A 72,089-nucleotide genomic window follows, 5' to 3' on the forward strand; every position below is an offset into this window, starting at 1 on the left:
AATCTCAGTGGACATCAACTGGGATCCTGTTCAGATGTTAGCACCTATGAGAACAAAACTGCTCTATTGTCTAACCTGCATTGCGGAAACCTCTTAGGTGTTTCTCAGTCTTCACAGGGAAACTAATTCGTGCCATGTGGACTAAGTACCACATCGTTTCCTGCTATGGTAAAGCAAGGGAGGCTTTTGTGTTCATTACGTACATTATGGGATTAACAGGATGTTCATTGTACCTAGATTGTATAGTTTGAGGGCACTTGGCCACACCTGATCTCAGTGTGAAGAATTCCCTTGTGACTGAATTTGGTTTTTGTTATTTTGGTAAAAAAAGAGTTTTCTGCCCAGGATTATTATAATGCGGTATGTATTCATCATTGCTGTTTCCTATTCTTTTAAGTAATTCTGTCACAAAAAATTTAGTTCCCCACCCCCCCATTTGAGAAGCTGACATTTTCTATCCTTAAGGCAAATACAACTTTTAAAATTTGTGTGACAATTTAGGTGTCTTACGTTGAGGCTTTTTTCTTTCTATAAAATGTTTGAGACCGAGAAGACGTTTCTAGTGGTTTACTTACAATCTCAAAGCTACCTTTGGTAGAAAAATCTCTTTATACATGAGAAAAAGCTGTCTAGAAAGATTTCATGAGTCCTCTTGGTGACACGATGCCTGCCTGTGACAAGAAGTTCTTATATTCGACCTAAATTTTTCCTTATACGGTTTTCAGTCCATTTCCTCTTGTGTTGTTCTTAGCAGTGACAGAGAACCTCTGGCATGTCCTTCTTCAAAATAATTCTTCCGACTCGGGGCAGTGTGAAGTGCACACACACTTTGGGTCCTAGCAGATCCGGGTTTGAGTCTGAGCTTCAGCACTGACCAGCCTTCAGCCACCAGCCTTCAGCCACTGTTGCCTCTCTGAGTCTAAACGTCTTCTCATGTACAACATAGCTGATAATCCCTCCCTTGCATTTTAGCTCCAATGTCTAGTTCCTAGTAAATGCTCAAAGTACAGTGCCTTGTATCATGTGTTAGACCCTGTGAGAATTTATTAAGTCAGCTTTTTCTTTTCCGTGGTAACATTCCCAGATATTTCTAACTTGGTCCTGTTTTTCTAACCTACTAATCTTAGTTCGAAAGGAGACTTCAGTTGGTATTGGAGATGCAACACTAGGTTTGCAACGAAGGTCTTATCTGACTTGCTTTCTGACTTAATAAATTTGTGGCTCTATGTCCTTAGGTAAGCCACTTAACATCCTTGAGCTGGTTTGCTCATAGGTAATCCGGGGATGACAATTATATCTTCCGCGGCTTCCTCTCTGGGTTGTCGCGAGGATAACGTAAGGAAGTAATTTGTGGGCCACGACGCACCGTAACAGGCATAAGGTGATAGCGGTAAATATAATCGGCAATTAAAATTTAACACTTTCCATCGGTTGAATGAAATTACTTATTGTTCATAAAACTTCTCATACTTAGGTCACCGTCTTCAGCCTCACCCTCGTCCTACATAGCAATTATGCTCTTGTTCTATTTCTGTTGTCATCTGCTCTTACAGTTGGAAGGCTAAACCAGATAACTCTAAGATGTATGACGACACATATGAAAAGAGTTCCAACATGAAACGATTGAGCTTGTGTGTCGAGAGGGTGAGTCAATAAAGAGTGTCGGGTGAGGTTCAGAGGGGGCCAGGTGATCAAAGGTGTGAATGAAGGGCTGAAGTGACACAGGAGAAGTGGATGAGCAGGAAAGATGTCCAAGATGATGGGCATTAGAGGAGAGGGTTATAGACCCGTGTCTCCTAAGATAGTCAGTGCTGAGTTTCAAACAGAAGAATGGCGTGCTCAAAAAATACCTGAATGAGAAGGGAACTTCGGGACACTGGCGATCGCTTCCGGTGGAAGTGACTTGGGACGTTGCAGTGATCCCAAGCGGTAGAGGTAGAGCACAACCCGTTTCTGCAGAGATACAATCTAAGGAGGAGGGGTGGTCTGGCAGACTGACCTGTGGGGAGCCGAGGATGCGGTGTTGGAGGAAACCAGCAGGAAAGCCAAGTGCCTCAGCTGTGAGGGCCCGAGCCATGAGGACTGTCTCCGAATGCTCAAATTGGAGGGTAAGAAAGTAGAGTGGACACACTAATATTTAAATAGCTATTTACCCGTATTGTCTTTTTTTTTTTTTAATTTTTTAACATTTATTCATTTTTGAGAGTGAGAGAGACAGAGCGTGAGCGGGGGAGAGGGGCAGAGAGAGAGGGAGACACAGAATCTGAAGCAGGCTCCAGGCTCCGAGCTGTCAGCCCAGAGCCCGACGCGGGGCTCGAACTCATGGAGTGTGAGATCACGACCTGAACCGAGGTCGGACGCTTAGCCGACTGAGCCACCCAGGCGCCCCTGTATTGCCTTTTTAAAAAAAATCTATTGAGTATACAGTTAGCCTTTGTAGAAGCAAGAAGCTTTCCCCCATATTTGTATCATACCAGTTTTTCGTTTTGTGACCTCATTTCAGTTTGGTTTCATTTTGTGTTTAATTATGGTGCTGAAAGTCCTCAAGTTCGGGTGGTAGAGAGTAGGTTTTTGTGAAACATCCCTGTTGATTAGGTTACTTATTTCTATATTCCGGTAAAACCAGCCGCAGTGACCCAGCTGTCCATTTGGGACTTGTCGATGCTGCTTTCCTGGGGCCCTTTTCTCCATGGCTGTCTGTGACCTTAGCCATTGAATCATGTAATCGTTTTTGGCCTCCTAAGTCAATGATTCTGAGTGGGCAGAGTGGTAGTGTGATGTCATGTCTGGGGCATGAGCCTGTACCCTCACCGCACATGGGTCCCCACCCTTCCTGGTCTAGGCAGCTCAATACACAGTGCTTGGCACATAGTGAGCGCTCAATAAATTTAGTTGCTTTTCCTGTCTCTCTCTGGACCTCAGAGAGGAATATCCAAATTTGAGAACACCACCATGGTGTTAGGTTCCCCAAGTAAAATCCATAGTGAAAGCAGAGGCAGATGTGTGGGAATGCACTTCCAGACTCCAGTCAATCTACAAAAGACGATTACACTGGGTTTTACAGCGAGGCTTCCCATGCTCACGAATCATAATAAAATCTCTTACGGGATTAATGACTTTGAGCCGAATGCAAAATTGATAAACTATGTGTGATATTGTGACATTTGAAAGTATTCAGTATGAAAAATAGCCGATGGAGGTACATATTTAGAGATACTTTGTGTTCTGCGCCAACGTTGTTTGGATTTTATTGACCTCTCTTCTTCCCTGCTAAGAGAGATCAGAAGGATGGCCCTCCACGTTGTTTCCAAATTCCTAGATAGGAAAAACATCAAACTAGAAAGGGACCTTTTGATAACCTTACACACTTGTATTTTCTTTTTAATAAAAAAGGTTCTTTCTTGCCCTTTCTCTGGGAGAGAGAAAAAAATTAGACTCCCTTCCTTTCTCCCTTTCTCCTCTACTCCAAATTCCAGAAAATGAACCTTTCTTTTGAATTCAGATCATCGTAGATTCGTTTGCAGTAGTAGAAATTGTACTGAACAATCCTTTGTATACTTCGCCCATTTCCACCTTCACCCCCATGGTGATGTTTTGTAACACTACAGTACAGAATCCCAGCGAGGATTTTGCATGAATACATTCCACCCGTTGCGTTCACATATTCCCTTTTTTATGTGTCCTCACTTGTGTGTGTGTGTATGTGTGTGTATTAAGTTCTATACAATTTTACCACCTGTGGAGATTCATGCATGACCGCCTGAGATATTCTCTTCTAAGATTGCACGGTGCTTGAGAGTTTTCAGCACATCCTGTGATGACAGACATGAAGTGTCTTCTCTTCTAAGTACGCAAAAACTGTGTGGCTGTAGGAAGGTGGGGAGTGGAAATCTGGCCGATGGTTCCTGTCTGTGGCTCTTCAGTTACTCTTTCACATTCCCTCATTAGAAAAGGCCGGCTGGCCTAGCCAAAATCATAGGTGGGCTTGGCACACAGCTAACTATTTGCCTGGAGTAACTTATACTTTTGTATTATGTTAAGAGTTCTGCCAATTTCAGAGGCCAGGAAGCAAAGAGTTGGCCTAGCGGTGTAACACACCTGCTTTTCCCAAGGCCACGTACAACAACAGGCTGATTTGAGTATGTGTTTGCCCTCCTGGGATATATTGAAACAGGTCTCCAGAGTCCTCGAGTTGTGGATACATACTTTTCTCCCTCTAGAAATCCATTTCACACGGATTTTGAATGTCTATGAGAACAGATATTCATTGGGGAAATGTGCTGTTAATTGTACTTTGGCTATCTGGCCTGGTCTCCAGGATGAACGGCCGTAGAATCCTGTTATCTTGAGACCTGTAAGGATATCCACATTTGAGAATGCCACAATACCATTAGATCGCCCAATTAAAAAAAAAATTGCAAATGGCTGTCATACACGCACACGCACACACACACACACACACACACACACCACAAAGTTGTGCTGAAGTGCAAACACTGGCACATGGCCCAGCTGCCCCACCAGCTAAGTATCTCAATCTTGTGCTCCAGTCTGAGAAAAAACCAGATTTGCAAATAGTTCAACGTGTGACTATTACAATTTGAGAACGACAAAGATCTGTCACGTTCGACTAGTCACTCCTGGAATCCGAGTGTTTGATGAGATGACCACATTTAGGATGATGATGGTGTTTGGGCATAACAACCAGTGAACAACAAGCTGTAAGTGTAATCACTATGGATCCTTGTAGAGAACAAGTTTAGTATATTTGCTACTGTTCTATCAAATCCTAAATCCCGATTATACTGTAGCATATAAAGAAAGCACTTCTCTTCCTCTTTGGGCTAATACTTCTGCTACTTGGGACCAATGCTTTAAAACTTCATGATTTACAAGTGACATTCTTTGTTGGTAACAATTATTTAAATAATTTAAATAATCCAAGCTTGCTTTGAAATCAACTGGAGACATTTTGAGAATCTTGGAAGTTTAGAAAAAAACTGTATGTTAAGAAAAATATGTGGAAGAGTGTCAGAAGAAGTTGCTCTTACTTCCATAACATACTTCTCTGGGCCTTAACTTGATCCAAATATACGTGGTCAGACTGCTGGCGTGCCATGGAAGTAGCAAATGGAAGCCTACAGTTCTGCTTCCTGTGTCCTGTTTTCTGGCACCGAGGCCTTGTCTAAGCTATGCCAAAATAGTGATTTCTTTTTTGTCGCTACGAAACTGTTGGTCCGCGTGGTGCTTGATCTGCCCAAGACTTAGTTTAGAGATTATGTGGTTGAATTCTCTCATATTCTGCAGGTAACAAAATGAAGGTTGAGAGCAATGAAATGTCCAGTTCAAGGTCACACAGCCTCATCATCTAGGACAAGAATCAGGTTTCCTGATGCCTAGTCCATTGCTTTTCCACTTTAGGGAGCAGGTTCCTGTCACCCCACCAGTCTTTCTCGGTTTTCCATTTGTAACATTGGCCGTTCTTCTGATGAACCTTTTCCTTTGGATCCTGTAAGAGCTTCCTGGGGCTGCTGTAAAAAAGTACCGTGAACCTGGGTGCCTTAACACAACAGAAATGTATTCTCTAACAGTTCTGGAAACTGAAGGGCCTGAGATCAAGGTGTTAGCAGGGACACGCTGTCTCTGGAGGCTCAGAGGAGAATCTGTTCCATGCCTTTCCCTTGGCTTCTGGTGTTGCTTGATGCTTCTCGACGTTCCTTGGCTTTGAATGCATCATTCCAGTCTCTACCTCTGTTGTCAGATGATATCTTCCTGTGTGTCTGTATGTCTCCTTTTCTTTAAAAAGGACTCCTGTCCTATTTGATTAGGGCCTATCCTAATGACCTCATCTTAACTTGATTACGTCTGCAAAGACCCTATTTCCAAATAAGGCCATAGACACACAGGGAGTTAGGACTTCAACATTTTGGGGTGGGGGGAGAGGAAGGGACACAATTTACCCCATGGCAGCTCTCTTTAGCTCCAAAACTATTTATAGAACCAGGCAGGTATTTGTAACACACTATGAGAACCTGCAAAGAATTTCATTACATGTAAGGCATCATATCCAACATTGGTAGTTTGTTACAATAACACATTGAAAAGATTTATAGACTGCTTTGGGTGTGATTTTTGGACTAATTCTCTGCTTTGAAACCATTTGTTGGGCTCTGTTTATTTAAAGGAGGGAATGAATAGACCTGAAAACACCTAATTTTCATTTTCATCTTAGCTTGGAAACCAGTAATTTTTTTTTTTTTTTTGAGAATTGAAAACTGTATCACAGAACACGAACACTATATTTATCATTTTGATCTTCAGTTATTAGATGCTTGTTTGTGTGCTAAGCCTCTCTCCAAGATGAGAAAAAAAACAAAACCTGAACTTAATAATATTGTTGTAGTAATGAAGTCTAGAACCAATGTTTGCTATATGATATTTAATAGTATGTGTCCAGTTTTTAAGTAAAACTCAGAAGGAAAGAAATCCTATTCTCAACTGTATGCATTCCCCTAAATCTCCTAGTTGGATGTAATAATTTGCATTCATAAACAAGCTTCTTGACCTCATTTCCTTTGATCAGCCTGGGAGGAAATGCCCATATAACTTTAATTTATACCTTTCTTAAAAATATTTTTTAACCAAGTACAGGGAATGGATGCCATAGCCTTTATTAACTTTTATGTATGTGATTCCAAATATCCCTTTAAAGTAATATCTTTTAGCTTCAAATATACTTCTTCCCATAAGGCTGGTCCCCATTTCCTATAATCTTACAGACCTAGGAGAACAATATTTTCCCTTCTGCCGTTTTGATAATTACGTCCTCTGTGCTCAGTGGTGGCCTATTAACTAACATGAATACCGTAGTCTTACAAAATAGCCTCAAATTTCCATATATTGGAACTGTGAGAATTTTCTGTAATGGTGCTTTCGCAATAATGATGGAGGTGCAGGTATTTCCTGAGGATTAATGACCAGCTGGGAGGAACCGGTGGCCCTTGGCTCTGCCTCCCAGCCAGCCATTAATTCCAAGGAAATGTCTTTTGCTAAGGTCGTTATTGCTGTTACGAGCTTAAAATGGAAAAACATAATAGGCGTATGAGTTGTTTTTATGGGTTGATGCCGTTTCCAATGGTATGTACTAATTCGAGAAAATAAATGTGTATCCACGCAATAGCAAGTCAGATTGTTGGAATCATCCCTCAGTATTCCATATGTTTTGTGACTGACTTTATAGCTCTCTACCTTTACCACAGAAAAAATGAAAGAAAGAAAGAGCATCTGACTCAAGTAATTCTTACCTTGGTCTAAGGCTTGGAAGTGTTGTATGCAGTGACCTATTTGGAAACACCAGTTTCTTTTATCAACTTCAAATAATATTCGTGTTTAATGTGTGTTGTGAAGTGAAAAAAAGGAATTTATTTTCCATGTTTGTGATACTACTTTTTCTGGTAGAATAAGGTGCTGCAGCCCTGTAACCCTGTAATAATTTTTTTCTGTGCTTCTTTGGTTTTTCTCTGTCACTTGTTTGACAGGCAGCCTTACGTTTATGCTTTTCCACGCTGAATCCATGATTCAGTTCATCAATTAGCAATTGAGCACTACGCAGCTTAATCATTCAACACTTCGGGGGAGTACGTGTATTAAATGCTGCAATAATGGGAGACCCTTTGACACAAAACACACATGCACACAGAACCCCCAGGAATGAAGCCAGAGTGTCAGAGTGTTGCCCATTATGCTCCTTTCTGATTCTTGTAACAAGAAAGTCCTTTTGCATTTCGGCTTCCCATCTTAATCAACCGGCCTGTTCCATTATTTTTTATCTAAATTACTAACGAAGTTAATCTAGAAACATTCTTAGAAGTCATAAAAGGGAAATCTTGACAATCCTGGAATATCGCCACGCTTGACTTTGTGGAGAGACATGTGGACTGTGTCACCCAGGCATGGCGCCCGTGGACCTTTTGTATCTATAATACCAGTTAGTGACTCTGTGTTTATCGAGCTGCAGGAAGAGGCCATGGTTGGTGGAGGATTTGAAACGTTACAGGACACAGATCTGTACTTAAAGGAATCAAGCTAAGAAATCTCATCCTGTCTGGCCCTCAAATTCTTAATCTCCCTTGTTTCCTTCTTCATCATATTCACCTACAGCCTCCAGGTAGGTGTTCACATTGGTGAACTCATTTGCAGCCAGATTTCTTGAGCCTGCTTTGCAAAGGTCTTCAAGTGTCCCCAGCCTGCTTCTCCGTTCCCTCTCCTCGGCTTTTGACATCCATGAAAAGCTGAGATGCCGCTTTGCCTCTCAGGCCCACCCCTCTGCTTTCTTTCCCTGTTGTTGAAGGTGCTGGGCTTCTCCCAGTTCTTCTAGAGCAACCGTCCAGTAGAACTTCTTGTGATGATGGAAATGTTCTGTACTTATGGCATCCGGTATGGTGGCCACTAGCCACGTGCGGCTATTTGAACACTTGAAGTGTGGCTGGTGCGTGAGGAACTGAATATTTGGGTTTATTTCACCTGAATGAATTTGAACTTGAATAGCTGACTGTGGCTAGTGGCTACTGTATAGGATAGCAGTCACCTTTGGTTCCATGATGTCTCTGCCTTCCCTCCATGCCTATCCTTTTTACCTTTATAGTACTATGTATCGATTTCATTTTAACTCCCACTTGCCCCTGGAGGAGACCTTAATGCCCTTCAACTCAAATTTTGCCACATTCTGCCTTTGGTCTCTTGCCTAATAGTACAAAAATCAAATAGCTATGACACGCAAGCCACTATGCTTGGACCTGGAAGAAGTTCAGAGAGAAAGAAAACCTATTCGTTGTCCTGAAAGAGCTTACAGAATAGAAAGAACCGGGGTTTTCTGGGTGATAGTGAGCAGAGGATTCATGGTTCAGCAATAGCCCTGACTGAGTCCTATGGGGACTTTCCTGAGTTTATGTCTTTGAGATGGGAGGTATTGCAAAAACATATCTGATTTTATTTCTCGAGGGGTTGACTTTCAAACCGTTGTTTTTAAGTTTACTTCTGAGAGAGAAAGAGAGTGAGCGTGTGCGTGCACATCCACGCGGAAGAGGTGGGGCAGAGAGAGAATCCCAAGTGGGCTCCACACTGAGGGTGGAGATGATGAGATCTAGCTCCTCAGTGTGGAGCCCAACTCCGGGCTAGATCTCATGACCCTGGGATCATGACCTGATACAAAATCGAGAGTCGGAGCTTAACCAACTGAGATCCAGGCACCCCAACTTTCAAATCATTTCTAAATAAGGTGCTTCATATAGTATAAAACTATTATCTCTTAAAATGCCACACTAGTGCCCCATAATTAAGATGATCGTATGTCATGTTTTTTTCAGGACAGTCCCAGTTTATGCCTGTGTTTCAGTGTAATTACCAATAGCATCCTCTTTTGCTTTCCAAAGTGCCCCATTTGGGGAAGGTAAATGCTATGATCACCTTCCCTACATTCGGCCTTAAGTTCCCACATGCACACCTTGTACTTACCCCAATCTTGTTAAATTTGTGTTCCTTGGCCACTTCCAGATTATTCTTTCAGCTCATTTCTGTATCAGATCATTCTTCTGTTCATAAACCGTCAGGGGCTCCTCATTAGTGACTGAATGAATTATAAATTTTCCAGGTTCCATAGATAAGACTGTTAGGCTCTCTGTTTACCATTTTCTTCACATACATGTAGCCAAGCAGGTCAATTTCGTATTCCATCAATAGGACATTTTCTCACCTTGACTTTTCCCTGGAATTTCTTTCTCCCACGTTCAATGCATAAAATCTTCTTTAACCTTCAAAGTCCAGTTTCGACACCAGTTTTGTTTTTTGTTTTGTTTTGTTTTGTTTTGTTTTGTTTTGTTTTGTTTTGTTTTGAAGTAGCTCCCGACTCCCTTAGTCAGATGCAGGCTGTCTCACCCCTGGAACGTGAGCACATGTTATCAATGCCTTGCTTATAGCAGTATTCATTGTCTCTTGTACTGATAGTTTTTGACCATTTTTTTTTATCTTTGTTTCTCAGTTTTGTAAACTCTTTGAGCATATTCTTCAAAGCTGAGGACAGTAGTAGACAGTAGCTGCTTAATATACATTTGTTAAATGAAGGGGAAAAAAAAAGGTGTAGTTACGTTACTTAGATCATTCCCACAAGATGATGTCTTAAAGCAGTAATTGCAAGCTTTTTTTTTTTAAAGTATTTGCACAGTATTATGTCATTAATTACTGTACCCTGAAGAAATGCTGTTGCTGCTAATCTCTTGGATCCAATACTTGGAGACATAAATATAAGTGACATGAGCTCTGCTACTGCATTCAGTGAGATTACAAAATACAAAGTACACTTAGAAGTAGATGCTGGAAAAATAACTTCAACGATAGCAAGTGTAGAAAGTCTTGCTAGGATTACTTCAGGGACAGGGTGCCTGGCTGGCTCAATCTGTACAGCACGCGACTCTTGATCTTGGGGTTGTAAATTCAAGCCGCACGGTGGGTGTAGAGATTACCTAAAAATAAAAATAAAATCTTTTAGAAAAGTCGGGGGGGGGAATTACTTCGGGACACAGTCTAAGGGGAAGCTGCCAAGCTGGTATTGATAACATGGCGGCACGTTCTTTCCACAATTGGAAAGAATGGTGTCTATTTTGGGGAACTTTCCTCCAAATAAAAACAAAAAAAACAATGCATCAGTGATTGATTTCTTTTTTTTAGGTTTTAAACAAAGACTTTATAATAACAGTTTCAGCTTCACAGCAAAATTAAGAAGAAGGTGCAGAGATTTCCCGTATATTTCCTTCCTCACACATGCATAGCCTCCCCCGTGATCAAAGCCCCCACCAAGAGTGATTGATTTTTTTTTTTTAAAGATCATTTAGAGAAACGGCCCTTGCTGATTGGGATGGACAAAGTAGAGTTCCTTGTGGCAAAACTTGTATGTGAATGTTATTTTCTTATTTTTTAGTCATCTTTTAATATATGTTGGTCATTGCGGAAGACTGAGTCCAGAAAATAAATTCGTTTTCTTTTTCTAAATATTGGCATTGGTGGTTTCATCTCTTTTCAGGTTATGTCAACTTTTCTTAAATTGGTAACAACCTAGATGCTTCATATGTTCATTTAAACACCGTGTATGTCTATAGTAAACGAAATGACAAACTCTTAAGAGCAAATTCAGTAAAGGAATATTGCCGCTACTTTCTGAATAGACTATATGTTATATATTTTTGAAAAAATCGATTTATGCATGGACATGTTACTAATCTCACAGTATGACTTTAGCATCTAAAGGCCGGTAGCAAAAGAATAAGCATTGGATATGTTTATTTTTCTCAGAATCTTGTAACAAACCTATCACACACACACACACACACACACACACGCACGCACACACACACACACACACACCACAACCTCAAACAACAGAAAATGACCCTTTCCTACCTCCTTCTCTCCCTGCTTCCCACCACGACTACTAATAGGCTTAAATATTTTAAGTACTTTTACATTTTTATATTACACAGGAATTGGGGAAAAACTCAGTATCTCTGAAAGTAGATTTAAAATCCTGCTTTTGAACAATTAATCTGCTCGGCTGTACAAAACGGAAGCCAGTTGTTAAGAGTCTCTTGTCCTCCCAACATTTACCAAGTGGGAAGTGTCAAGGACGCAGGCATGCCCCCACTGAGAGAAAAACCCAAGAAGAAGAATAGGTGGAGAGCCCCAAGTGGAGAAGCAGGACTCAGGTCTTCGTTGCCTAAGTGTGCGGCTTAGGAGAGGGAGCCCAGCTGCCGATAACGATATGGGGCCCCTGGTGGTGGTAACTGAAGCCGTGGCTGTGGATAAAGATCTCGAGAGAATGTGGAAAAAGAAAAGTGATGCAGCAAGTGGAGAAGAAAGGGAATCTGGGGACCACTGCATGCAAAGAAGATAACCCAGGTCCTCAGCTAAGAGTGACGGCGTGTGGACCAGTGGGCATCCCGGCACGCTTCCCCCGGCGTCCCAGCAGACACAGAACCTCATATGGTTCCTTAGCCCCTCTTCACCCACGCTCAGCTCGTGATAACCAGCATGCTTGTTGCTCCCCGTTAGCTCACTGGACTAAAAGCTCACCATGGAGGCAGACTGTGGACAGCAGTGAACCCTAAATCCTGGTGATGCTATCAACACCTTAAAGAAAACAGGGGAACGAAACCGAGGAGAAGCCCTTGGCAGCCGGATCAGGAACTCGTATCTATGACATCTCCTTTTTCCATCTGGAAAGTTGAGATTTTATTGTACAATGCGCTTCGCAGAAGGGAGCATTTCTGTTGCTTTCCCGAAACCGTTGAGCAAAATAGGGCGCAAGTGCGAGTCCTGGTCCCAGCAATCGACCGCACCTTCCCTTCTGAGGCAGGAAGTGCACATTTGTAAAGAAGAGTGCGATGACCCCACTGTGTTTAAACGCATGGCCTTGCCATCAAGAACTATTGTATTTCAAAGACCAAAAGGAAAAAAGCAAGACGATATCCTTTGCATGGGTCAGATGATGAGAAATTGAGTTGTAATTTGGGATTCATTCGCAAGAAAAGATCTGGAAGGTTTTCACATGAATAGGACGGTAGGAGTCAGGAGCACCAGGCTCTGTGCCCAGTTCAGTCTCTCTGACCTGCTGGAGGACTTTGTCTTCAGGCTACAGTAATTGCAACTCTCGCATCAAGCAGTGGGAGCTTTTCAGACCTTTTCAAGGGTGAAGCATTTCTGGGTAAGCCGGTGACTCCGCACAGGATTTGCACTTGCGCCCGATTTGGGCCAAGCAGTTTTAATAATCCAACAGCAACAAAATGCTCTATTCTCTAAAGGTAATCGCAAAACAAAACTTCAACTTCTCCAGATGGAAAATGGAATATGCAAAAACACCGAAGGAAGCATGTTGTTTCCTGTGTTGTGACTCTGCAGCCTTAGAAGAGTTGTATGAATTGTACGTGTGTGCAGTAAACATTTATGACCATATTTAGGTCCAAGTGGCATGTGGGATTTTGTGTTAGTAGTTGCTGATGAGTACCACAACGAGGAATCCTTTATGTCTACGGTCTCCATAGTAACTAAGTAGGACTCATTTCCATTGTGCTTACTAGCTTCCAACCTTCTGGCCATGCTTCGACTCTGTGGGCTCCAGGAATCCTAATTCATATAACACCCTGGAGAGGTGGGTAAGTGCTTTTCAGAAAAGCAAACTTAAGCATTTTAAGAGATTTGAAGCATGCCTGCCACATAGCAGCCGAGATGATAATGTTTGGCTCACCTGTTAATTTAATTGAACGGTATTATAAAGACAAAATTGCACAGTCAGAAATGGAATTATGATTATTAGGAAAGTAATAGCATTTTCGTGCACCTCTTTGAAACCTTCTATTCTGTTACTGGCTCCATTGTTGGCTACGTTGTAGGTAGCACACGTTCACCTTGCCTTCAGCAGAGATGGCTAGATTTGCTATTAACGTTCATGAGTTTTTAATACAGGGAAATATTTAGCATACTGGAAAAATGGCCTAAACTAATGACAGTAACGTTAGTATTGTAACATTATTATATCTTCTTTTTCCCTAGGACACACTACAAATGATTCTGTAGTGTTTACATTGAACAAACCTAGCGGATTTTCCTTTAGCTTCCATGTCTAATGGTCACTTGAACACCAGCGTAAAATTGTCAGTGGCTTCTATTTCTTGGTTTACTTAACTGCAGTTAGAAATATCGTGATCCAGTTTTAGTCACATTGGCTCTTTTGCACGTTAGTATGTTTTTGTTTGATTTCACAAGGGTGAACTTATTATCTTACATGTTTGTGGCTAGATATGAAAACACTCTATAATATTTAAATCTACATGCCTTAAAAAGATCACACTTGTTGTTTTAAAATAATTAGTATATTAAAGTTAAACCTAAATTAATCTTCAGACTTCTAGAGTTTTCACATTTTTTTAATGTTTATTTCTGAGAGAGAGAGAGAGAGAGAGAGAGAGAGAAAGCGAGCATGAGCAGGGGAGGGCCAGAAAGAGAGGGAGACACAGCATCCAAAGCAGGCTCCAGGCTCTGAGCTGTCAGCACAGAGCCCGATGTGAGGCTCAAACTTGTGAACTATGAGATCATGACCTGAGCCGAAGTCAGATGCCCAACTGACTGAGCCACCCAGGTTCCCCGGGGGTTTTCACATTTGAATGAAGTCTAATTATGGCGTGCACTACAGTGGCATTTTTCCACTTCTCTGTTGCCAAGACGGGAAGACGTTTGTTCTAAGCCTCTGTGACTTTGTCTATTTTTTGCTAATATTTAAGCTATAGTTACTAAAATGATGGAGAATCAAAACTCTAGGGACCACACCAAATATATAAGTCCTCTGTGTCCAAGGAAGATAGGCTCCTATATTGGAGAGAAAAAAAGTTTACAAACGTAGGAGAAAGGATGGAAACTAAGGAGACGTGTAGATTCACTCACTGGCTAACGCTTATCATGTCTGTACTAATGCTAGGTGGGTGCTGTGCTAGATACTGATATACACTGGTGAGCAGTTCAAAGTCCCTGCTCCCACGGAACTTGCATTCTAGAGAGGTATTATGAACAACGTTCTAGTTACTCAAAAATAAAGATGATAATTCCCAACGGTGGTAAGAGTTTTGAATAAAAGTGAACCAAGTTAATGCAATGGAGAATATTGGAGTAGGGGAGGCTGCGTTAGATCGGACAGTCTGGATAGGCATCACAGAGGAGCTGCTGTGTGAAGTTAGAGTCCGGAATGACAAGAAGGAGCCAGCTTTGCAGCTGGTCGATCTGTTGGCCAGCATTAACAGCAGATGGGAGGAGGGAGTTAGGAGAGGCTCACTGAGCATTCGACTTTATTTTTATCCCCTGGGTTATGAAAAACGTGAGTAGGCAGAACACCCAAGGATACATTGCTAGTATCATGAGAGGCAAGTTAAAGGCGAGAAGGTTCATGATATCTATTCTTGTGATACCTGGGTGACTATTTGTAAGCTTCAGAGTGAAATGAATGTTACTTCTCCCACCTTAGCCCACCTTTTAATCTTCAGCACAGATTTCAAGAAGCGATCAAAGATGTCATTGATGAAGCTAGTCGTTCTTCTTTTTAGCAGTGCTAACTTAGGGGGAAAATCGCATAGCTGAGATGGGGCCAACGACGTGTATCGACACTGCTTGGCATCGTGCCCCCCTGTCCCATCCGAGTCAGATTGTTTGTTCTGTTGTGGCTTTCTCCACAGAAATGGTAGGGATGGAGGAGGGGATATCAGTTCTGGTTTCCTGATTTCTAAACACTGCAGAACATAGTAGAGGATAAATCAGAGAATTTCTGAGGAACGAGGTAGACGTAGGTGCATGAGAGTCCTCAGCTGTGGATGAAATTACTGTCTCGTGTAATAACTACACATGGTGACGTTGTGAGTTGAGGATACGCTCTTGTTAACTGGTGCTCCTGAAAGGACTTAATACCACAAACCATGGGGAGCAGCCACTTGTCCTGATTTTATAGTGAGCAGAAGTGTAACCCCCTGAGACACTGAATTCTTTTCTAACTTCTGCTCTGTCGAGCCCATCTTTGCTTTTGGACACAAAGGCAGCATGAAAATCTGAAGACCTTCGCAGGGAGGGGAACCTGTAGGAACTTAATCTGTTACGGGGAGAGCCAGGAACCCGCACACTTGGAATGGTATCTGAGCAAGAGGCGTCGGAATTGGCTGCCCAGTTCTCCCTCAGTGAGTGTTTATTATGTTTAGGCTACGGAACTAATTACTGTGAAAGGACACAAAGGAAAGAGAAAACCAAAACCTTCTCCTCAGGATCCTGACAAATCGGCTGGACCGAGCACACAGGAATCAACTAAGGAGCACTTCTGCCAAGTTCTAATTGTGTAAAAGTGGAGGATGTGAGTCCGGTGGAGCACACAGAGTTGAGGCGTGTGTAATTAGTCAGGACTGTAAGGCTGCCTGTGGGAGAAGAGTTTTGGGTGGAGTTTTCAAAGAAGTGAGGAAGGATTTGAATTCGTAAACATAAACCTTGTCGTCTGAACAAGACTGAAAGCAGCTGGAGGGCAAGGACATAGCTTCTCTTTCTGACACATTCCCGGAAGTCCCCGTGACCCCTAGCGGTATTTACCAAGAGCCTGAATGACGGGCCTTGGGCGCCATGTTGCTGGACTGAGGAGAGGTTGGCTTTCCACTCTGCCACCAGCCACGGTACAGAACGGAAACAGATGTCATAGGCACCTGTCGACCTGTCCCTTTGTCTTGTGATGTCCTCTCCCTTTTGAGCTGCTTCTCCCTCAAACGTTGCTCACAAAAGGATCCTGGCATCTGAGAGGGAAGAAATATTCAGTGACCTCCCGCAGCTGGCCTCAGTGAAAAGGGAGAATCTGTCGAATGCCACTGCAGATGTAAGGATCTCTTGTGACAGTAAAATCTCAGGAGAAAACTAGTAGTTAAATTGCTAAATTCTTTGTGCCTGAAGCTTTTTTCACTTACCGTGCAGATAAGTGCCTGATCTTGCGGTATCCTGTTTCTGATGTCTTTGTTCTGGCTTCATTTTCTTCCCCAAGAAGCCATTTTCATTTGTTCTTAGAGTTTAGAATATGTCAAAGAGCTTCTCTGAGCAGTGGGTGGTTTTACAGAGCACACGGAGAATGAAAACTAAATGTCATCCTGGAAGCAGTCCACTATGATCAGGGAGGAGTCGGATTACTTTCCAGTCTTGGCTGCATTTGAACATGAAACAGGAAAGAGAGAACTGAGGCAATGAGTCACTTCATTTGGGCCCAAGACACCATTTACCTTGAATGTGGAGAAAAATTGAAGCAAGAGTTTCTTTGCTATTTTCTCCATGGGTCTTGTCCAATTCAGTACATCTTAAATGGTGGTTTATGGAATGGTGAGATATGAAAGAAAAACGCAACTAGTTCCAGTCTTGCTTGTTCTCACTTAACTTTTTAATCTAAATCCTTAGAACCTATGGAAATCCTAGTATCAATTTTTATTTTTTAAAGTTTATTTATTTTTGAGAGAGAGACAGAGCGTGAGCTGGGGAGGGGCAGAGAGAGAGGGGGACACAGAATCCGAAGCGGGCTCCAGGCTCTGAGCTGTCAGCACAGAGCCCGAGGTGGGGCTCGAACCTGTGAGCTACGAGATCATGACCTGAGCCGAAGTCAGACGCTTAACCGACTGAGCCGCCCAGGAGCCCCTGCTAGTGTCAATTTTAACAAGTTATCAACTAGATGATTAGTGGTTTGTACTGGTAATTCTTGATAGAACAATGCAATCCTGGCATTTTGAGATTGAAAAGTAAATTAAGAATTTGTGCCAAGGGGTGGCGCCTGGGTGGCTTGGTGAGTTAAGTGTCTGACTTTGGCTCAGGTCATGATCTCACTGTTCCTGGGTTGGAGCCCCGCGTCGGGCTCTGTGCTGACATCTGGGAGTCTGGAGCCTGCTTCATATTCTGTGGCTCCCACTCTCTCTGCCCCTCCCCTGCTCATGTTCTCTCTCTCTCTCTCTCTCTCAAAACACTTAAAAAGTTAAAAAAAAAAAAAAACATTTGCGCCAAGGGGTGCCTGGGTGGCTCAGTCAGGTAAACATCTGACCCTTGATTTTGGCTCAGGTCATGATCTCACAGTTCCTGAGATGGAGCCCTGCATCCAGCTCTGTGCTGACAGGGTACAGCCTGCTTGGGAGTCTCTCTCCCCCTCCCCTGCTCACCTGCACCCACACTCCCTCTCAAAATAAATACATAAACTTAAAAAAAAAAAGAACTTGTGTGAAAACCCGAATTACAGACACTGTCCTATTAAAAGTACTAAACGCTGCCTGATATCACCAACACACCACGTACAAGTGAGTCTAACAGATCATCGCTGATTTCCTGTATCGTATTTTAAGAGACTGGCATTAGTACGTTGCCCTACCTCCTTGGTCGAAGATGCGCAAACCTTTGCCAAACATTCAGTCAGCGGAATGGTTCGCTAGACCGAGTCTAGGAACTGTTTTCTAAGGATCGTACTCACGCAGCCCAATACCAAAGAGACTTTGATTCATTCTCGTCTAAGCTCCCTAGGCCAGTTTAGTTTGGATATACATCAGTTGAAATAGGCTTCCACTACCGCCATCGTCATGTACATACATAATTCAAAGCAATGCCGAAGAAGGGATATGGTGGCCCACAGAGCAACTCAGAAAGATGGCAGCAATGACTAGGAAATGAAACCCAGTGGTTGTAGTTCAGGGACCCTGCCCAGCAGATGGTAAGATTACAGCCCTCAGAGTTCTACCTGATAGGCTGATGGATCCTCAAGTCTAACCTGGCAGCACGTTCTACACTCCCCTCTTGCTGTCTGCCAAGGTCACTGGGGAGAAGTTGAAGAGGGTGCTATCGATAGGGTAACTCCTCAGAGATGAGAGCAAACTCCTAGTAAACTACCTTCCATTGGACCAGCTCTTCCATACAAAAAGGACTAGAGATTGCCCCTCTGTTTACATATTTAGGAAACAATGGTAAAAGAATACAATTCACATTTCATGCTGGTATATGCTATTTTGAGCTTTATTTCACAATGGGGGTAATATAAATGGGGCATCCACACACGGGCCTGTTTAACATTCATAATCAATACTTACTAAATGCCCACCCAATACCAGGCATTGTTCTAGAGACCTCAGAATAAACCTTGAAAGCACATGTGATTAACGTAATTTTATAGGTCTCAGAAAATTCAAGTCACTGACACAGATACACGGTTAGTAATAAAACTGAGTCTGAAACCTAGGTTTGTCATACTCCAAACGCCATGATTTTTCTGCAACATGTGGTCAACCCAATTAGAAAGATTACAGAAAGCATACAGTTTTTCGGTCCTTCTCACACTTAGCTTTAGAATTAAAAGCCCTAGTTATGCTTTGTAAAACTGTGCTTCATATTCTAATTATACTTAATAAATATTGGTCACTTAGCCTGGTAGAGGCTTGGGTGTAAGTAAATCAAACATGGCCCTTAGCTTTAAGAACTTACAGTCTAAGGGTAGATATGCATACATGTGAAACTTCTATTTATTTTGAACTCCAGTTATGGGTTAGGAGTTATGCTAGGTGCATTATAAACTTTATCTTGCCGTATTATTTAATCCTTATAAAAAGCCTTATAAAGTAGGTGTCTTACAAATATTTTTGCCAAATGTAAACCATAAACAAAGATCTATGAGGCCTTCATTCCCACTAGGTGAAATAAGGAAGAAAAAGATGAATGGCATTTTAGTGGAGCCTGAAAGAATGAATAGGATTTTAATAGAACAGGTGGAAGACAAGTTTCTGGAGAGACCCTGCCAGGTAGCTCTTTGAAAAGTAGGAACAAATTAATGGAGGCAGGAAAGCATAGGGTGTGTTCAGGTAAGAGCAGCTAGTTCGGTTTGGATAGTGCAGATTAGGGCCATAGCATGGGTTAGAGGTGGCTGTATCTACGTAGTTAGTGATAACGGGTCATAAACCGAGGAGATCAGGTGTCCTAAAAAATGAGAAGCTACTGGGGCACCTGGGTGGCTCAGTCGGTTAAGCGTTCAGTCTCGGCTCAGGTCATGATCTTGTGGTTCACGAGTTCAAGCCCCACATCGGGCTCTGTGCTGATTGCTCAGAGCCTGGAGCCCGCTTCAGATTCTGTGTCCCCCTCTCTCTTTGCCCCTCCCCTGCTTGTACTCTGTCTCTCTCTCTCAAAACTAAGTAAAACATTTTAAAAAAATGAGAAGCTACTAAACATTTATGAGTAAGAGAATGACTGATCAGATGTGATTTGATTGAGCAAAAAGGTAAACTGAGTCAGAAGCCTCTATCACAACCAATGATTAGAATCATTTGTTACAATATTTTTCTTCTTCAAAACATCAGTTTTGATATTTATTTATTGATTGATTGATTTTATCTTTATTTTTTATTTTAAAGAGAGAGCATGGGAGCAGAGGAGAAGGGCAGAGGGAGGGAGAGAGAAAATCTTAAGCAGGCTCCATGTTCAGTGTGGAGCCTGACTTTGGGGCTCTGACCCTGGGATCATTATCTGAACCAAAATCGAGAATCAGACACTTGACCACCTGGGCCCCCTAGGCACCCCAAAACATTAGTTTTTTCTCTAATTGTTTTTTTTCTGTTTGTTTTATTTTGCATTTGCGAGACAGAGCGTGAGTAGGGGAGGGGGCAGAGAGATGGAGACAGAATCTGAAGCAGGCTCCAGGTTCCATACTGTCAGCCCAGAGCCTGATGCGGGGCTCAAACTCACGAACCGCGAGATCATGACCCGAGCTGGGGTCGGACGCTCAACTGACTGAGCCACCCAAGCGCCCCGCAAAACATCAGTTTTAAAATAAGTATTTATAATACAGGTGGTTGACACTTTATGAGAGGATTTTTATACTTTTCTAATGCCAGGAGCTGGTAATCAACACATGCTTTGATGAACTTGAAAGGGAAAAGATTTACATCCTTCTAGCAATCTGGTCTAAATATTAGCAGCCAGAGAGCTTTCCCTTGAATTTTATGAACTTGCACTGAAATTGTTGTACCGCTATTTCAGTGCATGAGTCTATTATTTCAAATAGATGTAGACTTTTGGAAGATATGGAGCCCGCTTTTGCTTTCTTTAATATTTCCCGTAGCACTGGAGAAGCCATTGTCACTCATTGAATGTTTGGTGAATGAAGGAAGAATTGAATGGGTAGCCCCTAGATCAATTATAATTTTCATTCTCAGCATCAGGGTGAGTGATTAGCTCAGAGACAGAGTGAGAAAGACCTTGACACTTCTGAGGAACCAGTTGTCTCTGCATTGCCAAGTATATAGATTCCGGGGCCTCTGCAGATCAGTGGGTTCCACACACAGCAGTTCCAATTCGCCAAATCTGGGCTGATGGAGGAGGCTGAACTGGATGAGGTTCTTCTAGCATAGGAGTCAGCGAACCAGACCACAGGCCACATCCAGCCATCACCTGCTTTTGTATGACTCTACAATCTAGGAATGGCTGACATATTTTTGAATGGTTGAAACAACCCCAGAAAGAATAGTAATATTTTGTGACATGTGAAAATTATGTGAGATGTAAATTTCAGCATCCATAAGTAAATTTTTTTTCCGGGACACGGCCACGCTTGTTTGTTTCACGTCTGGCTGCTTTCCCACTACAGTGGCCGAGTAGAGTAGTTGCCACAGAGACTACCTGGCCCACAGAGCCTAAAATTTTTCCTACCTGGCTCTTTACGGAAAAAGTTCACTGACCACTGCTTGAGTGTGTTTTTCTGGCCCTCTTAATCCAGTTATATGAGTTTCTTCCTTTAGCGTGCAAATGGAAAATGAATTTAAGTTCATTAATAGAAGGAAGAAAGCTTTAGCTTTGCCTCCAGATGTTATTTTTTCCTTCTCTTGAGGATCTTGAATGTTCTATATCTAGATTCTCAGAGCTAAAGAATAATGAGGTAGAATATGTTTTATCCATTACCATATCCCTTTACTATAGGGATCCTGAAAGTATGGTTTTCCCTTTAGGCTGGGGAGCTACATTCCTTTTGTAGACACACTCCATTTTTAGTTCACACTCAGGCTGTCAGGTCCACAGGATGACGCCAAATGCGTGTCGTAGGATCTCTTAAAAATCTCTTCCGGGTTGGTTTCTGCCCGTGTCTCCTCCAGGTAGTTTTCCTCCGAAAGGCTCAGGAATAGTGGAATAACCTTTGACTGTGAACAATGTATTTAACTTCCCTATTCGATGTGTTAATGTCACCCTGACCTACAGTTGCCTTCTGTGCTCTTGCAGCTCTGCGTGCGCTTTGCACATTATAGCGTTCTTGGGTTTAAAGGTCTTCGGACATGGCAAAAGGAGGGGCTACGACCTGTCTTTTGTAGGCTGAAGACATTCTGAAATGGCAGGGAAGCAACGGGATGTGGTCTGGCTTCCACCGTCTTCATCCCATGGCAAGTATTCTAAGTAGGTCGCCGATAACCTCCTCACTGCTAAATCAACGGGACACTCCCCCGTCCTCCTCCCCATGGCTGTTCTGAACTATTTGACACAATGGCCACGTTTCTCTATTTCAGATTCTCCCCCTTTGGATCCCAGAATGAAACTTTGTCCCGATGTTTCTTCTCTTTTCTGAAAACTCCTTGTATCTGGTAGGCTCTTCCTTTTCTACCTGCCCTGTACATGTTGCTCATCTCCAGGGTTGTAGCTGAGCCCCTCTTTATTTGTCATTCCTTGGGTCCGTTCTGAGTCCGCTCAGTGACATCTGTGTTTCAGTTATGACCTGCCTTTTACTGACTGTATTCTCAGCTTCCTTGAGGGCACTGTCATTCACCCGGTTATCCTGAGCTCCCTTCTCCCTCCATTTTCAACACTCACCAACTCCTGCCATTTATGGCTCCGTGCGTTTTGAGTTTTCTTTTCCTCCATTCCCACTGCTATTTTCTCTGAACGGGCCCTTACCATCCCTCACCTGAACACTTAGCACTGGGCTCTTGCTAGCTTCCGTCCTGTCTCTCGTCTTCTCCTCCAGACTACCCACTTATATTGCTGCAAGCGCTGTCTTCAAGACAGGAAGCTCAGGACTGTGCTAAAAGTCTTCTGTGGCTACCATTCACTCGAGGAACAATGCCCAAATTTCTTATGGCGATTATAGCATGAGGTCTAGTTTCTCATTCTGCCTCTCACCATCGGCTGGTTGTACCTTTCACTTCATTAGTACAGAGGGACCGTTTTCTCTGAAACCTACACTGGTTACCTCCCACCTCTGCTCTGATTGTCGTATTCTTTATCTTGCTCTCCATCTGGGCGAATCTCAACACGTTTCCCAAGCCCCAGTTCACATATCGTGTTTCCCTCCTGAAATTAATCACCCTCTCCTCTTTGCCATCATGGGAGCTTGAACGCACCTTGAAGAGAGCGCGTTCACCGTGCCGCCTGCTTGTTTGCTTTCAGGTCTCGCTCGGCAGACTATGTCTCCTTTCTCCTTGTTTTTTCAGGGCACAGCACAGTGTCTGTCTCATAAAACAGAGCCAAGGAATGGGTGTGTCCAAGCTGTATGTCTACCTACATCATGGTCCCTCTAGATTCTGTTACCAGGCATGTCAGAAATGAATGGTGCTGGGAAAACCCAACGGGCAGCCTGCAGCAGAAGTTTATTTCCTTCTCTTGCTATTTTATTTGTATTGAATCAAGGCTGAGTGTTTGTAGCTATATATAGTCAGTCACAAAGTGAGGAATAGTATTCGTTGTAACAGAATAGGATGGAAGAGGAGAGACTTCTGGTGTCACTATCAGTGAGTCACATATATTAGAGATAAAGTTTAATTTCCCGTAATACTAAGACAGCTTGGTAGAAAGTTAGTGTCTTATTAGTCATATGAAGACCGTGTATATAAGTAATATGAAGTATATATTTTTGTATGTATACACATACATATAACCATTATCATGTTAATCTGAGTTATATTTTATTATATTTATCATCAGAAAATTATTAAAAATCCAATAGTAAACACAGAGGGCTGAACAGTACACCCATGGGGTTTAACATATATATAATTCCTGCTTTCTGGAATTCAAAATCACACAAAGATAGGCAATATATGTAACAACATAAGGCAGTTGGAGGTATGCCAGCTAATGACAGATTATAAGAGAGATTCCATTTTGTTGAAGCTATGTAAGGTCTGCTACTTCATCGAAGGCTTTGTCGGTTTTGCTGAGACAAACATTGGGTACAAATGTGTGGAAAAGTCTTTAACGATGTGGGCAAATACTCAGGGAATTTTAACCATCTTCTCTGCAATGGGAGTAAGCTCTCATACAACAAAGCCTACGTTTATCAGTAGGAAGGATGCCATCTGAAGATGCAATTCCTTCTAGAAGTTTCTTTAGAAATTTTTCCAGAAGGAGACATTGGTTGATTCCAGGTCCCTCGCGGGCTTTGTTGGAGTGGAACACAGGTGACCCGGGCACACTTGTTCTTTGGGCCAATTCATAACTTGCAGTGGGCTGCCCGAATTTACCCACGGAAACACCTAAAGGTTGAGGAGAGCTGTTTTTCTTTTTAACAAGAGTGGATGTTCATGGTCCTAATTCATCTGTTTCTCCGTGTCTCTATATGAAGGTTAACATTTTCACAAGTATGCTTTAAAATGTTGTAAGATTTTAAATCGTCAGCCCCAATGTCCTCTTCTCTGCCTTTTCCAATTTGGAGGTCCGTGTCATGAAAATAGAGTCCCATTTTGAAGCAGCTATAGCACTTTCTGCAAGTTATTCCAGTGCAAGAAAATTGGAATTTCACAGGTCTGCATATACTTATCCTATCTTCTCTTCTTTCTTTATTCAACCAGAAAGTTTGTGTTCCTCTAGTAACACTATTGTAGAATTACTATATAGCTTGAGACTATGACCATGGTGAGTTTTGTTTTGTTGTTTTTCAAAATAGTACGTGTGTAAAAATAAAATGTTCATGTTTAGGGGCGCCTGGGTGGCTCAGTCGGTTGAGCGTCCGACTTCAGCTCAGGTCACGATCTCACGGTCCGTGAGTTCAAGCCCCGCGTCAGGCTCTGGGCTGACGGCTCGGAGCCCGGAGCCGGCTTCCGATTCTGTGTCTCCCTCTCTCTCTGCCCCTCCCCCGTTCATGCTCTGTCTCTGTCTCAAAAATAAATCAACGTTAAAAAAATTTAAAAAATAAATAAATAAAATGTTCATGTTTAAAGAGAGCTAATAGAACAGGTGATTCTTCCAAAGTAGTGCCAAATTGAATGTTCACCTCTCCATTCTCATCTTAGAAGATAAAACGACAGTGGCTCAGTACATACTTTTCTTTGGTCATCTTATTGGTGGTTAATTCCAAATGAACTTCATTTAATTGAATAGCTGTGTTCTTGAATGAGTAAACGCTATTATTCAAGCAAAGGATATTATTCAACATGGTCCTTTTCACATGCACTAGAAGAACTTGTCATTTATAATAACCTGAGTATATTATTTCAAAGATTATAGTGGACTGCAGAGAATCCCTTATTCCGATTTTTGTATATTTAGTTGTTCTTTAGTACCAAGGCTTAGGTCAATTGTAAGTCAACTTCCCACAAGTTTGAGCTACCAATGTGGTGGATGTCACTTTCTTTTTAATAATTTGCTTTTCCTTTGAATTAATTTTACGATCATTATAGAGCAAGGTTAGTCAGTAGAGAATAAGTTTGTCCCTGCTGCTCCAACTATTTTTAGAATCTCTGATTAAAAAAAAGTGGTGGGAGGGAATAAATCAACTTACATTCAGCTATGCTGACCCTGGTCTCCATTAGCATGGGCACTGGTGAGTTTCTTCTCTGTTGTTGCGTCAGAAAACCCATTTCTTTGGAAGTCCTTTTTCTCTTAAACTTGGTATGTAAGACTGTAGAAGTTCTAGATCAGTCTGTCATACGAATACGTATTTACAAATGATTTGCTTAGCTGATCAGGTCTGTTAGTTAAATGTGTATTTAAGACACTTTTTCAATAAAAGTAGTTCTGTATTATGTTTCTCACAGCACGGGTTCTAAGTTACTGGAAAATTAGTGAATCGTTTGCGTTTAAATGTTTTCAGGAGATTGTGCATTCTCAGCTGACACTGAATATTCACCCCCAAAGCATGGTGTAAAGTATAAAGCAGATACATTAAAACAGTGATAGAGAAGATCTTATTTGGTAATCCTGTCCTCGTCAGTAAATCACTTTGCTTAAGGCAGTGTTTAATACCCCCGCCCCCCTCCCAATGTTAGGATGCACACAACGATACATGTTTCTTTGAAGAAAGCCGCATACTAGGAACCCAGAAAGGGATTCTAGATTAGTCATTCTCAGTTTCTCTTCGTAACATTTATAATGCAGGCAAGCAATTTCTGGCATCTGATTTTTGAAAACTATAACATCATTTCACCACTGAAACCCAAACCTCCTAGATCAAATTTTGATCAAAGAATAAATACTTTTGCCATTTTATAAACCTTTGAAATGAGAGTTGTAGGTAGATGCTTCCAGGCAGCCTTCAACAAAGCCATGTCAACACCAGGCCCTAAAGCACATTAAATTATACAGTGCTCCACCACGTATAAGCAGTGTTTGCCACGGAAAGAAAAGAACTTAACCCTTGGGCAGGTACTCTCTGGCAGGGGTGCTGGAGGAGGATGTGTGTGTGCTTGTGTGTGTGTGTGTGTGTGTGTGTGTGTGTGTGTGTGTGAGGGGTGCACATTTGAGGGGGCAAGGAACTGGCACTCTGGGCCCTGGGTTGCAGGGCTCATTCTTTGCAGCTCTGGTTTGTGAAGTGATTTATGGGAGCTGCAGCCTACGGGCCATACATCACCTTCCTGGTTGGCTTTGTTGACACCTTGTCACATTCTTGTGGGCTTGAGGAATTCATTGTTCTTGTTTGAACTGATAAGAACGAAAAAAAAAAAAAAAGAAGAAGAAAGAAAGAAGAAAGAAAAAAAGAAAGGCAAAAAAAAAAAAAAGTTTTCTCACTGAGACCTTGGGAAAGGCCGAGGGGGTGGAATGTTGACGTGGAACAGCAGGACTGTGCTTTCGCAAGCCATGCAGCCTCTGTGTCTAGCGCATTCCTCTGTCGCAGGGAAGCCTTGCCATTAGGTGTGCGGCAGGAGCTACGTTGGCCCAGTGGAAGGAAGTCGATTTCTGGTTGCCAGGTGCTTCCTTTTGCGGGGATGGCGTTGTGGGGAGGGGCTTTGAGGAGGGAAGGAGGGGAGGGTTTTCCTTCAAGACGGTGGGGGTGGGGAGTGGTGCGGGGAGATAGAGTGGCTGAAAGGAGATTCCAGTGGAAGGTAAAATGAGCCTGGTCACCCGGGGGAATGTAAAACACGCGGTAGCTTTTGATGTGAGCCAGTCTCTTCGAAGTTCATCCTTTGTGCGGCGTGCTTTTTGGGCACAGTGCCACGCTGCCCTCTCCCCTTTGATGTGTAGTGCCCCATGCCTCGCTTAGTATTTTGGCAGCCTGCACATAGAAGCTGGCATCCGAGCCCCGCACTTGAAGACAGTAAAGAGTTTCCAAATGGGAACTCATCGAGGCGCCAGTAAAAAGTTTGTTTGATGTATATACATGGCGTATTCCCTTCCCCCGCGACGAGGCCAGTGAACACTGCCTGTTTTGGGTTGGTTTTGGTTTAGATCTCTTCAGAATAATCTGATATCTTTGCTTTAAAAAAAAAAACAGTAATGGGGTATACTCCTTTTCGTGCAGGAAAAATAACAGGTCAGGTCATATATACCACGCCATGATTTGTAAATGCTCATACTTCCTTTGTGAAAATACGCGTTTTCTTTGAGAGCAGCTTGGCACAAACATATTCCATCCTGGTATTCTCTGTCATCAGTTTTTGTGGATTGGAAGGAGAAGAACCCATTTGCACCCCGGCCAAGAGCAGGCCTCAGGGAGGTTCTGCATTTTTGTGTCGTACCCTTAACAAGTTCATGGGGAATGTCACTTTACCTGGAAGCACCATTCACTTCCCCATTAGGAACCCTAGAAACCATAGAAGGCTGGAGCCATAGAAGGCTGAACTGGAGCCAGAGAAGGCTGTTGTCAAGTTTTCTCCAAATGGCTCTCTGCAACCATTTCTCCAAACTTGCTCTCTGCAAGTTTCTCCAAATGGCTCTCTCTTGCACTTGATTGACCAAGCAGTTCCGATGCTGCAAATAAGGGATGCTTGAAGAAGTGCCAAGGTAGGTGCCCCGAGACTGCGATTCAAGAGTTGACATTGTGATAATGCTGAATGCAAGTGAAAGTGACGCAATAAAAATCTAAGAATACAGTAATTATGTCAAAATGAGAAACGAGTGTTGGAAAGCCAGACGGGTTTTCTTTCGTGTCATCCATCTTGCTGCTGTGACTAACGTTTAAATATCTCGATATAGGCGCCCTGCCGATATGGGCATCACGCTTGCAGCACCTACCAGTTTTTAAAATCTACAAGCCCAGTTTCCCCAGTTTGTCTGCAACACTGATGAGTCTGCCAGGTCTGCCTTTGCCTTTTGCGTAGCTTGGAAGCTACTCTGGTTTCCAGAATTAAGTTTATTGACAGTGTTTCACTGCTCTCTGCTGGAGAAGCCCAAAGCGAAGCCAGGCTTTTAGGGCTCCAACCACTTGCAAGGAATGCAGGTGAGGTGGCTCAGCTGATAGACCCCCGGCCTCTGAAACGAAACCCTCGTGTCAACAGGACGGATTCCTGATCGCTGTAGAGCGCAGCTGAAGGCCATGTTGTGCAGACTAGAGACGGGTTTCTCAGAGAGGAGGATGGTTGACATGAAAATGGAGCCCTGGCCAAACTCCAGTTTCTTACTTCCAATGTTTTCCTCTAGAAAGATACCCGAGTAGTGATTCACAGAGACTGTGCTGTTCCCCAAGTCAACTTCTGTCCTTCCGGATAGATTTATTCTGTTATATGCATCTGAAACGATAACCCCCACCCCCAGTGGGAAAGAAAAGAAAGCTCTTTCGACCAACTTTTATACATTTTTTTTCTAAACTTCTTCTTTAGTGTGTGCATGACTGGAGAAAAGGGATCAAGAAAGAGTATTTTAACTAAGTAAGCAGAGAGTGCATTAGGACCTATTTTTCTCAAACTTCCTAGGCAGGAATAAATATGAATTTGCATCATCTTTTGCGCGAGCACTAAACTGCGTCTTAATTTAGATGCTATACTTCTCAAGTATGAAACACAAGTACAAGCACAAACACAGCAAACACTTCCGGTGAGCATCGTTTTTAATTTACGCATAGGGGTTGCATATACACATAGGTTTATGCTTGTGCCCAGTTGCAGTTAAGCATTTATGAATACGCATTTTGAAGGGATGGGAAAAGAAGAGCGAAGCATCACGCATCTTCCAAATCATCTTACGTTCTTTTCAGTGTGGCATCTTCCAACTTAAAAACCACTTGATGTATAGAAATGATCAAAAGCTAGCCTTCCGACAGCATTAAAGTGCTATTCTCTTCTACAGCATTCCAAGTGAATTATTGCTATGCTGTCAAAGAAAACAAAAACATTTGGGAAGGGCTGTTTATTTTACAGCGGTTGACCAAAAGTATGCAAGTGGTTATAAAAAAATGTAGACAGCTAACGATGGGAGGTACCACTAGCACATTCTGAAATCCATTCACAAACCTTTGACACTAACTCTCGATCGCTGGAGATCATGTTAGAGGCGAAAGCATTTTCCATGGGGGAAAAAAATCCTAGCACTTTCAAAACATTTCAGCTCAAAGCAAATAAATAAACCCTTCACCCCCATCCTGTATCACTGGCATCTCCTCACTCATAGAGCCTGATGACACGGTATTTCTTTCTTTTTTTTTTTTTTTCAAGAAGAGCAGAAGAAATTCTTAATATTCTTTCCGAGGTTATGGCGATGAGACATTTTTGTGCTAGGCAGCCTGCATTGCCCTTTGTATTTAAGGATTCAACTAAAAAACCGCCGTCGAGAAGAGGTTCTTTCATGAAACAAATGTTTCATTTTAGAACTAGATGGGAAATTTGGAATCTTTAACACAGTGCCTTCATATTAAGAGAATAAAATATATACTTAGAGATAAATGACGTGCTTCGACCTGCATAGCGAGGCAGGGTGGCAGGATAAGACCTGGAAATAGGTACTGTTTGTGCTGCAGTCTGTTTTGCCTGAGAATCAGACTGTACAGAGTCAGAACCTCATTGATACCTCCTGGCAAATATTTAGTTTCATGTTTAAGGCTTTCTCATTGGTGAGGAGATCCTGATACCAGGAGTCTAGGTCTTGGGGTATAGGTTTCTTGTACTTTTTAAAAAAAATTCACCGTTAAGTCAGGATCCCTTTAACCTTCTGGTGGGTCTTCGGATACACTCTTAAGAAGCGGGAATAATTGTAACAGGCTCTATGTATCCTTATCATGAGGTGCAATCCATGAACATCTCCTTGATATGTCTAGCATGGTTCTATCGCATAAGAAGCACTCGGTAAATACTGAGGGTGAGAGTGCCTGTAGAGAAACGCTTCCAATGTCCCTGCTTGCCTGCCCAACGGTGTCTAAAGTAGGAAGGCCAGCCTTGGAAGCACATTGTTGTGGTGCAGAGAATGGACAGTTTACCACCATCCACCTGTATAGACCCCGTGGGCATCTGGCTCTCTCAAAGCTTTGCCCCTGGAGTGGGGAGAGGGAAAGAGAGAGAGAAGCAGGACCATCTGCATCGGGGTCCCCTACCTCAGCAGCTCCTTCTTCTTGTCTGGGAGGGTGTCCAGAGTCTGAGCGTTTTGTGTCGTGTTGGCCCGAGAGACAACTGTCCTTGTGACAGCCCAGCTGTTTGTGTGTCCTCGGTGACACAGCATCAGGTTTTTTTTTGAAAATTTTTTTCAGCTGTAGCATCTGCCTTCCCTCCGTGACATCCTTGGGTGAATCACGTGCTTGCTGGCCCGGATATGTAAATAAAACTTGGCTAAAAAACACTTAAAGGATTAGGAAGCAATCTTGCTTAATAGTAGCAAAACAAAACAAAACAGAAAAGCACTCCAACAAATCCTCCTGTGTGCTACTAAGCAGTGGAAAGATCCAGTTACGACTGGAACTGGCCTGGCCTGAGTAAGGTCCTAGACCCAGGGAGAGAGAGAGAATCACAGGGAGGGGAGGAGGACTGGGCTGAAGGACAGGCTGGGCTCCCTGCAGATAGTGCCGCACACATTCCCTCCCGCGGAGGCTCTGCAGAGCAGCATTGCCTGGGAAGGAAGCCTGCTGGTTGGGGGAGGGGAAGGGGAGGGGGGGGGGCGCCTTCCACGCACGTGTCGGGACGGCCGACCCACCGCTGCTTACACGTCCTGGACCCGCACACCTTCTCCCCTGCGCTCGGAGGCGGCCCGAGCCCTCCGCAGGTCCCGGAAGAGGTTGCAGGCTGCGCAACGCGGTGAGAGAATCCGATTGTGGGTTCCCGTGTGGCTTTTTCAGTTGAATGTCTCCATCTCCTGTCCCTGGACGGTCAGTTGCTGGCATGGGACTGTGGAGCATTACCTCCCAAAGCTGTCGGCTCCGACTGGAGGGAAATGAGCATGGAAACCCCTGGTGCCTGTGCGTGCCAAAAGCAACCTTAGTCAATGAAAGAGCTCGGCAGACGGCGGGGTCCTGCGTGCCGACCTTTCTGCCGCTCGTATGAGAATCATGCGCTGCTATTTCTGTGACTTCTGCCAGTTGGCCCCTGCCCACCTTTTCTTTTCATACTGAAGCGGCCAGGAACTGAGCGAAAGAGGAAGCTTCGGCTGTGCTCTGGGCTGCGCTGCCAGGAGCCCGTCTGTAGTAGGTCCAGCAGCAAAAACAAAACAGGGCAGAGCCTGGGGAAGCCCGGCCAGAGCAGCTGAGCGTGGAAACAAAGAAGCCCGCCCTCCGCAGCAGCAGCAGCAGCAGCAGCAGCAGCAGGCCAGGGAATGTCAGACAGGAAGGGAACTTCAGGAGTGACTGCATCCCCTCAAAGACGGGAAACTGAGGCCCAGAAAGGATGTGACCTATCTGGGCAGTGGCCAAGTCAGGTCTCCTGAGGGCCCGCCCGCACTGCTGTTTGACTCTAGCAGCTCTGAGGCTAATGATGCAACCCTGGACAAGGTACTTAACTCTCCTTGGCCTCAGTTACCTCGTCTGTAAAATGGGAATGCGCTAATCCCTCCCTCCCTCGAAAGGTCTTGTGAGAACTCAGTGAGAAATGTAAACAAAGCGTTTGGCACGGTGCCTGCCACTTAGGAAACCCTGGGTAAAGGTTGGCTCGCCTTGTTGGAAGGAGGATTTGAGGGGCAAGTGGAGCAGGAAAGATTGTTCGTAAATACCTGATATGGCGTCCAAGTGTTTTTAAAAACATGGGGCCGCTTTCCACAAGAAGGGGCGAGCGCACTCGAATGAAGATCAGGCTGAGGATATGATTTTGTTGAGTTCTGATGTTATTGAATGTTTAATCAATGGCAGACTCACCTCCCCCTTCCAGGAAGAGACCGACTGGAATAATGAGGAAGCGGGTAATAGGAGCCATGGAATCTTTGCTGTTCAGACTTCCTGAATCTATGTTTATCCCCTTTGTGAAAGCGCATTCTGAGCCTTCCTGACCCAGAGTTTAAAATGTTCAACTTCGAGATTACATTCCGGCGGGAAACACTTCCGGAAGGGCTGAAGGGTTGTGTAGGAAAAAAGAAGAGAAGAGGCGGACGAATACTACTACGTTTGGGGAAAACACTAATGGATATAGGATCTTCCCTTCTTCAGGCCCAGGTTATATGGAAGGGATAAGGAACCAGCTTCTAAAAACACTTATGCCCAAAGTGCTTTCCACCTAGTTCTGACACTAAGGGGTCACGAATCACTGAGGAAAGATAATGATACGGCGGCAGTGACCATTTATTGAGCCCTTGCTGGCAGTCAGGCGTCGTACAAAGTGCTCTATGTTTGCTGTCTCACTTCATTTCCACAACAGCCCCACAAAGTCTTTCCCCCTTGTGTGATGAGAACAGCGAGGTTTAGAAAACTAAACGCACTTGCCAGGCCCCTCAGCTAAGTGCTCCCCTGCTCTCAGCCACCGGGCTGTCCTTCCTGCTTCCCTCTTAAGGTTAATCCTAAACTGACTTTCATCTCCTTGGCTAGTAGTTTTCTCCCCTGGAAATAAAAGGCTTGACCACATTATTGCTGAGGCTACTTCTTTCAAAATTCTAAATGTTTCCAGGGGCTCCTGGGTGGCTCAGCCGGTTAAGCATCTGACTGTTGATTTCCGCACAGGTCACGATATCCTGGTGGTGAGATCAAACCCTGCGTTGGGCTCTGAGCTGGGCATGGCTCCTGCTTAAGGTTCTCTCTTCTGCTTGTGCTCACTCTCTCTCTCTCTCTCTCTTTCTCTCTTTCTCTAAAAAGTAAAATTTAAAAAAAGTGCTATATAAGTGTTAACTCATATTATCAATCACTGATGATTTCCAAACTGGAATTTTCTTACCCAACAAGTTTTAAATCATAATAAGCCTTACACCTGATTCTCTTTTTACTTGGCAATCGGCAACATGCAGTTTGCTTTTTTCATTTCTCTCTGGTGTCTGTAAATTATATTTGCACAGGAAGTCTTCCCTTTTTAAAAACATTTTTATATTCTCTTGCTTCATCCTGTCTTTAGCACTGTAACCAGTAGTGACTTGCTATTTATTGTTTCTTTGGAATTTTATGTAGAGAAGCTTTTGATTTTAAGCTATGACATATAATGGGTCAAATGACCTTCCATGCATTGATTTGCTCTGAACTGCAGATTATTTTAGGTAAAATTTACCCTCAACTTTTTTCTTGGTGTCCAAGTTTCAGAGAAACATGTTTCCAGCCCCAGTTATGATAAATAGTGGGTTTTTAAATGACATCACGAGATACATATTTCTAGATACAAAAGTTTGTTGTTATGTTCTTTTGGCCAGAAGAGACTCCTCTTCCTGGGAAATGTAGCCACAGAATGCTGGGTTTGAGTTTTATTAATATACTTGTAGATTGAAAACAAAATGTTTTCCCTCCCCGTTTTTGTTCTTTTCCATTTGGCAAATCCAGCGATTTGCCACATGAGCCAATGTGTGTCTCATTTGCTTATTTTCTTGTGCACTAAGCAGCTCTGGTGATGTCATCTGGAATGTGTGCAATCCCTGGGAATAAATAACATGCTGGAAAGTAGTTTGCTTTGAGGCAGCAGTATCATTCATGCACCTTACAGCACACTCTACTCTTTCAAACCGGTTTCCGTTTCAAAAAATAAAAAAAAATTCAAGGCAGACCACGTTGCCCATACTTCTTGGTTCACATGATAGTAATCACAGCAATGGTATAAAAAAGATTTTTATAAGTATCATTTGAGAGCCACATTTTCAAAATTATTTTTTTAAGTCTATTTGTTGGGAGAGAGAAAGACTGAGAGCACGCGTGTGCGCCTGAGCAGGGAGGGGCAGAGAGAGAGAATCCCAAGCGGGCTCTACGCTGTCAGTGCAGAGCCCGACACGTGGCCGGAACCCATGACCCGTGAGATCATGGTGCCGGCCGATTTCAGGAGTCAGACGCTTAACCGACTGAGCCACGCAGGCGCCCCTCAAAATTATTTTCAAATTTGATTTGGTAATATCGAATATCTGTGACATGGAAATGTCTTCAAAAAAAAAAAAAAAGGGAAGTTACTACGTAAGAAGATCAGACTACTAGAAACTTGGCTTACATATATATCTGTGTTCCCCTGTTGTCATCATTCTTTAAAAATGTTCATTGACTAAATAAAGAGTGCACAGTTTTAAGAGGTTAGGTTTCTGGGTGGAATTTAAACTGGACTGTTCTCAGACTGCTTCAAGCTGACAGTTCACTTAAGGTTAAAGATTCTCTAGCACCCGTAGTCCTGTTTCCTCCTCCTGGTGAGGGGCTTCTTTTGATCCATCATTCTTGCAGGGAATTACTGAGAAGGACTTTGAGGAAAAGACAACACAGTGGTGTTTGTGGGGAGAGGGAGAAATCCACCCAGGGCATACCATTGAATTCAAGAGAAATTTCCAGACAGAGCTCCTGGATTTCCCAGCCGAGAGCCAACTGGCAGCGGTCACTTTTGCTCTCTGCCTTATCTTGAACACACTCTTGCTAGTTGAAGGCACAGTCTATTGAATTCCTCATTTCCTGTTTTATTCATTACCTTCCTCCAGTGCCCCTTAATAAGTAAGCAAGACTCTCTCAAACTATAGGTTGGATTTTGAAATTCTTGGGATTTTTAATGACTTTGAGCCCATTTAGAAAGCAATGTGTTCTCCATGGCCAGAATTGTAGAAGGCCAATTACCTCACTCTATTTATTTGGCAATTTAAGTGATGCCTTTTCTATAAAGAACTCATTACACAACTGGCCCCCTGTGCAATCAATGTTATTTTAGTGGGGAATTTCAAAGACGGAAGTTTCATGACTTGTTCTTAAGGCTTATTCGGTGAAAGCAATGAAAATCTTATCTTGACTATTCTTTTTAAAGTTAGCATTCCAGTGAATCATCACGTGGAAGAACATTATGAAAAGTGTTTTATACTTAGATTCTGTGAACCTCTAAAAATCTTAGAGAATGATAGATCATAACTTTTATATTTAAAATAATGAAAGCATAAGAGACTCTTAAAAACTGAGAACAAACTGAGGGTTGATGGGGGGTGGGAGGGAGGGGAGGGTGGGGGATGGGTATTGAGGAGGGCACCTTTTGGGATGAGCACTGGGTGTTGTATGGAAACCAATTTGACAATAAACTTCATATATTGGAAAAAAAAATAATGAAACAGTAAAGAGTCTCTGGATTTTGATCACTAGATCCTTGATAGTAAGATCTACGCAGAGGTCAGTATAGCCTGTTATAGATAAGCTTTAAAAAATAACAAAACAACTTTTGGGTGGATTATTCTAATCATGCCTTCCTTGCCTTTGATCCCAAGGTATTATGTGCCTGTTGGATCACCCATTAGGTTTTAGAGTTTCTGCCTTGACCTGTCTCACTTGCAGAGAAGCATACACACATCTTCACAAAGACTATCAGAAACAGCGGTTTGTTTCTATGAGGTTATTAATGCCCTTTTCTACTGTATTTTAGGGGCATAGGATGTAGTTTGCAAGTTAGGGAGGCACAGATTTTCTTAAAAAGAGAACTTGGAGTAAAACTTGGTTTATACTTTGATTCACTGATTCATTCATCCATATGTATAGTGTGCCTACAGTGTGCTAGGCATTTTGATCGGATTAGCTCATGTAACTCTTGTAACACAGATGAGTCAGGAGCCCAGGGACCAGCATCACGTTTTAGAGATGTGCTCCTGTTCAGCTCCTTTGGCTTCCAATCCGGTGTTCTTTCTACCAGCAGTGAGCTGTCCTCCATGTGTATACTAGCAAAAAAGACTACAGGCTTGATATCTTGTTTTATTATACTTTTGTTTTTACCTTCACCCTACTCCAATCTATTCCAAAGAACCAAAGTGTTAAACATCTTTTATTTTTTAATTTATTACTATTAAAAAATTTTTAATGTTTATTTTTGAGACACACACACACACACACACACACACACACCGTGAGTGGGGTGGGGGGGACAGAATGAGAGGGGGAGACACAGAATCCGAAGCAGGCTCCAGGCTCCAGCTGACAGCACAGAGGCTGACACAGGGCTTGAACCCATGAACCACGAGATTATGACCTGAGGTAAAGTCGGACACTTAACTGACTGGCCCACCCAGGCACCCCAGAAAAAGGCTTTTTTTTCTGTAATTCAAACAATCCTCAGTGCACTGTGAATTGCCAGTGTTATCTGGTATTGATGTTCCTTCTCTTTCCCAGCAGAATGATCTTAGCACTGGATCAAGGGTGCTCAGAGATACACTGTAGATGTCCAGACGACCTGTTATTGTAAACATATAAATACATATATAACAAATGACTATATATACACACAGATAAAAACAGATGACTACTGTAGAGGGTTTCCATTCCAAGAATGCTAACTGTGAATTCCGTATACAAGGCCAACAAGGTACAGGACAGAATATTCTAGTTTTGCAGAATGGCGAATGAATCGTGTGGCTTTAAAGAGGCAGGTGGATAGTTGTTGACAAGTCTTGGTTTTGCAGTGGTTTAGGCCACAGGAAAGTACACATGTCAGGGTCGTTGTAAAGATTATCTCATTTCTGTCTCACAATACTCGATGAAGCAGTACCAATATCATCCCCATTTTACTGATGAAGAAACCAAGGCACAGATGGGTGAAGTAATTTGCGAGAGAATTCAGCAGTTGATGAATCAGCGGTAGAGCCAGCCACCTGTCGTATTTGACTACCTATTTCTTTCTACACCCGGACCCCATTCATGTGGTGAACCATTTTGAAAAATTCTTCTGCCTTCTGCACGAGAGAATATCCAGATTGTCTTCTCGCTGATCCTGACCTGCTTTATTTTTTTTTCATGATTGCTACAAATCTGGATCTGGACAACGAGAACATCATCAACTCACGGAGTACTTAGCAGGCAGAGAATCTGACAGATTCCTCTGGGCTAATTTTTTCCGCAAACACACTAAGCAAGATGAGTTGCCCAGCTCTCAAAAGTTACTGTGCTGCAAAGTCAGTGGTTCCCTAGTACAGGCCACTCTGAGAGCATAGCACTTGGAATACTGTATCAGCTCGCCGTGTTCAACTCCAATAGGACAGAGACCATGTGTTATATATCTTTGTATGTCCAGCCCTTAGCACAGTGTCCAAGGCATAATAACTGCACAGTTTATAATCGTTAAATGAATGATGGACTGAATATAGTAATAGGTCTTAGTTTTGAGACCTTTCAAACTACTTAATCTTTAATTAGCAGATTCTTGGGATTTGATCAAGGCAAAGAAGAACAAGATCATCCCCTAGTATTCTAAATAATATATTTTCGTAATGTTGCGCAAGATGTAAATCTTTTTTTCTTTCTTTCTTCCTTCCTTCCTTCCTTCCTTTTCTTTCTTTCTTTCTTTCTTTCTTTCTTTCTTTCTTTCTTTTGCAGCCATATTATACTACTGACTTAAGCTAGCTACATGTGCCATGAAAACCAACACCCCCCACCGCATCCCCACCCTGCCTTTCAGGTAGACCAGAACTCCATGAAGGGCTAACTCTTCCTGGATTAGGCTGAGATTAAGAGGACCACTTTCCTGCTTCTTCTGTACACTCTTGCATGTGAATTAACCCTTCCATCCCTTCCTTCACCTCCCTTTCCGTGTCTTCCTCTTCCCAGCCATTGGAACAAGTTGTCTTTTCAATGTGAAGCATAGAAACTTCACCGCTCCAACACTGTTTTTGATTCCAAACCCTTATACCTAACAGGCCACTTAGAAGACTGGGATACACAAGCATTGGAACTCCAGGGGGCTTCCTGGTTTCATGATCCATTTCTGCCTCGTAGGGCCAGACAACGCTCGGCTTAAGAGGAGACCCAGCCAGAAAACTGGCAAGTCGATTAATCTGTAGTTAACCACAGCAATAAATGAACACAAAGGAAATGCAGATGTAAGGAGGGGATAAACTTTGAGTCTTTCCATCAGTAGTGATTCATGATGTTGAACTACAATAATATTTCCCTCCATACACCCTCCCAGCTCCCTTTATGACCCTGGAGCGGCATTTGGGGATAACTGTTAGGTTTGGGGTGGGTTCTGTGGTCATGGCTGTGGAAGCTGGTGTCTGTGGATGTTAATCTGGCTGACAAATATTTTAATAAACATGTATTGTTGACAGTGGCATTATGTGCACTTAGGGGACAGTGGTAGTGAAGAGAGTGGCTTAAACGTTAAAAAAGATCAAGACGGCAGAAGAGCAGTTTGTGGCGTTTCCGGGTTTGAGTTTCTGAATCGGAGGTGGCAGGATAGAGAGAAGAAGGCACCCGGACACTAGCTCGGGTTCCAGCCTAAGCCTGGCTGCCCTTTGCTGCGTAGCCCGGCAAGTGACTTCTCTAATGCCTGCGGGTCTCGGGTTCCTCACCCACAGTATCAGTGATCACTTCTCAGGAGTAGTTACGTGAGAGCGTGAATTTAGAGAAGCCGATCCCATGCCTGGCACAGAGGCTATGCTCTGGCACGATCGGTCACTCTTTTGTGTGTCTCGTTCTCTCCAGCTTCTTTGCTTCCTCTGTCAGCTGACTTCTGCCCCTCCTGCCCCCTCAGTCACTTCAGTGATTACGGTTTGTAGGATCATGTGCCTCTGTGTCTCCTCGTTGGTGAACGTGGAGCGGAGCGCCTGCCTCTCCAGCGATGCTCACGCTGATGGTCTTGGCCGGGGGACAGAGGCTGCTGGCAGCAGCCTAAGAGGGAATGCACCGTGGTAGCAGCGTGAAAGAATTTGGCAAGGAGGTGCTCGCCACATGATTGTGATTCATACTGTACTCTCGAAATGTGGCAGGAGGGCTAGGAAAGGCTTTTAATGCCAGCACACAGAGAGCAGAGACACTCATTTTCAAACATCACATTCTTTTTATAGTACAGGCATGCCTCATAGGGAAAATATTGAACTTGGCCTGCCAGCACCGCAAGAGTCGTCCCAACTGTGATTTTATTGCTTGAGTCACTCCCTGAATCAGATACTGGCTGCATGGAGGAAGTCTTCTATTAAGGATGCTTTGAAATTGTGTTTTTAATTAATTAACACCAACTCTGGGCTGGTTTTTAATTTACTCCTAGCTGACTCCTTTTCTCTTTTCTCGTCTGAAACTTTTTTAAGACGTTTCCTCAAGGTCTCAGTTGGATCATTTTTAAGTATCTTGGTGAAAGAGTCATCTGTGTTGGGTGAACAATGCAAGGGAACTCTTCAAAGCCGAGTTCATCTTCTCTGAATGAATCTGATACATGGAAACAGGGTAGCTGGGGAAAGGGTCTCTCCAAGTCTGGCATAATGCTTTTTGATCCCTTCAGCAGCCCTCAATCCATTCATCCTGTTGTTAAAACTTAAACTAGAGCTGGCCAGCTGTTGGGAAAAGTCCTCAGTTTTATTTCAACCAAATGGTGCTGCCTCCTGGGGCTGGAGGGGGGCTGACTTCAAGCACAATTATAAATGTGTAGCTCTTTTCGAGCGGCGGAAACCTACAAAATGGCCTTGATTCACAGGGCCCCTTTGGCTCAAAGGCGCTCTGCTTCCCGTGTGCCATAAATCTGTATCTGCATCAAAAAGTGTAAAGGCTGCAGTGTATGGAAGTCCCTCTTCCTCTGCGAGTGTGTCTATGACAGATTTATACTGATGGCTACACCACGGCACAGTCACAGATTCCTATTATAGTCATGCCCCACTGACTCGGCCCCCATTTCCTGTAGAAGGGGGAGGCAAGGTCCTACATGAAGGAGGGGTGAAGTTACAGCTCGGCTCTCTAATTGCTGTTAGTACAGGAGGACCTTTAAGGGCCGCAGCAAGACCTATTTTGTTCATAGCAGCATCTACCGTCTCTCCACGGCGGTGAGGTTACAGCTGAGATCCCAGGCACTGAGCCTCACAACAAGAGCCGCCATGAGCGGGCACTCCAGAATTCAAGGTTGTATGAGTACAGGCCAAACAGATCTGAAAAGAACAAATAACCCCTTTTGTTACAGTTTTTATATTTTCGACGTGAGGTCTTTTTCTTCCAGAGACCTAGAATTTAAAATGTTGGGGGAAAAAAAAAGTGTGCGTGTTGGGGGGTGGGGGGGATAGCATGGAGTCCACTTAGAGATATTATTAGTATCTGTAAGTGGATGCAGAACAGAACTTGTTCCAGAAACCACCTCCTTATTCCAGACGTTCCTCTGTAGTGAACATTGTAAGGTTCCCCAGCGATGGCTTCTTGTATTTGACCTTCACCTCCATGGTTTAGCTATGTCAGAGCTGTCCTTCCAAGAGTTAAGCAACAAAGTGACAAAAAGTCTAATCATTCTAGTTTTGAGGGATGGGAATTAAAAGGGGAAGGTATTTGGATGGCTTGAGTCTTCTAAGAGGAGAAAAAGCTAGACTTAGATCTGACTCTCTGGCTCTATTTGGACTCCGGTCTGCACAGGATAGCTCTTGCTTATCATTGTGCTTGTTTTTGCTCAGAGGACCCAAAAATGTCACTAGCTGAATTAGAATGCTTGTATGGTATTTTTAAATTAGCTTTTTAAAAAAACAATAAGTAAGTAAATAAATAAAGATTGTACTACTATAAGGAAGTGATAGGAGTGAAAATGTATATACCTAGCAATTAGCGTTCCGTTTTTGAATTCACAATCCTTAATTTTTCTTCTCTTCCATGGCCAACCTAACATGAGCATGGTTATGTGACCCTGGATTGTATTATATATATATATATATATATATATATATATATATATATATACACACACACACACACACACTTATGCTAAGAATTCTAGTTTAAAAAGAAAATCAGATGGCAGTTTGAAAAACTTAGTTTTAAAACTTTTACCATCTGCTAGATTAGTGAAAGAGTATCTGGTAAATGAAAATTGTGTGTATGTATGTGTGTGTGTGGTTTATTTTATAGACACTGCATATTTCCTTGATGATCTATTTTCCAAGCTCATTTTTATCTTCTAGAAGATATTTCCAGGATTTATGCATTTGGCCAGATTTCAGAGAACTCTATAGTGGTGGAGAGGTACACTCCATTTATAGGGAATCCTGCATCAGGGTCATTGAGAGCATTTATTTTGTTCTGTGCTTAAATTTATTTCTGCTCTGGACATTTCTTTCAAATGGATATTTTTTTTACATTGGCAAAACTAAGCACTTTATTCATAAGAACTCGAGTAATAAAGCTTTTTCAGTCCAGACATAGGAGGAAATTTGCAAAATGCATCAGGAAAGTATGCCAATTGTTTTTCAAGCCATCGGGTATGTTGAGAAAGTATTGTATTCATTAGTGCTTGCAAAACTGTATATTTAATGATGCAAAAGTAAAATTGACCTCTCCCTTTTGGTGCACAGATGTATAAACTTTATGGGAGTACACCCCAAGGTACAGACTTATTGGAGTAACTCTTAGAAAGGGCAAGGTTGGTCATAAACAGTGATGCAATAACCCCACAAGTATGTATGCTCAATTATTTGGAAGGGAAGTCTGGGAGACTTATATGGTTTTATTTGGTTACATGGGCAAACAGGAGTGACTATGGAGAAGCACAAACCAAAGGTTTGCATTTGTTGTATATAGACCAACTGGCATCCTCCTACAGCTTTATAATGTAAATCTACTGGTACCAGTAAAATGGCATTTAAAACAAATAATAAAATGAACAACATTTGCAAAGCAATAAAGACACCACCTTTGCAACCACTTTACTGCAGTTTTGAAAATGTTAGTGAATAGCTCTCCGAAGATGCAAATAAATAATATTTTATTAGATTTCAGTCCAGGAGAAAGGGGAGGAAACCCTTCAAGTAGAATTACATGATTACTACCTTGCTCCTCCCTCAACCCAGCAAACATTAAAATGGAACATAAAATAAGTCTGTAACAAGATTTATGAGGAAAGGTATTACACTTAGGGGCACATTGTGCAGAAAAGTCATTAAAATTGTTTGGGCCTTAGGAAGGGGGTGGTACCTTTTTAGAAAAATGAGAAATTCAGATGTCCCAAATGCCTTCCTGACGACTACCTAAGGCTTAAGGTTTAACACACCCACTGTACCTTAAAGTTCGGATTCATTTTTCTGTTGTGTCAGCTTCTTCTCACCAGACAAAACTGTGAGATTCTGTTTGCCCGGGAAAACTGTACTAAAAGGAGTATAGTTGGCCTGACATTTCTTTGGCCTGCTGTAGTAGAGGAGGCCACGGGATGGTGAAAACAACGTAAGGCACGCTCTTTTTGCCACACTTGGGCTAGGGGATTTTAGCAACCAAATACTGCGCTCGTGTATGGAATAAAGGAGAGCGAAACGTACCCATATCTAGGGTCCTTCTGCCTTAACTTCCCTTCTTCCTCCTATTTTAGTCTGCCTGGCAGATTTTCTTTCTGGTTGGTCGTATGCGTGTTTTGATAATGGTGATAGCTCAGCAGTTTCTTTATGCTTTTGTTCTGGTCTGAGTTGGGGTTGCACATTCAATTCGGTCCTATATGCTATCCTGTTTCCTTGTGTTTTGCTAAATCTCAGCTTATTCTGTCTGTAAATTTGAGGGGAGTGAGTGAATGTGTGTGTATGTGTGTTATTTTCTTATCTGGAAAGTTTTAACTTTGGCTTACTGTTTAACCAGGAAACTCAGCAGGACAAAGGAGAGCACACTGAAACTATATCCCTGTTGAGAATCTCCAGGGTTGCGCAGTGCTATAAAATGGTGGTTTGGGTCAAAATTCTGTAGTTCATCTTTATCAGAGTAATAGGTTTTTGGTTTTTTTAAAAAGGAATGTTTCAAGGAAGTCTTTGAAAAACATTTGCTTCAAATGTTCATTGCATCTAAGATCCCATTTTTGTCCCTTTATTTGCTCCAAAATACCGCCAGACTGCCAACAAAGGAGGGCCTGTGCTGCCAGGAATTTTCTGCATTCCTTTCTGGAGTAGGCATTTTTCTCAGCTACAAAGGCCCTTTGGCGAATTCCCTCTAATCATTGGATTTACCCTGGGCTCTGATAGGTGCCATTCATGGACTGGGTCTGCTGTTGGATGGGCTGAGGCATTAATGGGATCTTTTCATGATAAACAAAACTGGGTAACGTTACCAGAGGGGTCACAAAGCTGCTGTTGTCGGAGGTGTGGTGCACTCTCTCTTTCTCTCTCTTCTTCTTCTTCTTCTTTTTTTTTTTTTTCCCTCTTTCCTCTTGGTCTTTTCCTCTCCTTTCTTTTTATGAATGTACATTTCTGTGTGCGTGGAGCATGACCATTTCTAGGAGCAGATCTTCTGACCTTTGCTGCTGCTCCTAAGTCAGTGGCCAGTTGCAGGCCTTTGTTGGACGTAAGATGATTCTATACACGGATCTACAGTAGCTCGGGGAGGTCTGTGTTTTTCTAATTCATTAAACATTGGAGGAACGCTGCATGAAGAATCTGATTTAGAGATCTTTCTTACATGCTGACATTTAATTACTGAAAATATCTGGTAGTTGTGATGACTGAGTCCGTGGGAACAGACACTTAACAGAAGAATCTGACTTCGTGTAGCTGCCCTGCCTGGTCCATCTTGAGCTGTGTTGTCAGTGTCAGACTTCACAGGGCAGCTTTGAGCCACTGTTGTTATTGTTTCCTGCTTGCTTCTAAGAAGAACATAGAATTGGTTAGGCCAAACTTGACCCCTGCGATGGCAGAGAGGTAAAAAAAAAAAAAAAAAAAAAAAAAAGTACGGTTCAGCGTTCTCTTAGGCGACATAACACCAGTTATTGATGAAAAGAAACTGACATTGTGAATTAGAAAACACACAGTCATGTTGTCTATCTCATTTTATGTACCCGGGAAGATTAAAGAAAAAACAAATTCTTATTTTAAATGGAAATCTTTACTTGGGAACAAGTAGACTTTTAAGCACGCTAATAGAGATGTTTTACTTATCTTCAATGTGTTTTCGTGTGGTCTGTCTTAATACAGGGGCCCAGGAGAAAGGGCAAAAATGGATTGGTCAGGGAGAACGCAAGATGAGGAAAAGTGCAGATCAGTGTTTTTAAATTCCAATGGAACGTTAGCGGGGAGCAATGGCCAGTAAGGAACGATGTTAACCATGTCTCCCAGAGAAACCAGAAAGATAAATGATTAATCCACAGGGGGAAGGATAACACAATGGTTTCATTTCCACAAGCCATTGATGCGAATTCTTCATTTTAATTCTGGCGTGACCTGGTAAAATGTGGGTGCTCAAGGATGAGCTTTAGTCCCCCTGGGTAACAAACATGATACCAGGCTGCTTTCTGGCTAAGATGTGCAGAATGGCCCCCAAGGATCCCTCCATCAGTACGTGTTTTAACACACAGACGCCGCAGGTCAGGTGGGGAGAAAGTTTGACAGCTAACACAACTGGGGTAGAAAATCATTCTCTTTGGTAGAGCAGTGTTTTATTCTTTTTCTCTCAGGTTTTGTTTTGTGATTAATGCTATTTGTTAGACTCAGTTCAGTGTACTCTACTGTAAATCGTGAGCCAGCGTTCAGATCTTTTTCCGTGACTTTTGCAAACTCTAGCAAAGTGGAGCTTCCCGGTCCCAGCGGAAAACTGCAGTGGCTGGTGTTTCCTGGTGTTGGACCAGTCCCGAAAACGTGCTAACTAAGGCATCATTTTTTTTTTTCCATTAAGGAAGCCTCATGAGTATTTAAATATCTATGTCATTTAATATTCTGCTGTTTCATACATGACTATTGAATATATTTGACTTCCTTGAAGGGCTTAAATTTCATTTATATCTACTATGATCCCGACGATAGCACCTGCATATTGAGCACCAACTACATCAAGCATTTGATTCACATTAATCCTTCTAGCAACCCGAGGAGGGTCATGTTATGATCATTCCCATTTTACAGGTGAGAAAACTGGGGTCCAGGGAGATTATAGTGTTAGAGGGAAAGGGAGCCAGATTCCAACTTTCATCTGGCAAACTGCAGCGGCTGTGTTCTTCCTATCCTGCCCTTGTCCAAGCTTAATTAATGGTTCCAAACAGATGAAAACTTATGGGTTTAGTCAAATATCCAAATGTTTCCAAATATCCTTATATTTCATAGCTTGTAGTTTATGACAGGTTTAGAAGCAAGTCCTTTTCAGTGTTCATTTATTCTCTATGGTACCCACATTTAACTCCCCCACACTCCCAAGTGGCTTGAGATCCTACATTCCCCTGCTTCAGGATTCACTCCCATTAGGCTTTCTTCCTTATCTTCGTAGGACACACACACTTTCAGATCTGCCTTATGATAATCGCAAGATATTTTCTGAAACGCAGAAGGTTTGAGTAGAGGAAGATGAGGGCTTGAGTCAAGTTTATCTCTGGGTAAGAAGAATTCTGTTCCGGGGAATTTAATGGAAATGTTCTGGCCAAGTTTCTGAAAGCTTATTGAAGAAAAGCCTACCTCTGTCTAGAATATTCTCTACATTCTAGACATTTTTACCATGCTCTGTACCCTTTAATTTTTATATTTAAGGGAGAAAGTGATTATTTTCCAGGTTGCATTATTTTTATGATGTGATTTAAAGACTTTTAATCTCCGGATTGTTTTCATTTTAATTTACAAATATCCTGCTACATCTTAGGAGCATGGACATTTCTAGTTCCATTATGAACTATCACATTATCCCTGTCGACACGTTTGCCACCTAAGTAACTAGTTTCTTGAAACTAGGGTTTTTCCACTTCTCATAAAATCGGATGTTGAGGCAACTGTGTGGGGACTTTAATAAAATAATAAATAAATAATAAATTCCAACAAAGGGAAGGAAACCTTTTGTCTCAGTCACCTGAATATTTTGTTTTCCGAAACCCTGACTTACAGGATAATTGCTTCATTATTTTAAACTGTTTTGTATATGCAGTTTAAGTTATTTTGCCAATTATTAGTAGCAAATTAGGTCACATTTACCCTATTGACAGTGAAAACGATTCGTTTGAATTGAGATCCTCTTGGATTATTTCAGTCATTGCTCCCCCCTCAGAAAGGACAGTAATGACCAGTTTCTACAGTCTCTGGTCAAGGCTTACTGCACTTTAAATTTGCGTGTGATGAGACTTGGTTACAAAAGTATTAGATCTTATGTTACTGAATAACTTAGCATTTCCCACACTACTCTTCCAAGAACTCATTTTGCTCCCTCTCCCCAGGGTATGGTCAGGCTGTTCTCCCCAGGATTCCTTTCCAGGGTGTTATCAAGCTAGGTAGAATCCGTTCTTAGTTCAGAGCACAGCTGAGTGCCAGAGATCAGAGCTTATCAGGCTGAAATCTCGTGCACGAATCAGGTAGGAATCAGACAAGTGGCATTAACTTTTCCTCTAAGTACCCACAGCAGGCTCACATTAGTGGCTGGTCAAGGACCAAGTGTATCAAGAAAACTGACCAACTCTGTGAACTGTAATAAATGCACAGAGCCGGGTACAGAGACCACAGTAACAATTTTATGGTTTCCTGTTCTCAAAAGGACAACTAAACAAAATTAGCCCAACTTGTGTCGTAGAAGTTCTGGTCGTTTCTGAAGATTCCCTAAATTCACCTGTTTACCGATAAAGCTAGATAGACCCAAACTAGCCAGAGTTATTAAGGGAGATTTTGTGGTGTTCAGGATTCCAGCTTGGAATTTTGTGAACCGGTTATTAAACCTGGCAGTTATTAAAAAGGCAAATATATAAACTTAAATAAATTACATTAAAACAAAAGTAATACACAAATAATACTCATAATTTCCAATTATTTTATTAACTTTTACTACTGTTGATGTTTTTAAGTTTATTTATGCCTCTTTTATCTGTATGGAGAAAATAGTAATATATAATGTGGGCCACTATGCATCTTTTTCCAAGTCTGTGTTCAAATGATGACACTTTGGTAGCCTGAAATCGACCGTGGTGGGGGCATTTATTTTTGTCACAGAAATTGGCAAATGGTACAAATAAAGCTTGACATATTGTTTTGATGATTGTCCAGACTTAAAAAAGTTATTGAGAACATTTTAATAATGCAGGTTAAACTTAAAAGAGTGTTGGGGCGCCTAGGTGGCTCAGTCGGTTAAGCGGCCGACTTCGGCTCAGGTCAGGATCTTGCGGTCCGTGAGTTCGAGGCCCACGTCGGGCTCTGTGCTGACAGCTCAGAGCCTGGAGCCTGTTTCAGATTCTGTGTCTCCCTCTCTCTCTGACCCTCCCCCGTTCATGCTCTGTCTCTCTCTGTCTCAAAAATAAATAAACGTTAAAAAAAATAATAAAAAAAAACAAAAAAAGAGAAAAAAGAGTGTTGTGCCCATAGCCTTTACATTGTGACTAGCACAAAAAAAAAAAAAAAAAAAAAAATATATATATATATATACATACATATATATATATATATATAAATATATATATATATACATACATATATATATATATATATATATATATATATATTTTGAGGAAACATTCCTGGAGTATCCTGAAACTATTATCCAGTTCAACAAAGAAGTCAATCACATTAATGGTGAATGAGTAAAGTTCTGACTTGTTTCACTTTGGTTTTACTTATTAATGTAAACAAAAATATCAACCTATGTTTACATTGGCAATGCACTTATTTGTTAATGGCATGGATATTTCTTTGCTGAACAGAATAGTAATCAAATATTGATTTATACTCTGATCCTAAGACACTATATTTGATGATAGAATTATAAAAACTGAGAGTGAATTTTGCAATAAGTAGCAATTCAAACTGAAGTTACAGGTGTTTGGAATGTACAAATAGAGTATTGTATATTTTATTATTCTTTGAGGTTGCTCAACATACATTCTTTGTATCACAAAATTTATAATAAACTTATGTAAGTGTATATATGCACATATTTTTCTTTCCTCCTGGAGAGCCAGGTGTTAATCATTTACCATATAACAGAAGACAATGGAAAACTTATGACCTGAATTCATAAATTCTTTACCAATTCCTGTTGAGTCCTATTTTTAGGCCCTTGTTATTCCAAGGACACCAGCAGAACTTTTCAAACAGAGTGAAAAGTTACACGCAGGCACACACACACACACACACACACACAAGAAACACACCTAAGAAAAGCCACCACTACTAACCGACCTTGCCTTTGAAAATCTAATCAAAGTACTTAATATTTGAAATTCACAGAAGTAGATCAGCAAACTAAGTCTTTTATGTTAGGCCCACAGAATTGTGCTTTAAGTATAGTAAAAATTGATGGCATTGATTAACTTACTTAAGAAAAAAAATCTTAGTTTATTTTTTGAGAACCAGCCATGTGTAAACATTTGTGGCTTCACACAGAGATAAGATTTGGTTTCTGTTCTTGAAGTCACGTCAAACGTTTGTTCACAATATGGATCATCCCACTTTAAAGATGTTTGGTCCATTCCAAGTAAATAATAAAATTAAAGGGCCAATCTCAGTTTCTTAAGGAGAATTGGTACAAATTTGCTAAGGCCGATGATAATCTGTTTTCCATGGAATGGAAACCAACAATATTGAACATCTGTTATATGCTATAATCTGTATGAGGCACATTCCTCAAAACTAATCTTTTAGGGGCGCCTGGGTGGCTCAGTCAGTTAACTGTCCGACTTTGGCTCAAGTCATGATCTTGTGAGTTCGAGCCCCGCATCGGGCTCTGTGCTGACAGCTCAGAGCCTGGAGCCTGCTTCAGATTCTGTGTCTCCCTCTCTCTCTCTGCCCCTCCCCCGCTCATGCTCTGTCTCTCTCTTTCTCAAAACTAAATAAACATTTTTAAAGAACTAATCTTTTAAAGAACCCTGTGAACTAAGTTCTAATATCTTCATTTGACACAAAACAAGACATTTTACACAGCATTAAAGATGATATTATTAATAAATGACAGAAATGGGATTTGAGATCAGCTCTTTCTGATTCAAAAATTCTGTCTTTCCTGAAAAGATTTTTAACCCCAAAAGCCCCTAAAAAAAACCAAATTTATATTCTTTTTTATATCATTTAAAGAAAATTTTTTTAACGTTTATTTATTTTTGAGTCAACGCGAGAGACAGAGTGCAAGCAGCGGAGGGGCAGACAGAGGGAGACACAGAATCTGAAGCGGGCTCCAGGTTTTGAGCTGTCAGCCCAGAGCCCGACGCAGGGCTCGAACTCATGAACTGTGAGATCATGACCTGAGCCGAAGTTGGACGCTTGACCGACAGAGCCACTCAGGAGCCCCTTCTTTTTTATACCATTATTGATCACCTGCCTGGAGAAATGCTTTTCAGCAAGTGTAAGAACAAAACTAAATGACTTGTGGATGACCAGGTCTGTTTTCAGTAGCAGGTAGCACAATGTGAGAAAGTAGCCACCCAGAAATGAGGGGACAGAACCAAATACTGAGTGTCTGATATGTTTTCCATTCAGAGGAAAGTAGAGAATCAAATTCTGATTTTGTTGGTCATCTCCGATATAATCAAATTTTTGGCCCATTCATACCACGGGATTTAATTATTAAACTTACAATATGGCCTGTTGGAATTCTGACTTCCTCACTATTGTTTTGTCCCATGGAAAATGGCGATGTGCTTCTTAACCACCCTAGTTCAAGATTTTGTATCTCAATCGGGTAGAATGAGACGGTTGTATAAACCAGGTAGTGTGATTAGAAACAAAATAAAGCAATCTGAAGTGTGATATGAAAGAAGAGATAATACATTGTTTATAAATATTAGTCCAAGGATATATGTCTATTTCAAAGAACAAAAACAACAACAAAATTAGAGCCAGGACCTGAGATGTCATGGGAAATTCTACCTCCATTTAATTGCTTTATATTTTGTTGTATATTGATTTAGGACTTATTTATTTATATATCTTCCATAAAACACACAGTTTGGAACTAGTGGCTTTGCTGCTAAACAAGCCATGAAACTTGGGACACTTCACTAAAGTAGTGCCTGAAAAACCATGCTGTGATGTTAAATATATACAGGTCAATATACAATAGAAATGAAGAGAAACATAGATGGTCTTTCTTTCTTTCTTTTTCTTTCTTTCTTTCTTTCTTTCTTTCTTTCTTTCTTTTTCTTTCTTTCTTTCTTTTCCTTTCTTTCTTTCTTTCTTTCTTTCCCTTTCTTTCTTTCTTTCTTTCTTTCTTTCTTTCTTTCTTTCTTTCTTTCTTTGTTCTTTTATTAATTGGTTTATTTTAAGTCAACAGTTTGAAGCGATATAAGTTGCAATTGATTAAGGAAGTTTTGGAAAAATGCTGGAGTGCACAGTAAAATGATCTGAAGAGGGAAAAATACCTTCTGGGGAAAGCTGGAAAGACCTTAGTCACAAGAGCAGGCCAGGCAGACTGAGACGTTGTGGGGCGGTCGGGGCAGACCAAGGGTCCCTGGCTAAAGGGAGACCCTGTAAAAAGGATCGAATATAAAAGGTTCGAGGTGTCACCGTGAATATTTATTTAGGTCAAATGTTAGCAAAATGTTTCTGGCAGCCATGTCAAACACTGCATCAGTGGGCCTAGAGGGCTGTTTGTGTTCCAAGGGCGGTATTCCTTCATCTTGAAAATGAATATGGACTAAATCACAGAATATCTATCTGTCCCTGGATCTACGTCACGTCTTCTGACTTCTTGATTGGTGAGATATGGGCTTCGGGGGATAATTAGCAGATAACAGATAACGTTCATCTTTGTTGCCGGAATAAAACGAGGCTCAACACTGACAAATTTACATTCATGGTAACTGCCTAGAACAGCTTGATTTCCTAGTGGAAACGAAAAGGAAATGTTTCATTTGGGGGAGGTGGAGCTCTGTTTGCCAGTAATAGTAAATAACAAAACCGAGCGCATCACAAAGTGATTATCATGAGTAGTAATTATTGTACGTTTAATTGGTAGAGTAACTTGCAAAGCACCATTTCATGTGACAGATAAATCATGAGCTTTGTTGTCCAGAGGACCCCAAGCTGGGGAGGTTCGGGAGAATTTTCCAAGGTCACAGAACTCATGGGTTGAGAGGCTGAGCCTAGAGTCTGGATTTACGGCTTCCGCCCAATGCTGTCTTTTGGCTCAAGCAGTCTGCTGAGTGATCAAAGCGTTGCAGTCAGTGTATCTGCTTCTAGATTATAAACTCCTGTAACAATCGCAAGTTGCACAGCAATTCATTTTAAATTACTTCTAATATCAAGCACTGTACAATTATCAGTTAATCTCTTTCAACATATGATTGTGGCATATCCTGTTTTTCTACAGTGGAAAGCGTCCAGAATCAAGATAACAGTGCAGGCCACCCCTATCCTCCAATTCCTTAGCAATTGTTCTTTAACCTTCTTTTTTCGTTTTGTTTTTTGTTTTTGTTTTTTTTTTTGCAGTTGTAACAGGTAAAATATGGCGATTTTATAAATAAAGAAAGCAAGGTACACATAGCTCTGATTGGTTGGTCTGATGATTCTGAATGATGCTATAAATGGATTCAAACAATTATTTTGGGGATAAAGTTGCCTGCTAATTTGACGGTTTATTTTAAAACTTTTAAACATCTTGTATATGTATAACTCTACAGCCAAATTAGCTTTCGTTTAGGTGAATTGTGGAGTGAAACAGCATTTTTAAAAAAATCAAAAACTTGAAGATAACAGAGAAAATCATTTATATCAGACTTTGAAATACATGTCTTAAAGTCTTTCTCTTATAAGTTTGGCTTTCTGATTTTAGGGGGTATAGGTTATCGTAAAATGACTTTACACGTAAATACATGTGTACGTATATGATAGGGAAATAAGGATATATACTAAAATGGATATTTATTGTATATACTTAGTGATAATGTTATATTCAGTTAAACCAAATGAAATTGCTGTTTTCGTAAGGCAAATCGATTGAATACTGTTTATTTCTTAGGCTTCAGCCCCCGATTTTCTTTAAATCTTTTTCAAGCTTCTTCAGTGGCATTCCACTGTATTTTAAAATGGATTGCCCTTCCACAGAAAAATAAAAAATCGAGAAATCATACCACCCTCGTGTTCCTTTGTTCCTTAGGACAGTTTTCTAGGTTGAGGAATAGAAAGACTAATAAACAAAAAGGCAAATCAAATACTTCATGGCAAAACGTGTCCTGTGGGTGGACACTTGCCTGTATCACACAGGCACATAAGCACTCGAGAACACTTGTTCTGAAACTAGCCGCACGAGGCCTAGAATGTGCACGTAAATGCTTGTCTCTGTTTTACATACTATGTGCTGGCACATTTCTTCTTACATAAGGCATATTTTTCTTTAAAAATGTATTTTCTTTAAAAACATATATTCTTTTTTCTGATTTTCACAGTAATACGCTCTTCTTTAAAAAATTTGAGTAGTTCATAAAAAATACAAGAAGTAAAGTAAAATTGGTCCCTTAATCTTACTATCCAAAGAAAAGCCTGCATATGTATTTTGGTATAACTCTTTCTTATATAAAGATTTTTTTTTTTTTAAAGAACTAAGTATAAAATAGAGCCTAACTTATCTAGAAAGTCTGGATCATACTTTACATAGAATTTGTATTTGGCTTTTTTACACTTTACAGTATATTATGAGCATTTCCCACATCGTTAAATATTCTAAGTGACCAGAATAGATCGCAATAGTTCACTTAAAACAGTGAACAAGCTGCATTAAAAACCAGCCAGAGCCTCTTACCAAAGAGCTGATGCTATGAATACCAATCATAGCTTAGTTGCTGTTCCATATGTTAATTTAATTTGACAGAGTAAGAGTCTTTGAAGTCCTAATTCTCTTTTGCATCCAATAAACCAGTTTTTATAGTGCCTGAACTTTTAGACATCAGCCTGCAGCTCAACTCATGTCGGGAAGTTGCCATGAGGTCACTTGTAACAATGGCCGGAGGGGAGTTCTTCTGGAAGTCTTGTCAGAGAGGTGAGCGGGACTGTGCGGGGGTCACTTGGGTGGGGGGGGTGGGTCAGTGCCTCTGGTGATAGCGTCTTACAGGCATGCAGATTTGTTGCCATTTTACATGAGCCCTTGAAGCCTTGATTCCTACAGAAGTGGGTCCGCAGTAGCCCAGCGACGTTCATTAATAAGCGTTTATATACATCTTTGTGTTTATTAGCGGGCTCTGCGGCTTAAGAAGGGAAAATCTAAGCGGAAGTCTCGGTGATGTGAGGTTTCGCATCCATACTTGAACAAGAAGGCAACTCCACTGTCTTCCCCACGACCAGTACTTAGAATCTGGGTTGTGAGTTGGTGCAGCTCACAGAATGCTTTTTGGCAATCCTGTTTAGAGGGGTGGAAGACAAAAAGAAGTTGGAAAAGAGGATCAAAATGGAAGAGGTTAAAAATAACAATTCATGCTGAACATGAAGTTCTATAGAGTAAGAATTTTGAGTTTTCTTTTCTTATTCCTTGTTTAGATTGTAAGTTCTTTGAGGGCAGAAAACCATGCTGATAAGGTATTACAGGTTTAGAAGCTGGCTGGTAAGAGTCTTAATAGTCGTTCCAATGGCTCGGCATCAAAGGTAGGGTCATAATTGCTGCAAACATTAAAAATCGATGCCTTGTTAAACTGGGTTTCATTCGCAATTACTCCTCATCTACAGCGGGCCAGGACCGATGTAAGGTTGGGGCCTTGTTCCAGAGGTTAAGGGGCAATCTCTGTAGCTGAAGAAGAGTGGGAACCAAACACGTGAACTGTCAGCTTCAATAAAAAGGGACGAGGACTTTGGTGGAGTCCCATGCTGAGAGTCCTAGGCCTCACAGTATTTGTCTGAAAGTTAGGAGATCACTCACGATTAAAATGAGAGTCGGCAGTGGGGAAGGAGGACACCCGGGTGGCTCAGTCAGTTAAGCATCCAACTCTTGGTTTTGGCTCTTCTCATGATCTCACGGTTTCATGAGTTTGAGCCCCGTGTCTGGCTCTGCGCTGAGAGTGTGGAGCCTGCTTGGGATTCTCTCTCTTTCTCTCTCTCTCTCTCTCTCTCTCTCCCCTCGCATTCTGCCCCTCCCCCACTCACGCTGTCATCTCTCTCTCTCTCGAATAAATAAACTTAAAAAAAATAAAATGAGAGTGAGGAAGAAATGATGGAGAAATTTCAAAACGAGCCCGTGCCCCTCTTTGGAAGCATCTGGAAGGCCTATTCTTTGGGGAGCGCTTCGTCAATGACAGTGATTTAGGGATAGGGAGCAGAAAGATGGAGTGGACACTTAGGAGGCACGCAAGCCAACATTTAGGGAAATTGGTCATTAACGGGAAATTATTGGACCAGCGCTTAATTTTTCCAGTAAGGATGTTTCTAGGTAACAATCCTGTTGTGGCTGAGTGGCTCTGGGATGTGGTAGACATGGGATTAAGCAGCTGCATTGGATAGTAGTGATGTAATTGGTACTTCCAACATAATTTCCAGTCCTTCTACTGCTTCTGGGTGGTACCAACTAGGACTACTGTGACCTAAGTTCTCTCTCAGCAGTCCATTACAGCTTCTACTGCTGCTTTCCAGTCTTTACAAATGTAGCTTGACTGTCTCCTTACACTAAGTTACTCAAGTTTTACTCCTTTAAATAGAACGAATACCCTACCTGTCTTTGGCAGTTTGCTATAATACAATATTACAGACGGGGAAGCTTCAAAGCAACAGAAATTTGTTCCTCAACGGTTTTAGAGGCTGGAAGGTCCAAGGTCAGGGTGCTGGCACAGTCTGGTGAGGTCCCTCTTCTGGGTTGCAGATTTCTCGTATCTTTGCGTGGCAGAAGGGGAAAGCTAGCTCTCTGGAAACTCTTTTATAAAGGCGCTAATCGCATTCATGACCCAATCACCCCAGAGGTTCCATCTGTTAATACCATCACTCTTGGGGCTAGGATTTCAACATACGACTTTGGGCAAGATGCATTCAGACCAAAGCCAATATCTATGGAGTCTGACAATTAAGCATTGAAGGGAACTAATTTCTCTACTTGTGGAGGACCAAAAAAGCCAAGTTAGACAATTAAGTGGGCCAAGAATTTGCCTGAGATGTGGTATAAATTTGTAGGAGCCTACCTTATCTCTCATAGGGTATGGTATAAAAGATACTCTGTATTACCCACGTCTGACTTTGAAACCTCTGTTACATACAAATGGCAGCTTATATATGGCCTGGGCTTCCTCCTCCCCTCAGGGAGCTGTTGGCATGAGCCATGGGCTGTTCCCCTCAACCTGGGGAGACCTTACATGCACATTGTAGTTCTCTTCTTCAGTTTGTTCTCCTCTTCGGTGCAATTTCCTACTCACACATTCCAGAGTCTTCTATGGACTCTTCCCCATCTCAGTAAAATCTGATTCACTTGTCTTCACCATCTTTTCCCTTCTCCACATCATTTTCTTCTTTTCTTTCCTTTGTCTTTCTCTTTCTTCTTTCCACTCTCAGTGTGAGCTCACCCTGGCTCCAGTGGTTTTTGGGACACAGAGTTGTATGCGCTCTCCGCTCACCTTTAGCATCTGCCTCATGACACAGGGTCACTGTGTGTGTTGTAATTATTTGATTATGCATTTGTCCCTGCCTTGAAAGGGCAACTTACCTGAGATCTAATGAGTATTTAATAAATGCTCTTGCTTCTAACTGTCATAATTTCACTACGAAAGTTTACTCTGCTTTCCAGGTAGTCAATTTACAAACAGACTTTAGGCGCTCAACTCCAGTGTAGGTTGAAGACTTCCTGAAACGTGGTCAAAATACAGCAAAAGGCTTTTTGTTGCAGAACTGTAATCTTGATGTACTTTGGCCCCACCTGAATTCCACTGTAATTGCCTTTACAATATATATCCTGCCATCATCTTAAAAAGGTTTCGTTCTGAACACATCCGCTGGCAGAGGATTTGTTTTGCTTTCTTTTCTAGGAAACTGTAGCTTAGCAAACTATTAGGCTGTCTGACTTTAATTTTTCTTACTTTTAAACAGTTGATTAATTTTTTAAAAAACCAAGTAAGTAGATTAGCTTTGTTTGTGCCTTATACTCAATGATTACACGTTAGCAGTTTAATAATTTTAATAGCAGACAGTGCATCTAAATCTTCGACATTTGTCTGCATGTAAACCCATATCTGGGAGCCACAGTACTTTCAAAAGAGCACATCAAAGTAATTGTTTTGCCTGGCGCCAGTACAAATTTCTGCTGGGACCTGTCCCATTTAATATAAATTATATTACCTGTGGAATTTAAGAGGATGTAAGGTGTAGCATGCCCCGCAGGCAGGAAATTTAAACTATGGATTGCTTTTTTTTTTTTCCTTTTAACTCTGGTTTGTTCCTGTAATATGGGATACTTAGCATCCCTAATTTCTGTTTAATCTTTTTATAGGCATATTTTGAATTTTGCATTCATATGGAAGACAAGTTCAAAAGTCCTGTTACTCTCTTAGGCTAACGACCATGAAAACTATCTAAAGCTAGCGGTATTAACTAACTAGGGTAAGGAGGGACAGAGATGCCATTACTGAGTAAGTCTATTTAGAAACAGACCAACAAACAAACCAACAAGCAAAATGATGAAGAAAATAGGGGCCTTTAACCTGATTTAGCCAAATCATTATGATTCAAGCCTGATGTCATGCATCTATTTGGCCTAGATGGACATGAATGTGGGAGTAGAGCATCCATGGGCAGGCACATGGAGACATAAATGTCATGTTCATAAATCCATTGAGCACAATTTTATACCTTGCTTATAAGAGGAAGGTATTAGACTTTCGTGAAGGAGAAACACATGCGAACCCAGATATTTAGATGGAGGGCCCTGTCTTCCACAGTCAGGTGCGCCCCCTGTGACTCAGGTCACCGGTGCCCTGATGCCCTATGGATAACCCCTCTGGCACGTGGTGATCCTCAGCTATGAGATGGCTGTCTACATATCATCTCAGGTGTTGCATGTGTAGAATAAACGTTTGCAGTAGGACAAAAAAAAGAGGTAGACAAAGTTAATAGTAAAAAGCTAGGGAGGGAAGAGAGAGACGGAGACAAACAGAAAGAGAGAGGGAGGGAAGGGGACTAAAGAGCTAAGACCAAAGCAATATAAGTAACCTTCTACCCACTCCTTCTATGTGCTTCAGATGATTCTTACATTCAGTCGTTCACAGGCTACAGCCTGGCCTTGAACACTTACCCAGGGGATACCACAGCTGATAAAAGGACTTCTTTCCTGTTCCCAGCCGGAGGAAGGGGTCTCTACGTGATCTTTTAATCCATAGTCTTACCATTCTCATACAGGTCCTCCTCACCAGGAATGAGTACTTCCTCCAAGGCTTTTTATTTATTTATTTATTTATTTTGGGGGGGGGGAGGGGTCCAGTAATTCACATATTCTCTGGAAGACGGACAGTGCAACGACGAACAGTAGTTACCATTTACGGAAGCACCGTGTTAAATCTCCCATCTCTTCCTTAAAAGTCTTGACGTCTTACTCAATCCTCGCTTCTGTAAAATTGATATTACCATTTCAAATTTAGAGATCATTGAGGAAGATGTTATATAGCTTTAGCCATGAATATAAACACATACCATTGATAATTCCACACAGGACCTTGCCGCTTTCCCTTAGCTCCTGCATCTGTCTGTCCCCCTTCTGTGGTCTCTGAGTTATCATGGATATCTTCAGATAGGAGCTTTGGATGCTGGATCCTGGCCATGACTTATAGTTTCCTCCTTTTTTTTTTTTTTCCATTTTTAAATAGCTCCTTATTAGTTCTTGTAGCACCGTCCAACTTGAACTGAAATGCACACCTCCATGGTTTTCTTTTGGTTTCTTACACGCTTCCTTTAACTCACAAAAGGCTAAGTACCTTTTGTCCAAGGGTTGGCTGAGTTCAAAGACCCAGATTCAACTCAGGTTTTGAAACTGTACAGACTGAGTCATAGCAATTATTTGTCACTGAATGTCAGTAGAAGGTTTTTAACCTTCCCCCGGCCCCATCCCCCATTAAGTCTGTTCTTTTCAGCATTGGAGCCCCCACAGACTCTGCCCCAACGATCAAGACCCTCGTGAATAATAGCATTAAGTGCTAAGGCTTCAGAAGTATGATGGACATTTTCTGATCCTGAACATGATGCGTATCTGAGAAACCTCAACTCTTTGCTTCAGAACAGGACTTTGCATATCCAGATCACTTGGGCTACTTGGATAACTTACATTAGCAAGCTCAAGGCACAAGCAAGTTTAGAAGATGCCACTGTGCTCAGGTGTTGGGTCTGGGAAAGAATTGGGTTCTGTTGTTAGAAAAACAAATATTCCGAGGTGGGCAGAGCAGACACATTATATCACTTGACTTTACAGTTAGTTTTAGATAAAAGGATAGCTTAAAAATGGAGCTGTGCTGGTTGTTGGAAAGATCAACCCTCTGAAAACCTGAATACGCTTTTAGCCTTGCCCGGAAGCAGGTGACAGGATAGTTAGGGTCCACATCCTCTGCTCAATAGAGCAGCTTCTCTGCGGGCACACTGCTTGGCCGAGCTCCAGGGAAAGCTGTGTGATGACAGATTAGGACGCAGGTGGTGGGGCTGGGTCACATGCTCTAAGTTGTCTGCTTCTCATATTCCCTTAGCATAGTCGATTCCACTAATATGGCTTATCCCTAAAGCCAAGCTTCCAAATGAGCACTTGGGTGTTTGAATTTCCACCATATCAAACCATTTCAATTCTCTTTCTTTGTCATACTCGTAGTGATGAGACACCTTACACTGTGGCCTCCCCCCATCCCTTAGAGATTAGGGCATCTGCGTGGAAATAATATCATACCATGGTGAAGTTTCCGTGTGGCTGAATATCCAAGACTTAGGATTCACCACATTCAGCTGTATATACACCCAAAAGCCCGTGCTTGAAATGGTTTTACAAGCATGGCCCGACACGAATAAGATTATTATGATGGCATTTCTATACTAAATTCTGCTGTCTGTGGATCTGGGCATATCTGTGCTTCTAGATAATATATTACATGGAATTTCCCCCAATTTAGACACTGTAGGTTCCTTAAAATTCATCATCTGTAACTATGCTTTCTTCCCATTAGTTTTCTGTTTATGTTCTCTTTACAACCCCCAAACACTCCACAGTTGCAATCCTTACCACATTTCCCAGAATGATTCTTAAGGTAAATGATAAGTGTTTTCAAATTTCTTTAAATTTCTGTGTATTATTTTGGCAGGCAAGGCAATTAAAGCTTTTCAAAATGTTAAGGTGAGCTTGATGTGTGTTTCACATTTTGTCATTTATTTCTCTGTAGGATACACTGCTTTAAAATTTTTCAGTACCGCAAAAGGAGATAAAAAATTGTGACCTCTCATCTGTTTTGAATTCAAATAAATGAAAGAATGAACAAACGAAGGAAAGCGTGTTCTGTGGGTGAGGCCTTCATAGCGGGCTTCAGCAACATACGGGCCAAAAGCTTTTAGACATTGCTTCCCACTGTCTACAGCCATTATGAAACTGATCTCATCCACATGTCTGTGAAGGCCATGGGTGTCCTATATACATGGGTCCTTTTTATAGTCCTGTTACTCCGCATGTCAGTTTTCTTTCACAGTTCTTCTTCGGCCCTCGCAGGCAATCTCTAGCGTTTACAAATGAAGTGAAGGAAACAGCATGAGGTGGTATGGTTGACAGTTAGCCAACCCTCAGGATGTGTTTGAAAACGCAGGTTACGTTTCTGGAAAGAGTCCTGGATTTGGGGGTCCGTTCAAGGACTTAACGTCAAGTCTTTGCTCTGTCCGTTATTAACTAGGTGAGTCGTTTAGCCTCTCTGGGCCACGGTTTTCCTAAGTCGGAAATGTAAATTGTCACAGGATGATAATGCCTAATATATAGGGAAATATGAGAAACAAATGGGGCATGAGATTTTAAAAAATGAGATCACGATTCAATCTATAGAAATATAAAGTTAAAGAATAAGCTGCTTTGAGGATTACAAAATCCCCTAAAGTGGTCGTTTAGCACTTAGGTAGTTCTGCTCTGAGGCAGGCCCACACTTAAATTCTTCCTTTCAGATTACAGGCTATATTGCTTGAGAAATACCTTCAGAGAAAGAAATGCCGTAGGACTCTGCTCCACGAACGGAATCACACTAGACATTACTAAAACAAAAATGCTGTCGTTGTTTATAACCGTGGGATTCTTTTGTTTTCCGCCATTTCTTGTTTTCCGTCATTTCCCCAGCCAACATGTCTTCTGTTTTTCCGTTCCTTCTGCCATTTTGTGCTGTTTTCCTTCTCTTCTTTCTCCCTCGTGAACTCCTTCAGCGGCTTCCCCTTTTTTACACACGGTCCACCTTTCATCTCCTCATCGAGGTTAGTCGTCTTGACTTCTACACAGGAAGAAGTTTCCTCGGTGTTCCTTAGCCTCTAACTCTGCTACATGCGACCCTTCTGGTAAGGAAGCTTTCCTTCATGTTGCAGTTGAAGCCCATTTCCTATCCTTCTTTCTTCAAAATAAGGTTTAAAACAGCTGGTTACCATCCTTCTAGGCTCGTCCTTCCTAGACATTACTTCAAAAACATTATATCACTTTTCAGTCTTTTTTGTCAAGCGTGAGTTATAGAACTTCCTTTAACTTTTACTCCTCGGGCGTACTGTTCAGCCTTTTAATAAGCAGCGTGGTGTAATTGAAAGAATATGGGCTTTGTAGTTAGACCTGGGTTTAAATCTGGGCCATGTGACTCACTAGCTGTTTGACCCCAGCCAGAGCACCTGACTTCTCTGAACTATGGTTTCCTCATCTGGGAGGTGGGGTTAATGGGACCCATCGCACAGGGTCCTTGCCAGAATTGATGATGTATGGAACATTCCTAGCATGTAATCAACCAGTGCTCTGATAAATGTAAGTTCCCTTCCCCTCTCCTTCTCTTTGTGCTTCTCTATATGAGGTCGCTGTTGCCTTCTAGTTATAGAGCATAGGATGGAACGCAGTGTTAAGAATTTGAAGTAATTCTGCTCACCCATTCCTCAAAAACACGCTTTCTCCTCCCCCCATTACACTTTCCTGTCACTAGGTCCCTTTTGAGGTGTTCGTGCCATGGCAGTGGCACATCAGAGTGCACTCTGATGTTATGTCCTCAGGGACAAGCTACTTCCAAGAGCCAGCTCTAAGAAGAGAGGAAACAATATCGAAAGGAGGCACTGGAGGAGTCCAGGATAGCTCTTGACCTCATTTTCACCTTGAAGGGGTTCTCCGGTGACTGCCATGCAGCTTGTCTGCGGCTGTCTCCGATATAGGGACAGGCCAGCTGTCCTTCAGATCACTGCAGCACCCCGAGTTGCTCACGTGTAGGTGTCCACCTCGGATCTAGATGAACCCCTGACTGCAGTCTCACTGCTGCTCCATGGAAAGTAAAAAAAGTCCCCTACCCTCAGCCGGCACAATGCTATGGGGGAGGAGAGGGCGGGCTGAACGTCAGGCCCCCCTCACACAGGATTCACCTTTTCGTAGAAACCGCGACGTTGGCTCTGATGTGGTTGAATTTCATAAAACAGAAGTTCAAAAAGTACTCACCGCCTTTGCCTCTTCCGTATCATCTAATACGACCCTTCCCTTCTCCTTCCACTGGGCTTCTCCTTTGTCTGTGTCTGTTACCCCTCTACAGTTTGTACATGACATTCACGCCCGGCTTCACGTGTATTCTCGTTACTTTTACCAGTGCTAGCGGTTTCTTTATATGCACTTTGGAATGTCTGCCTTGACTCACGTGTGCGTGTGTGTGTGTGTGTGTGTGTGTGTAGTTACTATTTATGTTTAAACTTTGTACAATTTGGAGTGAAGCCAAACAGATTTTCCTGAAAACTTCAATATTCTATTAACAGATTCTTATTAGAAGCAAATAGGCAAAATCCATATAGCTGATTTATTTCAGCGTTGCTTTCCATCTTCTCTCCTCTTCCTCTAGAGACGATTTAATGAGCGTCTAAATGGCCTAAACTGAGGTAATGGGGGAGAAAGGGAGAGGGGTTGCCAAGAGACTTAGATAAGCCACACACTGAGAACTTTCCCAGGAAGTGAGAGTCCCGCGGTTCTGAGAGGAATGTCATGCTCTCTTCCTTAACAGGAAAGAAGGGCCTTTTATGCTAAGCCCACAACCATGGACAAGTCCCACATAGAACAATAAGGGAGTGCCGTGAACAATGAAGTTTTCCAAAGCTCAGCCAAGGCAGTTCTGGAGCTCGGGGAAGTGACAAGTCTCAGTCAGCTTGTTCTCCTGCCCAGTAACTGAGAGCTATTCTTAAATTCTTCTCAAGGGGGTAGGAGAATAACTTAATGCAAAAAAAAAAAAAAAAAAAAGTAAAAAGGGATGAAAATTAAGAAATGAGAAACTTGAAGATAAACGAGAGGCAGAATTTCCTGACAGCATGATGTACTGGCTTCGGGTAAGTCTTCTGTTGTGTATGCTTGGAATGCCATTATTAAATCTCCATTCTGTTCCATCCATTTCTGATGTGCCTGTTAGGCCATTGCCTCCCTGGGAGCATAACAATTAAACAACTATTGAGTTAAGTAAATAGAAAAACCTAATAAATATTCATATAACTCCAGCTTGAAGCATTTCTTTTATGCTCTATAAATCACTAGAAAACATGTGACAGGAAACGTTCCTGATCTGTCTGAGCATGTGCAGGATGCCCCAAGAAAGTTTTCCTGTTTATTACTTCTTTGAGTGTATTCGTACGTGTGTATGTTTTTACTTTGGAATAGTTAATATCTGGAATAGTTCTTTGGCTGGGGAGATCATGGTGAAAGGTTGGGTCTGAGGAAACAATACAGAAACAGAATGAGTAGGGTTTATGGAAGACTGGAGGGGAGGGTGCAAGGCAAAGGGGACAGTGGGTGGGAAAAGGAGCCTGGTGGAAGATGGACCTGGAAATTGGGGACACCAGTGCTTCTGCCGCGTATGGGAGGCAGCCAGCAGAGGCGGCTTTGCGAGGAGAGATAATACAATCTGGTTTTGGCATGTTTGTTTTAGATGGTGGCGAACTATCTACGTGACATATTTTGTAGACCTTGAGAAATACGGGCTGAAGAGAGGGTATAAAGGTCAGTCTGGAGATGGGAATCGGGGCTCACCTGAATGTAGGTGCTAATTGAGTCCAAGTGGGTGCACCAAGGGAGTGAGTAGAGAAGGAAAAGGAAAGCAAGGACCCGTAAGCTGAGGCCAGGGAACACCAAGAGGAGGTGGGGGAAGGCAAGGAGAAAGCAGGCAGGGAGATTTGAGAAGCTCCATAGCCTAAGTCCCATGCCAATGAGGCCATGATGTTGGGAACCTCGTCACAGTGTGAAAGGTGGCTGGAACTGGGGAGCTCCCTGGAACTGGGGAGCTGCTGAGAAGTTCAGTGAAGAGCCTGCTATTTGATGGCTCTCACAGAAGCAACAAACACAAACTAGGACTGCAGAGACAGGTGCAAAGCTGGGGCAGAACCTTATCGCTCCACGTTGTCCAGCACAGAGCTTGGTAAGCTAGCATTTGTTTAATGAACGAATGCATGAGTGAATGAGTGAATGAATCAGTCAGATAAGCAGTTCTAGATCATCAGGGGTTTTTTTCCAAAAATGAGCAAGGATAATAGCATAGTAGGAAGCAGGGTCTATAAATGTTGCTTTAGACCTAACACATGAAACAGGCAGAGGGGAGGAATGGAGTTGAGAAAAGAAGTCATAGATGGGGTAGATGGGAGGAAAGGGGGTAGTGAGTGCAGAAGTCCAAGAGTTTCCTGGAGTGTGAAGTCACAGGGGTAAACAACCCAGGTTTATGAGTTTGGACTTTAATTTGTATATGTCTCTAGCTGTTTCCCAAACGTTCAGCTTGCCTCTGTGATAGAACTTCAAGCTTCTTGGCAAAGACAAGAACTACTTTTGTGTATCTGTTTAGTACCTAATAGGAGCATTTACTGTCCACTTACTGACAGATCGAGAGAAAGAAAGGCAAGTTTTCAGTAATTTCTAGAAGTATATAATTATCTAGAAATTTAGTGGTGGAAAACATCCAGTTTTGATCAATCAAACTAAAATAATCCCTTCTCCACTTAGAGGAGGCTTTTAACTTTGATTTTCTAAATAATTTACTCGAAACCTTACCTCTAAAAGAGTGTCTAGGTACGTTGATTGTGAAATGCCCCTCGGAGACGGCTATGCAAACATCCTTCCCAATTTGAGCAACGTGAAGAAATGTGCCTAGAAGATTTGAAATATGCTTCTTTCCCTTCGCTTACTCCATTTTTGTTCCATTTTCATAAGAATACCTGTAAGTATTTGCAGATGAATTAAAGGCAGTACCGTTCTGGAGGGCAATCAGATGTCCCTTTAAGTTTGTGATAGAAGGACTTCTGAAGAAAGGTCAGGCTTGTGTAGTAATGTGGAAGGTACACATGGGAGAGCTAAGCAGGTCTGGTGAGAGAATTGGGTGGAGACAGTTAATTAATTTTGAACCTGGGAAATGTGGATCTCCTTTGAAGAATTCCGGACACCTGGAAAACTTCAGCTGTTTCATTTTCAACCCATTTGTATGTGGTCATGATCCAAGTAAGAAAAATGACTTTGAAACCATCAAAAGTGTAATTTTCACCGTTTTCTAATTTAAAAGCACCTGCGCACATTTTCCCCAAGCTTTTAAGAAAAGAGAAAATTCACCTTTTGGGGAAGGTCAAGACAGACGTGTTGACAAGTATCAGGAGGCTGGAGACTGAAAATAGTCCATGACAAGTGTATGTAACTTTATGATGTTCTACCACAAATGCCCCCCCTAAGGGCAGTGAAGAGGCAACAAAGTTACTTATTTTTATTAAACAGATAAGGGTTGTGGCATCCAATTCCCGGTAACAATCCCCATTTTTAGGAGCGATGTCAGTGACACAGTAGAGCAAGAGATACCAGTGACTTTCAAAGCCCTTCTAGATGTAAAAACACGTTTCTGCAGGAGGGAAGGGGCATTGATCTGATAAACAGTAGGATGAAAAGGAAAACAGAGGTCTAGACAGTCTTGTTTCATCTGATAGAACTTTCCCACAGAAAATGGACGAACGTCAGATAAAGAACATGTATCACACCTCACAGATTTCACGGCCACATCTCTTTGGGAACATTATGCAATATAGACTTGCTAAATCCCAAACGTGGAAGACAGAAAGCACTACAAATATAGAGACTGGTGCCCTAGGAGGGACAATAGGAAGGCCTCATTATTTACACTGACACATACATTAGGCATTTGAGTGTGTTTGTTAAATAATACGTAAGACAGTCACATTGAAGAAAATACAGCAGTAGCCCGTGAATTCCTGCCTCAAAAGAAAGCTAAAGTGAATTAGGCAAGATATCTAATAAAAAAATGGTAGTGATACCAATAAAAAACTAAAGGTACTTTTCTACTTCCGCTTTTGCCTGACTTTCATCAGAATGGGTGACGGAGTCATAAGCATGATTGCCGAAGACAGGTACCTCCCATCAGTTACTTCCAAATGTTGGAAGCAAGAGTGAATAAGCTGGCAACCTCAGTGATGCTTTAGTTAGCAAGGGCAGGTGTTTCCAGTGGAGATCTTTGTGGATGAAATAGAATCTAAGAAAGAGAAGCTAAGCATTGTTTCAAAGGCTAATGCTACTGTCATCAAAGATTTACGTAAATCTTCTATTTTCCCATCTCTGGAAAGAGAGAGAACAATGTGGAAAGGTGTGGCATGTTCTATTACTTGCCATTAAATTGATGAGAATTAAAAAGCCAGAGAGCCCGTCAGCATCACTGAAAGGCATGTCATGGAATCAAATAGGTGGTAGAATATGTTTATGGGTGACAAAATACAGCAAAAAATCTCACCAGGTAGTGTTCAGATCTGTTCTGCGTTTATTTGTGGCCTCGTTGAGTATTATCCTACTTTACCTCAATCCGTAAAGGATTCAAGGCTGCTGAAAAAGATCACGGCGGACCTCAAGCAACCTGAATTTTCAGTGACCAAAGATGGACTGTGACGTCCATGTCATTTAGTCAGGCACGAAGTTGAATCCTAGCTCCTAGAAGCTGAGGTTTGGGAGAAAATAACTCAATGTGTGGATGAAGTGAGCCAACACATAGCCAACAGTCACATCCCGAAGAGACCTGGTTTTTTCCTAATTTGAGTGGACATAGTAACTTCCTTTAAGAGACTAAATTGTGTGTGTGTGTGTGTGTGTGTGTGTGTGTGTGTGTGTGTGTGTGAAAATAGCCAAGTGAGAGATGAATCCTTGGTAAAAGTCGGAGAGGGAGCCAACTTTGGTATGAGGATATGCACAGGAAATACTTGCCTAGAGATCGTAATACAGTTTCAAGAGAAATCTCCAAACCTGGGCAAAATATGCCTTGGGTTCCCAAATTTACAGACTGTGAATGTGGGGGATTTATCAATTCCTGAAAAAACGACGGCCTACTAAAACACAATAGGAAATTATAGGGAAAGGAAAAAGGACAAGGGAAATGTAAATGATTTGTTTAAAATGTGTATTTTAGATCCAGTTCTCCTACTGCTAACCACTTGGCCTTGGGAAAGGTCTGACCGTTTCTTTGGTGTCCCAAACTTGGAAACGAGGTGAAACTGTGCCTCCCCACTAACTGGCGTGCCCCAAAGAAAAGTAGCTAGCTCCTCTCATTTAAACTTGTGAATTTGGTAAATCAGTCAATTAAAAGGGCAGCAAAAGATCCCTATGGCTGTACTTCTAAGAAGGCTCCTGAAAGACCAAGAGTTCTGGGTCCTTTCCCACTCCTAAAACCAGAACAGTTCTTTTTTATCGTTTATACGTTGATGTCCTAAAGACCGTGTGTGTGGGAGGAAGGGGGGGGCAGGAGAATTCTTTGATGCAGGAACATTCCTCCCCCACTGTAGGCTCTCGCTGTATTACACACAGGTCAGTGTCAGTTCGCAGGTTTTTAAGGATGAAGCAGGTAGGGTAGTGGGCTCCCCTTGCCAGCTTCGGCAGCGGCCCAGTCACACAGAATGTATTAGTGGTGCTGAGGATCAGACAATTCCCTGACTCGCTCAGCAAACGCCTTTAGTGCCTGTAGGTTCCTGTAACCCAGTGAGGACCCGGAATAGCGCGTTCAGCGTAAGTGCCATTTTATGGCTTCAAACGGGAGCTCTAGAGTTTGTCGGATGAGATGTGCCAAACTTTGACATCCCTGAGACAGCTTTCCCAAACTCCTACCCCAGCCTGCCTTGGGAAGGATATTAATGCCAACTTAAATACCTCTTGCTGTAATTAAGGTCTGTTTTGTTTTGGTTTACTCTGGGCCGTGGAAGCTTTACCTGCTTCCTACTGTCCCTCGTGTTGTGAAAGCTAGTTTTTAAATGAACGCACTTCGAATTAAAGCATAAAACTATTTGAATATATCTTTATCTGACTTGCTTCTAATCCCATCGTTCTTTTTGCTGTATCTGAGGATAATCTCCAACTTCTCCAGCATGTTGATTTCTAGACTGTAAGTTGGATACAGGGCAGGCACTCAAATTTTGTAAATGCCTCGGGGTCACAAATCGCACTTGCCCTCCATCTTGCGTCAGCCCCCCCTTCCCTCCCCACATGTCAGAAGTCACTCTAGATGGCAGTTACTGTGCTATGGACTAGATGAAGTGATAAGACCCAGAGATTCTTCCCGCCTTTATATTTTCTCAAGATAATGGTCTCACCCGTATTCATACAAACATCCGATTTCCTTTCTCTTTCCTTCACTCTAACAACTCTTTCGAGCTCTTTAGAACCTGTCTTCCCATTTTCTTCCATGTGTCTTCCACCATTTTGTCACATTGCTAGAGTGGCCCCGGCAATACACGTATCAGAGAAGAGAGAAACCATATGTTTTGAGGTAAAATTTAATAGAATAAAGAAAGAATGCCATTAATCTCCAGCCCTTGAAAATGCCCAGAAGCTCCCATTCAGACCCTTCTTAAAAGTTTCCATTCACTGTCTTTTATTAAACCCTGGTATTCCTCAAATGTCAAATTCCAAGATGAATTTTAAAGATATTTCTTGCAAACTTTTGTTTAACCTTCTTAATTAATTATAAGTAGCTCAAAAGTTGTTTTTTTTTTTTTCTAGAATTTCTGTTGCGGAAGTGCTACATTTTAGGTTGTAGGCTTTTGTCACCCCACCTGAGACCCTAACCACCCTTTTACCTTTGACCACTCAAGGGAAAACACCTTCCAGCTTTGAAAACGTATGGCACCCAACTCAACTCTTGGACTGCTTCTCTGCTAACAAGGGTTTGGTGGACCCTGAGCAGGAGGAAATGGTCTAGTTTATGAAACATCGCAAAGGAAAACATCATAGGTATAGCAAGGAAATTTCCTTTCTAAAGACCCTTGGAAAGGAATCTGACTTGCAGTTTAGGGGTGTGATGAGGAATGATAATCAGCCATAGGGATGTGAGAATTCTGATTCTGGTCCTGAAGCCACCTTTGTCTTTAGGGAAGTGTTCCGCTTGTGGCCCATCCTGTCCCCCGAACACAGCTTCTATTCGTCTGTGTCTGACACGGGGTTTCACGGGAGCGCACTTAGTAATCGCTCCCCGAGCTAAATTTAACCCACGGCTAATGAATGGTTCTTCACCATCCGATGTAGAGTCCGAAGGCAATCAAATGAGAAGTATCATAAAGTACTCGGGTTAAATGGCATCAGGTAATGGCTATAAAGTTTGAGTGAGGGCAAGGATGCAGATAGTGGGGGTCATTTTCAGTCGTGTGTACTGAGATGTCGGTGTGTGTCCCTACATACGTGCTTCCATAGTAGAAGGAAGGAAGTGGAAAGGGGAGAACATAGAGCTCTTGGCTAAAGAGCCACAAAGCTGTTTTTAGAAGGACTGCTTCTGTTGTATTGCGGCATGCTTCCTTTGAAGAGGGCTGTATTATGCATCCTCTTCCCGTTAAGTCTGTTGGGGGAAGAACTTACAGAAGACAATATGCTACCAACTCCCAGGGATCTCTTATCAACACAGAGCTCTGCTCATCACACACCTGCACAGAGCCAGAGACATGAAGCCTCCATTCTCGGCGACACCAACCCCAAACAATCAAAATCTCCAGTAAAGCACTGTGATTTTTAGGAAGGCTGCTGATTTTTGAAAAGTGTTAACTTTGCCCCAAAAAGCAGTAAGCGAGAGTAAGAACAGTGGTGCCTCTGGTCTGCGCATTCGATCCTTTTGCACGGTGGCAAAGCCTGCGAATTGCTTTCAAAACAGTGTGGGGCTTCCTACCCCGGGTGAAGATTTATCTGCTTTTGGCAACTACCCTGGTTACTGTGGAACAAGAAGTTTACTTCTCAATAGTTTTACAAATTATGTGTTTAACTTTGTCTCTATAGAATTAATTCCTGGGAGGGGAGAGGGGAGAGGGGAGGGGTGGAGGCCAGGCTTTCAAAGGCTGGTTTACAAATTTGAGTTTTTAAAGTAATAGCAGCAATTTCCCCCCTCAGCCCAACAGTGCAGCGGAACTCTGTTTCAACCTGAATGCAGTTTGCATCCTGCATGTACATTGATTTACACATTAAAATAAAACAGCTTCAGTGTTTAGCAATAAAAAAACGTTGTTTAATCGTTAAACAACCACCGTTTTCTTTTGCCCTTTAAACCTGCATTCAATCAGCTTGGATGCTGGTTTACAGTCTCGTTAACTGCTAAGATCACAAAGGAAAGGTTAGCAGGATCACCAGCAGCAGCAGGAAGCCCTGAAACGCCCCCATTGTCACATGAAACATTCAGCAAGACGCTCCTTCAGCTGTCTTGCAAATGCACACTCAGCTCTGAGGGAGGTATGCGGTGAGAAAAATGCAACTTTTAATTCCAGCAGGGCCCTGTGTCCGTTCAAGGAAAGGGGTGGGGGGGGAGAAAAGCGTTCTTGCATTTAATCTTCTGCGTAGCCACGCTCATCAACGTTATCTGCAAAGTAAGCCGGGGGGGGTCCTTCCACTGCGGAAATGTAACCTGTTGGAGGGTACATCCTGGCCAACTCCTAGGCAAAAGGCCTGGAACGTCCTTTTTTTTTTTTTTTGTAAAGGGAGGAGGAGTTGCAGCGTTTTATGGCCTTCTTTCAACACATGGGAGTTTTATCACTCATTTTAAAAGTACAACTTAACACTATTTTCAGACCGGCCTGAGTTGCAGCCCTGGATTGTTTTCACAAAATGGCCCCTTTCTTCCTCAGACCAGGATAGTCGCAGGTGCCTATTAATTGCTTTACTTGTAGGAACTGAATTTATTCCCTTCATGGTAGGAAAACCGAGAGTGTTTTCTGAAATTTAATTCCGTGAACCACAATCCGTCACACCAGGTTCTAGGAAAGGCTCACAGCTTTCTGGAGATGAACTGCTACTTTACCACAGACTGTTTGCCTTTTGCTTTCTTATTTTACCTCCGTTGGGTGTTCATTTTTGCCGTCAAGTGTTTAAACCACACTGGAAAAGACAATCCTTCCCTTTTTAAGTGGCCAGGTTCTAGACGAAATGGGTAATTGTTTCAGTGGTGGAGAAGGCAAGGACAAACAGTTCATTATGTTTTATAGAATGGCAAAATTTGACCGTGACCTCCATCTGAGATGGAGATATGGAAACCTAGAGAGTTCACGAGACTTGCCCAAGATCTCGCAGCTGGTTGGTTCACTGTGCTTTTGGCCGCCCATCTGCCTTTACTGAGTTAATACAAATGCTCCCTGCATTGCCCTCACGGAAGGTAAGGGCTTGTTGTCCGTCTCTGTTTTATGTATTTATCCTTAAGACAGCTTTGAAGTCACTGGCATTCTCACCTTTTTCAAACCAAACGATCCAATTCTTTTCCATTAACTTCGAGATTTCCATTTTCTAATTTGTCCACCATTTTGATGTGGTCTGTGCACAGTAGCCTTTTAGAATCCAAACCAAAATATTCAGGAAATTAACCAAGTTTTTGTATAGGTATTTGGATACTGTGTAGACAAGTCCTACATTTCCCTGTTCTCAAAACTGCTGCCCAGATAGAGACTGCGTGTTCTTTGGCCAGTTTGTTGAACCATTTCTCTCAAGAGCAAAACTACCTACCTCACGTTTTCCATTCTTGTATTTCAGTGTCATATCTTTAACACATTTGGTTTTTTTTTTAATGGTTATTTATTTTGAGACAGAGACAGAGAGAGCGAGCAGGGGAGGGGCAGGGAGAGGGAGAGAGAGAATCTCAAGCAGGCTCTGGGCTGACAGAGCTTCGTGGGCTCAAACCCACAAACCATGAGATCATGACCTGAGCCAGAATCAAGAGTCGGTGGCTTAACTGACTCTTGACTGAGCTACCCAGGCACCTCGATTTATTTTTTAAGTAGGCTTCACATCCAGCACAGACCCCAGTGTGGGGCTTGAACTCACGACTCTGAGATCAAGACCTGAGCTCCTGAACTGAGATGAAGAGTAGAAAACTTAATGGACTGAGCCACCCAGGCGCCCCGAACACATTTCATTTTTTTAAGCAGGGTTTTGTTTTGCTAGCTGTAGTGCATCATGACCACAAATTTACATTAATTTTCATCTCTGAAGATGAAAGGAAGCTATTGCTAAGTTTAAATACCTGTTCTACCTCACCCTTTTTTTAGTTAAAAAAAAACTTACCAATTTGATCTTTCCTGAAGACATGCATATTTATTTAAGCAGCTAGTTCACAGAGACTAAGCCTTACATCATTTCTTCAAGCACCTTACACTAAGTACTTCGATGAATACCCACTTCCACTCAGTTTTAAGCTAAATCCAACTGAAAATCACTACTTAATTTTTTTTAATGTTTATTTATTTTTGAGAGTGGGGGAGGGGCAAAAAGGGAGGGAGACACAGAATCCGAAGCAGGCTCTGAGCCGTCAGCACAGAGCTTGATGCAAGCATCGATCTCACGGACCACAAGATCATGACCTCAGCCGAAGTCAGATGCTTAACCGACTGAGCCGCCCAGGCACCCCAGAAATCAC

Source organism: Panthera leo, chromosome B4 (assembly GCF_018350215.1).
Source record: "Panthera leo isolate Ple1 chromosome B4, P.leo_Ple1_pat1.1, whole genome shotgun sequence".
Taxonomy (NCBI): Eukaryota; Metazoa; Chordata; class Mammalia; order Carnivora; family Felidae; genus Panthera; species Panthera leo.